The sequence below is a fragment of the Vanellus vanellus genome (genome assembly GCF_965231255.1).
Source record: "Vanellus vanellus genome assembly, contig: HAP1_SCAFFOLD_400, whole genome shotgun sequence".
Taxonomy (NCBI): domain Eukaryota; kingdom Metazoa; phylum Chordata; class Aves; order Charadriiformes; family Charadriidae; genus Vanellus; species Vanellus vanellus.
The window spans coordinates 86,107-156,744 of record NW_028127097.1 but is presented as its reverse complement, the minus strand read 5'-3'; the positions used below and the strand labels follow the sequence as shown (position 1 = coordinate 156,744).

Below are 70,638 nucleotides of genomic sequence, written 5' to 3'. Positions count from 1 at the left end.
GCCTCACCCCCTCCCCTCCCCAAGGACGGAATTCCTCTTGGGTGGGGTCTCTGATGCGCTGGATGATCTCAGCATGCCTGCTGGCCAGCATGTCTCCTGAGGGCCAACCAGGCTGCTGCTGTGGAAGTGCCCTCAGAATCATCACCATGCCAGCCATCTCCCCTTGGCCTGCCACTCCCCTTTCCCTCTGCCCCTATCTTGGCTCTGCTGGGAAGAGCGGTTTTGTGATAAACCTCTTGTCCCCAAACTGCTGGGGCCAGCTGCTGGCCAGTCATGCTCCTACAACAGTAGTGGCCCCACAATCAAGATCAGAACTTGTCTCACCTTTTTCTGTCTCTCCCATCCACTCCCTTGACTCCTCATCTCTGCTGGACCCCACCTTCAACATCCAAACCCCGTTACTGGCTTTTCCCTCTCCTCTGCCCCACGGGTTGCCAGAGACAGGGTGGCACATCTTACGTTTAGGCTTTGCAGTGCTCATGCATAATTCTTGTGATAAAGTCAGTGCTGAGATCAGACTCTATGGTGTGGAGCAGTTAAAACAGCAGATTGTCAGTGGTGGCCACCATGTTGGTTTCAAAAGGGGGGGGCTTCTGTCCGTTTTCAAAAAGGAAAATTTGCTTTCTCTTACAATGCAGGTTGACCTGATGGGTCTTTTCACATTAATCCCTTTCATTGCCCAGGTTGGAAGGTGATATTTTCCCACCTTGGATCAAGACGATGGGCTCTCTCACAGCCACTCCAAGTGTCTTACTCTGGAGTTATTCAGCCTGAGTTTGCCATACATGAAGAGTGTTCGTGCATGCTCATGCGTCCGCTAATTTTGGCCAAGTTTCTCCTATTTTGGCCAAGTTTCTCCTATTCCCAATGGCCACTTCCGATGTGTGAGAATCTGCTGGCAAGCATTCCAGGATCCCTGGTGCCAGCCCACAAGAACCTGGGCCTTCCCAGTAGACCCTATGGATCTTGTCCAAGACATACTCTTGAATTCCCAGACTGATGGGAGTGCGCTGCATTGATTGTGACTTCTGTTCATGACTATATGTTACTCTGCCGGAAGCTGAGCTGCTGTTCCAGCTTTCTGTAGCTCAGTTTCTAAAACCTTTAGTTCTGTTTCTAAATCTTGTGCTTGTCCAACTTCTAAGTCCAGCTGTTTAATTTGTAACCAGGGTCTATGTCTGTTTACCCTGAGATCTTCCTCTCAAATTTTGATTAAGATCATTGTCTTTATTTTGGGAAATTCCTCCTCCTTCAATTTACGGGTGCCTTTTTTTCACATTCTTTACCTTCTCATCCATTTCTCTCAGGAGATCCTGTGAATCATACATGGCACACCACAGGGTTCCAATGGCACTGGCTTCCTTTTTCACTTTGCAATGACTAACGTAAACTTGACAGGTTGGAGAAGTGGGATCTGCTACTTTAAGACAGTGGGATCTCCTAGGGCATTGCCCTGGTTCAATCACCTGCTTATTGAGTTTGTAACATCCTTTTCCTCCTTAACGCATATTTTAGCTCAAGCTGCATGGTCTGTTTTATGCTGTGCACTTCCCATACAGCCTTTACACAGGCAAACACTAACAGGAATTTTGCTGCTCCAAGCGACTCAGTAGAAAAGAGTTTTAAATGTGTTTTCTGTAAGCTCCAATTCCAGATTGACTTTCCTTCAGAGGTCCATTGGTTCTGAGCATCCAGAAAGCCACACCAAAGATGCATTGTGGGTCATTTCAGTCACCACCATCACCCACAAACCTTCCACTTTGACTGCAGGGCTTGCCTCTCCATTTACAGACCACGCAATGAAGTTGGGATGAGGCTGTTTGTTAGGAGAGCTTCCCAGACAAGATGCTGTTTGAGCCCAGCCAAGGGTGTGTCAGGGACAATTTCTCGAGGCAGCCAACAAAATATTAAATGAGCACAGAGCTACTTGTGGCTGGAATTCTGTGTGCAGGAGCAAGGACTGCCTTCAGTCCAACAGTGCAGTTCCTTCACCCTTGTCGTGGTTTGGGCCGGCCTGGCCACTGCGACAAACGACAGATGCTCTCCCTCACCTCTCTTTCCAAGGAGAGGAGGGAGAGAGAGAAAGGACTTGTCAGTTTAGATAAGTTAGTCAGTTTTGGGTCACTTCTCATCTCCGCTCCTATCCAAAGGTGTGACCCCTCTACACTTTATGGCTTCCGACCCTCCAACGGGGCATATAACAAAGTGAGCTGCCCTTGGTTGTTATAGCAAAAAGTCTAAGCAAGAGCCTCTCTGCATACCATGCCTTGGCATAAATTATAGATGATCAGGTTTTGTCACTCTGAGAGCCAACAGCTTATGGACAATATGCATTAAATTTCAGAGAGTTCAGTTAGTTCGAGGAGGCTTGGCTGCAAAGTCAAATTACTGAACAGAAAATGGGTTCTGTTTCACCTCAAACCAGCACAGGTGGGCTGTTCTTTTGGGAGGGCATAAGGAGAATAAAAGAGAAGCACTCGGGATTTCAGGGAATGGAACGAGAAGCAAAGGATGCTGTTGGCCTTCTTTGCCCCTGGCTCCTGTTTTGCCTAATGAAACTGAAGGACCAGCAGAGCCTTTCCCGCAAAACTGCCACCCAGCCACACCGCCCCTGCCCTCTGTCATTGCACGGGGTTAGTGCACCTCAAGGGCAGAACTTCAGAGTTCTCTTTATCGGACATCATGATATTACTTTTGGCCCATCCCTCTGGCCTGTCTATGTCCTTTGGCATGCCAGCCCTTCCCGCCAGAGTAGTGTCTTCAAATCCTATGAAAAAGAACACTTGCATCTTCTCCAGGTCCTTAAAAACATGATAAACAGGGCAGGTGGCAGGACAGACCCTTTCAGGAGCTTTCAAGCTAGATGCCTCAAGGAAGAGTACCACACATTGACCACACACCTCTGAGCCCAAACAGCCGTCTGGTTAGTTACCCATCTCCTTATGCACCCATGCAAGCCATGACATCCTAATTCGGACACAAGCATATTGTGGGGGAAGATGCTGAAAACTATGCTGACTTCCAACTTAAAAGACCAGCACTGCTCTCCCTGCTCTGAGCAATCCTGTTCTTCCATCACAGGAAGCAGAGAACGGTGGGACACAAGCTGTCCTGGGTAAATCCAGGGTTAAAGACACCCACAAATGGGTTCTGAGCGGACACACTCTGGGGCACAGCCTTGACTTCCCCTGCTTATCCGTTGGCCAATTTTTAAAAGAGCATGCAATATTTGGATGCTGCCAGTCATCAGGGAGTTCCCTCCCTCAACCTCCACGGCCTTTCAATGGTTACGGAGTGTCATTGGACATGCTGGGACATTGGCTTACCCTGTCATCTCCCTCAGCTGCCACCCCTCCTGTCCCATAGACTGGTAAGGATTGTCTTAGTTAAGGTGACTTGGAAACAATCCACTGCTGATGGTCTTCCACCAGATTCCTGCCCCGAGTCGCAGAGCCCTGGGAGACCTTGCTGGGGCAGACTGAGGCAAAGAGGATGTAGAGAATCTCCCATATAGCTCAACCTGCTCTCTGAAACTCAGCAGTGGCCACACAGTGGCTTTGTTTCTCTTCAAACTGTTCCTGAAGGAGTAAACACTCATTCTGGTGCCCTTGAATTGCCTTTGGGGGTTAGATTGAATTATGATCTGGACTATAGCAGAGCTTGGAGGAGGCTGTCCTTGAAGACCAGCTGGACTGAGCTCTGCCACTGTGTCACAGCTCTGTCTGCCACAGGAACGGCTCCAGCTCGTCCTGTCTGTGCCCCTGGCTGAGATCATTGCTGCACGTTTGGGCTGAAGCCCCCCAGCTGTGGCACCAGGCAAGCGGTGACTTGCCATAAGGAATCCTGGTACCAAGAGTCCAAGACCTCGTGTGTGCTACTGATGGGACAAGAAGAGGGGGTACTCATGGCCAGCTCTTCTTCTGCTGGGAGAAATAACACTGCTGGAAGTAAGTGTCTTTGCGCAGCTGAGGGAGGGAACATCAGAGATTGCATCAGTTTTTTTCACAGGCGGTTCCCCTGGAGCCCCAGGGACACCTCCAAGGAGGAGCCCAGAGGGGATAGAGAGAGTGCCAGCGTGGGCTGGTCCTCTGCTGCTGAGCTGGGCCGGGCTGCTGGGACGGAGGGAGCTCCTGGCAAGCGGGCAGCGCTGCAGAGAGGCAGCTCTGCCCAGGAGCAGGGCTGGGGGCACTGCCTGCAGGCAGAGAGGGGAGACCTGTGAGGCAGAGAGACCTTAAAGGCAGTTGGGAGTGGGGGGTGCTGAGAGCTCACTGGGGCAGAAATCTTCACCGCCCTCTGCGTGGTAAGTGTCGGGGTGCCGGGCAATGCAGCTCCAGTTCCTGGAGGGATCTCCTCAAGCTGGTCCACCTGAGAGCTGCTGGGCTCTGTCAGGAGGACTCTCTCAGTTTCTGTGCTGTAGAGGAGGAGGATGTGCTCCAGAGCAGGGCTTCCCTGCTGCCCAGTGAGAGGGACAGGGCCCGAGGGCTGCCTTCTGCTGGGGATGGTTGTGGAGGTGTGCGTAGGGGTGTGCAGGCAGTGGTGGCCAGGGCTGTCCTTGCCAGTAGGGTCCCTACACCCTGGGGGCTGTGTGCCGGGCAGGGACTCTGCCAGGGTCAGCTCTCCGCCTGCCCGGGGAGCTCCCACGGATCTTCTGTGGGGAGAAGCAGTGGGTGGAAGGAGTGACTGCCAGCAAGGCAGATGCCTTCTGTTGCTGAGATGGACCTGTGTGGGTCAGGGCTGCTCCAGATCCACATCACCCCAGGATATTTGCAGAAGGCCCGTTTTGAAGAAGGACATCGAGGCACCTTTCCCCTGAAAGGGAACAAGTCTGTGCTGTGGGATTTCTCCTCTCAGCTGCTGGGTGGGCAGTGGGAGGTGGGAATGGAATTCTCCTTTGTGGAGAAGGCACAAAGACCCCCGTTTTCGATAGCACTTCCCTGAGCTGCTCCTGAGCCCCCGCACACCCAGAGATGCCCCCGGGCAGCGCTGTGCTGCCAGGAGGGGTCTGCAGGGCAGAGCTGAGCACACAGCGGGTGGGATGGGCTCTGGGGCACTGGCAGGGAGGAGACCCGGGGGCAGAGAAGCAGCTCCAGGCAGGGGCAGCTCCTGGCAGCCCAGACACAGGCAGGGACAGAGAGGGAGCTGCTGCCAGAAGTGCCCAGGCAGGGGGAATCCCGGCACCTCCTGCCACCCCCTGACCTTCAGACAACTTCTCCGCAGCAAGCCTCTGCTCTCCTCTCCCGCCCGCCCCACAGCCACAGGGTCCAGAGCCCGAGATGCCTTCTCGGCAGCTGCACCTCCAGTGCAGGAGAAGTGAGTGTGTCCTACAAGTGATGCACAACATAAAAGCAAGTGCCCTGCAGTGTCTCTGACTGGAGACACTGTCACTGAGGAGAAGGCTTCACTGCACACCTGTCTGACTCCCTCTCCTCGCTTCCTTTTTTCAGAGCACAGAGGCATTTCTCCTCGTTTCCCCACCCCTCTGTTGAACTCTGCATCTCAGGAGTTGTGGAGGGGTTGTGGGTCAGCTTCTCTTCTGCCTCTGACTCTGAGAGTCCTGCCCCAGAGGTGCCCTCATGGAAAGTAGGTGACGAAGTAGTATTTTCCCTGATAAGGGAGCGTGTCATTGAGTTTGTGGGGTTGGGAATGAGCTGGGTCATTCCTCATTCAGCTGAGGGAGGGGGATTTCTGTGAGGAATGGCATGGGGATTTCCTCAGAGAAGTCTGTCCCAGTTTGTCACTGCCTTTTCCTCCTTGGACAGGTCCCCCTGCCCAGAGGCAGCAAATGTCCAACAGCAGCTCCATCACCCACTTCCTCCTCCTGGCATTCACAGACACACGGGAGCTGCAGCTCTTGACCTTCGGGCTCTTCCTGGGCATCTACCTGGCTGCCCTCCTGGGAAACGGCCTCATCATCACTGCCATCGCCTGTGACCACCGCCTCTACACCCCCATGTACTTCTTCCTCCTCAACCTCTCCCTCATAGACCTGGGCTCCATCTCCACCACTCTCCCCAAAGCCATGGTAAACTCCCTCTGGAACACCAGGGCCATCTCCTATGCAGGATGTGCTGTCCAGCTCTTTTTCTTTCTCATTTTTATTTCAGCTGAGTATTTTCTCCTCACCATCATGGCCTATGACCGCTACGTTGCCATCTGCCAACCCCTGCACTACGGGACCCTCCTGGGCAGCAGAGCTTGTGTCCGCATGGCAGCAGCTGCCTGGGGCAGTGGGTTTCTCAATTCTCTCCTGCACACGGCCAATACATTTTCACTGCCCCTCTGCCAGGGCTATGCCATGGACCAGTTTTTCTGTGAAGTCCCCCACATCCTGAAGCTCTCCTGCTCACACTCCTACCTCAGGGAAGTTGGGCTTCTTGTGGTTAGTGCCTGTTTAGCATTTGTGTGTTTTGTTTTCATTCTGCTGTCCTATGTACAGATCCTGAGGGTGGTGCTGAGGATCCCCTCTGAGCAGGGACGGCACAAAGCCTTTTCCATGTGTGTCCCTCACCTGGCCGTGGTCTCCCTCTTTATCAGCACTGCAGTGTTTGCCCACCTGAAGCCTCCCTCCATCTCCTCCCAATCTCTGGACCTGGTGGTGGCAGTGTTGTACTCGGTGGTGCCTCCAGCAGTGAACCCCTTCATCTACAGCATGAGGAACCAGGAGCTCAAGGATGCCCTGTGGAAACAGGCCCAATGGACACTGTTTCACCGACAATAACCTACCGCCTCTTCTCCGCACATTGCCCAGAGTTGATCTTAGACCACGAGCCTGAATTTTTCTCTTGTGATAATCCTGCTTATTGATATTTTTCTGGGTTTATACTACTTTTTTTGAGGCTTGATCCTACTGGGTCTGACCCTTGCACAACACTGAGTCAGATGTAGCCGGTCAGATAACAGCTCTTAAATAAAATGGGAAGTCCAAGGTAGAATAGGGAGAAAAGGGAGAAACAGAAAAAAAAGATATGGGCTTAGATAAATATTGTTTAAAAGAACAGTAACAGAAAAGATATTATTATTAGTATTATTAATAATAATAATAATAATAATAATAATAATAATAATAATAATAATAATAATAATAAACAAAATAAAGTGATGCAACACAAATTGCTGACACTTCCCAATGATTAACTCCCCAGCCTGTCCGGAGATGTGATCACTGATCCCTGCCCCCCTGCTAACTCCCATTTATATACTGAGCATGACATCTATGGGATGGAATATTCCTTTGGCCAGCTTGTCTTGTCTGTCGCCCCCCACCTTCCACAGGAAGTTGAAAAAGTCCGTGACTTAATATAAGCATCACTCAGCAACAACTAAAACAATACGTGTTAGCAATGTTATTCTCAAAGTCAATCCAAAACACAGCAGCTACCAGGAAGGATATTAACTCTATCCCAGGCAAAACCAGGACAGCGTCCGCCCCTTATTCTATACCATCTACCTCATGCCCAGGTCTTACACTTTTCCATAAATCACCACCATTTTCCTGTCTTTCATATATGTATATATGCACACAGATATCATTCCCTTAGTCCATGGGCCATCCCACTGAAATGTCCCTTGAGTTCATTTAGTCCATGACTTTGGGCTCCATCTGTTGTAACTGTCTTTCCCAGCAGGAGACGTGGTGTGTGGTGTTGAATTGTTGCGTGCTGCATCTGGAGCTCGCAGCTGGTGTAGCCGGCATGCCCCATGCCCATCATCTGTGGGTTGAAGATGTCGATCTCAAGACAATTCCCGGGTGCCAGTTGCTGCAGCCACTTCTGGTTCCATCACTTCTGCACTTTGCTCAGTTTCATCAAAGTTCATTCTTCATTAATTTAGGTCACTTTCACTGCAATGCCAGAGATAGAGCATATAGCAACTGTAGTAGTGATGACATAGAGTGGTATTTTAGCAATAAATATCATATCATTTGATTCATTGGCCATTCTCACCAAAATCAAATCCCCTTGAGGAACAAATCGATCATCCCCATCCTCCTGCATTACCCACCAAGTGCACTCAGGGCCTTAAAATAAAGCAATCCCACAGATAGTTTTGCCTTTGCTTGTGTCAGGAATAACCCAGACTCTCTTCCCAAACATATTCAGATCCTCAAATGTTACCTAACCAGGTGGCCTTTGCTAAATGTGTATCCCGACTTTTGAAGGTCCCACCACCCATGGCTCTCAGTGTAGTTTATAGCAGTCCGTTGTATTGTTTCAGTTTCCCAGAGGCTCGTGCATGGTAGGGGATATGATACACCCGCCCAATGCCATGCTCTTTGGCCCAGGTGTCTATGAGGCTGTTTGGAAATGAGTCCCACTGTCTGACTCAATTCTCTCTGGGGTGCCACGTCGCCATCAGACTTGCTTTTCAAGGCCCAGGATAGTTGTTCAGGGCGGTGGCATGGGTCACAGGGTGTGTTTCCAGCCATCCGGTGTTTGCTTCCACCGTTGTGAGCACGTGGCGCTTGCCTTGGCGGGTTTGAGGGAGTGTGATAGAACCAATCTGCCAGGCCTCCCCGTATTGATATTTCAGCCAACGTCCTCCATATCAAAGAAGCTTTAACCGCTTGGCTTGCTTAATTGCAGCACACGTTTCACATTCGTGGATAACCTGTGCAATAGTGAACGTGGCCAAGTCCACCCCCTGGTCACAAGCCCATCTATATGTCACATCTCTTCCTTGATGGCTTGAGGCGTCATGGGCCCACCAAGCTATGAATAGTTCACCCTTACGTTGCCAGTCCATGTCCACCTGAGCCACTTCAGTCTTAGCAGCCTGATCCACCTGCTGGTTGTTTTGATGTTCCTCAGTGGCCTGACCCTTGGGTACGTGGTCATCTACATGATGTACTTTCACAACCAGATTCTCTATCCGGGCAGCAATGTCTTGCCACAGTTCAGCAGCCCAGATGGGTCTACCTCTGCACTGCCAGTTGTTCTGCTCCCACTGCTGTAACCACCCCCACAGAGCATTTGCCACCACCCATGAATAAATATGGAGGTAAAGCACCAGCTGCGAGGGGGCTCACAGCCGGTCCCGGGTCACCCCTGTGCCTGTGATTTCACTTTGGGGCACATTCCAGAGCCACCAGACAGGCAGGGGTTGGGAGACGGTGTTGGAGGGAGGGCAAAGACAAAGCGCTGTAGCACCTCCAGGAGAAGCACCTTCCACTGCCACAGGCTGTGACGTGGGCAATAGCTTGGCTCCCAGCGACACTCATCCTCACCCAGGGAGAGGAAGATGAGTGCTGTGCTTTGCATCATCTTCAGTGAGCTTTGCCTGGAGGAGAGACTCTGTGATGGGTGGCATTGAGTTCAGTGCTCACAAGAAAATCCTCTGTAGCTGCAGTCAATACTTCAGGTCAGTGCTTGGAACAAGATGGGATGGGGACACACAGCATTTCCCAGGCTGTGTCACGCTGCCTTAGTGTCTCTCCAGCGCTTCCCTTGGAATTGAACCTCTTTTCCAGCACTTCCCCACAGTCCTGGTGCCTCCCTGGACACCGGAATTCATCCCCAACCCAAGATCTCACAGCAGCGCTGGAAGCGGTGTCTGACGAACCCCCCGATGCGGTGCAGGGCTGGAGCATGGCCAGCCGGGCTTGTCTGCCGTGGGGCGGGAGGTGTTCCTTCCCCACACAGCGCCATTCTCTGGTGGTCTTGTTGAAGCAACGGGGGCACTGGCCCTGTGGTTCTCTGTGCACAGCCGGAGGCGGTGACTCCTTGTTAAAACAACCGGCTCGTAACACATGAATTAATAAACCTCACGGCCTCCCAGCGTGGCTACTGCGTGTGCCCAAATTGGTGCCCCAGGAAGGAGGCACAGGGGATAATAGGGTCCGGGTTTAATGCAGCAAAGATGCTTTTCCCCCAGCACTGCTTTGCTTTTTTCAGGACTTTGTTTTCCACCCGCTGGAGCAATGCCGGGAACGTTGTCTATAAAATCCCCGGCACTTCACCTGAAATGATGCGGCTCATTATTGAGTACGCCTACACCGGCACAGTACCGGTCAAGGCCATCAACGTTGAACGTTTGCTGACAGCGGCTGACCAGTTCAACGTCATGGGCATCGTCAGACTGTGCTGCGAGTTCTTAAAGTCCCAGCTGTGCTTGGAGAACTGCGTCGGCATCTGGAGATTCACCGAGTATTACTGCTGCCTTTATTATTGACTTTATTATTGACCTGCGAGAAGAAGCCCATGCTTTCATCTTCCATCACTTGGAGGGGGTGACCAGGGTGTCAAGAGAGTTTCTGGAGCTCTCCGTCAACGAGCTCAAGCGTGTCCTGCAGAAGGAGCAGCTCTGTAGGAAAGAAGGGGCCACGTTCAAGGCCGTTATGCAATGGATTGCTCAGGGCCCGCAGAACAGGAGGCAGCAGGTTGCAGTCTTGCTGGGCAAGGAAGAGTGGAAGGGGGGACAGAGGGCATTTATTTAAAACAAAAAAAGTCTAGGTTATTCTTAGCTTAGAAAAAATAAACTCAGCATTTTTGACAGTAAGGACTTTGCTTGAAACTTTTGAAATCCTGCCTTCACAAGGGTATAAATTTGTAGTTCATATTCACTGTACATACACGCCACTCACCCAAATCCCATTGCTTGTTAGCACGCGCATGGTTTCCGAAGGCACACACACTGACACTGACACTATGGAAATGATCAGGTATGTGTTGTCTATGAGTGCCCAGGCCACAGTTGTGTGAGGCATTGCACAAGCATCGGAAATCCTTGCCCAAAAGAGTTTGCAAACCACCTGTTCCTTTCGACTGGGCTCGTAAGGGGGACCATCTTGCATAGGGGAGGATGGCACATCGCTCTCATGTTCTTGAGGCAGTCCTATTCGAGTCATGGTTTCAGTCAGAGTCCTTCCTGAACGATCATTGCCTGGGAGGACAGCACCATAAAGGCAGTCAAGTGCCTTCTGGGCCACCCCTGGGGACAATTCTCGGCCTTCGAGGATAACATCATGAAAACTTTCCAACTGCCCATGCTGTCCCAGGAGAGAGACTGGGACACAAAGTATGGAATTACACGAGTGATTCTCTGTTCACGAGCACGAGTGGTCCCAGTCAAATTGGGACACCCCAAATGCAGTTTCACACATGGTTCTTATACCTTTAGAGCATTCAGGTACAACACAATTTGAGTGATCGCTACTTAACACGCACATGCAGGCTGCTGTTTGGCAAAGCAACTCTCATGCTGTGGCATCTCATCCACCTGCTGCTCTCCTAATGGAGACGTCCCTGGAGTCGGTCTTGCTGCAGTTCCTTATCTCTGATGCCAGATCAGGGGAGGGTTTCACAGGGGTGTCAGAGGGGCTGGGAGGCTGGCGTCATCCGCGCAGTGCTGGAGCATCCTTTCTTCTTCAGGCTGGGGGCTGTCTTCTCCTCCCGACAATGAGCTGGGTCCTGTAGTCATGCTGACTGAACCATGGCTATGCAGTACGCAATAGAAACGCTGTATATCTTAAGAAAGTTCATACAATTTCATACTCTAAAATGTAATTGTTACAATAGTTCGGGAATGATATTTTCCTAACAGTCCCTCCTTTTCCTTTCACCGTCAGGGTCACACTATACTCTTCATTATTTAAGTCGTAAGTCAAGTTCATAAGGTAATACTACACTGTAAACACACCCATCTAATTAGAAAGCAAAACAAGAGAGTGAATACAACCACCCAAATCCTTTCAGTTCACAGTCCTGTTCTTAAGTCTGGGAGCCAAGAGGTTAGCCACCCAAAGAGATTTAGGGGAGATCCCTGCCCTATTTCGTGTAATATTTTTAAATGAGTCTTTCTCTTGTTTCTCTCAGTTTTGTTTTTCTGGTCTTGACTGACATAAAAACCCCAGCAGCTCTTATTCAAGAACGCACCTACTCTGTCCTGTACTTCTAAAGGGTGCTCTAGAGCTAAGCCATTCTATATTACCATTTTTGATAAAAATTTGATTTCTTCCTCTAAGGCTGTCATACTGCCTGCCCTCATTAATGGCTTTTTGTAATTCTCTTGACACATTCGCAGTAGCCCTTTCTAGTTTTGCAGTCCCTCACTGTGGGATAAAATCTATTACAGACAGGTGGAACTCAGTGCCACATTATCAAAGGCATTTATGAAAGGCAGGTCCTGCTTGACTAACCTGATCTCCTTCTACAACATCGTCACGCGCTCAGTGGATGAGGGAAAAGCTGTGGATGTTGTCTATCTGGACTTTAGTAAAGCCTTTGACACTGTTTCCTACAGCATTCTCCTGGAGAAACTGGCTGCTCATGGCTCGGATGGGCACACGCTTTGCTGGGTAAAAAAATGTCTGGAAGGCCGTGCCCAGAGAGTGGTGGTAAACGGAGTTAATTGCAGTTGGCGGGCGGTCAGGAGTGGTGTCCCCCAGGGCTCAGTGCTGGGGCCAGTCCTGTTTAACATCTTTATCAATGATCGGGATGAGGGGATGGAGTGCTCCCTCAGTCAGTTTGCGGATGACACCAAGCTGGGGGGGAGTGTTGATCTGCCTGGGGGTAAGGAGGCTCTGCAGAGGGATTCAGACAGACTGGACCCATGGGCCAAGGCAGACTGTAGGAGTTTCAATGAGGCCAAGTGCTGCGTCTCACACTTTGGCTACAACAACCCCCGCCAATGCTACAGGCTTGGGGAGGAATGTCTGGAAAGCTGCTCAGCAGAGAGGGACCTCTGTTGTTGGTTGATAGCAGCTGAACATGAGCCAGCAGTGTGCCCAGGTGGCCAAGAAGCCCACCGGCATCGTGGCCTGTATCAGGACTAGTGTAGCCAGTAGGACCAGGGAGGTGTTTTTCCCCCTGTACTGGGCACTGGGGAGGCCGCATCTTGAGTACTGTGTTCACTTTCGGCCCCCTCACCACAAAAAGGACACCAGAGCGTGTCCAGAGAAGGGCAACGAAATGGGTGAGGGGTCTGGAGCACATGTCTTATGAGGAGCGGCTGAGGGAACTGCGGTCGTTCAGCCTGGAGAAAGAGAGGCTGATTGGAGACCTTATCGCTCTCTAAACATATCTGAAAGGAGGTGGCAGAGAGGTGGGTGTCGACGTGTTCTGTCAGGTAACGGGTGTTAGAACAAGAGGAAATGGTTCAAGTTGAACCAAGGGAAGTTTTGACTGGGTATTAGGAAGAATTTCTTTACTGAAAGGGTCATCAGGCATTGGAATGCATTACCCAGGGCAGTGGTGGAGTCCCCATCCCTGGAGGTGTTTAAGGGTCGTGTAGTTATTGTGCTGAGGGACATAGTTTAGTGATGGGCTTGTCAGTGTTAGGGTAATGATTGGACTATGTGATCTTACAGGTCTTCTCCAATCTAGGAAATTCTGTGATACTGTGATTCTGTGATGATGGCCCTGGGACAACTTCCCCGGGGTGTCCATTGACCACAGGCAGAGCCCAGACCCTGCTCTGCTGGTCCCTCATGTCCCTTGTAGGAGCCCGGCTGTGCCAGGACACTGCTGTGTGCCCCCACCCTGCACATTCCCACACTTCAGCTCTTCCCTGGGGTTCTCTTCTCTAGGGCACTTGCCAGCCCTGCCAGCCCAGACCCTCCCTGAATCTGGCCACCTCCTGCTCTCTCCCAGCACAGACCAGCAGAGCAGCCCCATTGGGACTGGTCCCACAGCAGGACACAGAGGCCAGTGAGAATTTCCACCCATCCGGCATGATGAGGAGATCTCTGCCCCAGGCAGCTTGCAGCCCCACCTGCCAAACGTCCTTCCCAGGATGGCATGAGAGAATTGGCCCAGGGCACCCTCAGGAAGGTCCTTTGGCCCCACGGACAGGGCAGCCTGCCCCGAGCTGTCCCACCAGAGCAAAGGGTTCCTATTGCCATGGCTGCCCTGCACACACGCGGTACCCTGCTCTTCTCCCGCCACAGCCCATCTCCCCTCAGAGCCTCTTCCCGAGAGAGCTCATCCATGCTGGCCTGGCCAGCCGTTCCTGGACCCCTCCCCAGGCGTCCCACAGCCCCCGAGCTGGTGGTGCGGCTCTGCAGAGCCGGGGGCTGTGGTGCCCAGGGCCATGCTGGTCAGGCTGGAAGGCAGACCCAGCTCGGGTGGCTCCTGCCCCCTTCACCTCAGCACACAGACGTGGCCCCTGTAGCTCCAGAGAAGTTCTCGGAGAAAGGATGTCAGACAAACAAGTCAGTGCAGGGTCCTTCAGTTTTTCAAAAACAAAGAGAGAACAGTTTCTTATTTACACAAAGTCTGTGGCTCCCACAACACAGACAGATCCTGACATAGCAATAGGATAAAGGATGATTCTTCACTTTTATTGACAGCATTAACAAACCCCAGAAAAGCTAAAAAACACATAAATGAAAGGAAAAATGTATTAAAGACCATCTGGGCCTGTAATGAGTTACATCATGTGTGATATGTAGAAGATGGGCAGTTCATTGCTGCTTCTGACAAGATACCAGTCATCAGTTTCCACAGGGCATCCTTGAGTTCCTGGTTCCTCATGCTGTAGATGAGAGGGTTCACTGCTGGAGTCACCACTGAGTACAGAAATGACACCAACAGGTCCAGAGATGGGGAGGAAATGGAGGGGGGCTTCAGGTAGGCAAACATGGCAGTGCTGATAAACAGGGAGATCACAACCAGGTGAGGGATGCCCGTGGAAAAGGCTTTGTGCCATCCCTGGTCCGAGGGCATCCCCAGCACAGCCCTCAAGATCTGCACATAGGAAAAGAGAATGAAAGCAAAATCCCCGAATGCTAGTAAGACACTAAGCACCAGAAGCCCAACTTCCCTGAGGTAGTCTGAATGTGAGCAGGAGAGCTTGAGGATGTGGGGGATTTCACAGAAGAACTGGTGCAGGGCATTGCCCTGGCAGAGGGGCAGTGAAAATGTATTGGCTGTGTGCAGCACAGCATAGGGAAAAACACTGCCCCAGACAGCTGCTGCCATGAGGACACAAGCTCTGCTGCCCAGGAGGGTCCCATAGTGCAGGGGTTGGCAGATGGCAATGTAGTGGTCATAGGCCATGATGGTGAGGAGAGAAAACTCTGCTGAAATGAAAAAGACAAACAGCAAGGCCCGTGTAGCACATCCTGCATAAGAGATGACCCTGGTGTCCCAGAGGGAATTGGCCATGACTTTGGGGAGAGTGGTGGAGATGGAGCCCAGGTCAAGAACAGAGAGGCTGAGGAGGAAGAAGTACATGGGGGTACCAAGAAGACCGAGTGGATAAGGCCCTCTATAGACAGATTGGAGTAGGCTCACATTCACAAGCCCTGGTCCTCAGAGGGAACTTTAGCCACCCTGATAGCTGTTGAAAGGAAAGCACACCAGCGCACAGGCAATCCAGGAGGTTCCTGGAACACATTAACGATTACATCCTTATCCAAGTGACAGCAGAGCCAATGAGGAGAGATGCCATGCTGGACTTTGTCCTGACCAAGAAAGAGGGACCCATGGGGAATGTCATGGTCAAGGGCAGCTTTGGCTGCAGTGACCTTGAGGTGGCAGAGTCTGGGATCTTTAAGGTGGCTAGGAGAGCACACAGTAAGCTCGCTATCCTGGACTTCAGGAGATAGACTTTGGCCTCTTCAGGGACCTGCTTGGTGAACTACATTGGGACAAAGCCCTGGAAGGAAGAGGGGCCCATGAAAGTTGGCTAATATCCAAGGGCTACCTCAGCCAAGCTCAGGAGCAATACATCCCGGCAAAGAGGAAGTCAGGCAAAGACAGCAGGACACCTGCGTGGATGACCAAGGAGGTCCTGGTCAATCTCAAACAGGAAAAGGAAGCCTACAGAGGGTTGAAGCAAGGACAGGTATCCTGGAAAGAATTGTCCGAGCAGCGAGAGATCAGGTTAGGAAAGCTAAAGACCAGGTATAGCTGAATCTGGCCAGGCGCATGAGAGCACAGAAGTCCTGTCCTTGGGGTCCCCTCAGGCACCTCATGCGTCTCCCCACTCTCCCCTCCCTGTGCCTGATGAGGCCCTGCTGACTCCCTCGGCACTGCAGCGTCCCTGTGCGTGGACACATTGATTCAGTGCTTTATATTGGTGGACTTCATCTTGGAGGGTGTTTCACCTTCGGAGTCTCCACCCGTTGCAGTCCAAGGGCAAGTGTTGAGTCCCTAATCCCGCCTCTCCTCCCCCGTAAAAGATTCATTTCCAGAATGTCCGGTATATGCCGTCAGTCCTCTCATACATGAAGAAGACTGAGGAGATAATGGGAGCTCATGGACTGTCTCCCCTTCTATTGGGCACCAAGAAGAGCGCTTTTAAATTTAGAATATTTCGTGCAGTGGAACCCAATAGTACCGTGAGCTTGGCTCCAGAAACATTGAAAAAACAAGAACAGACTCCTTAAAATATTGATTCCTTGAACATGTTCTTGGAAGGAACTTTGGAGGAACAGCCCATCCTTCAGGCACTGCACTTGGGAGGTGCCCTTTTACTGAAGAGCTGTTATCTGTCAGGCCACACCTGACTCAGTGTTGTGCAAGGGTCAGACACAGTAGGATCAAGCCTCAAGACAAGCAGCGTAAACTCAGAAAATTATCTATAAGCGGGATTATCACGAGAGAAAAAATCAGAATTGCAGCCTAAGATGAGCCTTTGGCAACGTGCAGAGAAGGGGCAGAAGGTTATTGTCAGTGAAACAGCGTCCATTGGGCCTGTTTCCGCAGGGCATCCTTGAGCTCCTGGTTCCTCATGCTGTAGATGAGGGGGTTCACTGCTGGAGGCACCACCGAGTACAACACTGCCACCACCAGGTCCAGAGATGGGGAGGAGATGGAGGGGGGCTTCAGATGTGCAAACACTCCAGTGCTGATAAAGAGGGAGACCACAGCCAGGTGAGGGAGACACGTGGAAAAGGCTTTGTGCCGCCCCGGCTCAGAGGGGATCCTCAGCACCGCCCTCAGGATCTGCACATAGGACAGCAGAATGAAAACAAAACACCCAAAGACTAAACAGGCACTAACCACAATCAGCCCAACTTCCCTGTGGTAGGAGTGTGAGCAGGAGAGCTTGAGGATGTGGGGGATTTCACAGAAGAACTGGTCGATGGCATTGCCATGGCAGAGGGGCAGTGAAAATGTATTGGCCGTGTGCAGGAGAGAATTGAGGAACCCACTGCCCCAGGCAGCTGCTGCCATGCGGACACAAGCTCTGCTGCCCAGGAGGGTCCCGTAGTGCAGGGGATGGCAGATGGCAACGTAGCGGTCATAGGCCATGACTGTGAGGAGAGAACACTCTGTTGACATAAAAAAGAGCATGAAAAAGAGCTGGACAGCACAGCCAAAGTAAGAGATATCCTGGGTGTTCCAGAGGGAATTGGCCATGGCTTTGGGGAGCGTGGTGGAGATGGAGCCCAGGTCTATGAGGTAGAGGTTGAAGAGGAAGAAGTACATGGGGGTGTGGAGGTGGTTGTCGCAGGCGATGGTGGTGGTGATGAGGCCGTTTCCCAGGAGGGCAGCCAGGTAGATGCCCAGGAAGAGCCCGAAGGTCAAGAGCTGCAGCTCCCGTGTGTCTGCGAACTCCATGAGGAGGAAGTAGGTGATGGAGCTGCTGTTGGACATTTGCTGCCTCTGGGCAGGGGCCCCTGTCCAAGGAGGGAAACAGAGTAAGTCAATGGAGACTTCTGTAAGAAAAATGAAAGCCATTTCCCGTAGGCTCTGTCTCTGTTGCATACACTCCCTTTTCATTTTCCAGGAGACCTTCCTCACCTCCATGGCTGGAGCTCTGGTTGGCGTTGGCTGCCTGTGCCGTGAGGAGCAGCGCGCTGCCCAGTGGCTGCCAAGGAGTCAGCCCTGCTCTGCAGCAGGGAGTTCATAGGGAGGGTGGCGGCAGGAGCCAGTCCTGGTGTTCTGCTTTGGCTGAGGAACCCACACCTAATGCAGATGGGCTTTTCAACATCTGAACACTCACTGCTATGGAACAGGAAAAGCAGAAAGCATTTGGAGAGGTTTGGGGTATTTTAAAGCTCCCCCATCTCACCTGGGCAGTGTTCTTGGATGTCAGAAACCCTCAGCATTTCTGCTGCACTCCAGGAGAACAGAGTGAGTGCTGTGAGACACGAGGATTGCCTGGGGCAGAGAGCAGAGTCAGGGGAGATGGTTTGTCCCTCCATCTTGCACCTTCATGAGATGGAGGGGGATTCCCTCTTCTATTATGCCATCAGACAGTGCTGAGAGCGGAAGGATCCATCTCAGACTATGAAATGTCTCACCCTTTCTCAAGGTCTCAGCAGCCCACCTCTAGCCAAGGACACCCACAGCTCATTTCACCCACCCAACAGCATTTCCTCAGTCACAGAGTCCCTGTATTTCTCTGTGGGGCTTTTCGATATCACAAAGGTGCTATGGGACAGGTTGGCATCCTGGAGGGCAGCTCACAGCTTCCATGGACACCCAAAGGACTTACCCGATTTTGGGGATCTCAGTGAGAGAAAATGGACTCCTTCCCCACCCCCACGGCCTACATTGCCCACAGCCCCACAGGTCAGAGGAAAGCTGGGACACTGGTTCCCATGGACACACCGGCAGGAGTGGATGAACAAGATCAGTGTGGGACTCTGCAGCTGAAATTCCCATCCCAGGGAGGCTGACAGCAATAAAAAGATAACTTTAAAGTAGACATGTGGAGAAACCCGGAGAAATGTCGTGAGGGTCTGACTGGGAGAGGCACGGGGAGAGGCAGCCGGGCACTCAGGGCAGCATTACCCTCACCCTGCTGGGCACGCCACCGCCCAGACACTGATCATGCAGGGCAGGTGCCCTCAGCCCCACCGCTGGGCAGCAGCAATGGGGCACATGGCAGGAGGGATGCCCTTCGCCTCTCCTGCTGCTCTGCCGGGCACAGAGCTGACTCCCACCCCAGAGCCCATGGCCGTGAGGGCTGAGGGCTGTGATGGGTGGCTCAGGGAAGGCATCTGCACTGCAGGGGTGGCTGGAGGTGCCCCTATCTCCCCTGCAGCAGGGCTTCCAGGAGCAGTCTCCCTCCTTCCCTGCCCATCTCCACTGCCTGGAGCTCTCCCTGCCAGCAGCTTTTTCCCTGCCCTCACATCTCTTCTCTGCCAGTGCTCAGAGACTCCATGGCAGCCCCCGTGTGCCCAGCTCTGCCCTGCAGTCTCTGCGTGTGTGCAGGGGCTAAAGGGCAGGTGCCACAGACCCTGGTGAGACTGGAAAGGGGATGCTGGTGATGTCTGTAGCCCCCAGAGCTGGAAACTGAAGACACAGACTCAGGAAAGCTCCTTATCTCTACATGAACCCTCCTTTGATCTTTCATTTGAAAGTCCTCTTGGACATGTGCCACTGCCCACCCAGCCAACCAAGAGAAGAAACAGCAAAAAAAATCTAACTTCATATTAAGGGAACTCCATCTTGAAAAGTCCCTCCAGGAATGACCAGAGGTCATCTGGAGGTGTAAAGAGCCCTGACCCACACAGCACCCTCTTCAAAGCAGAAGGACATTGCCCAGCCAGGGGTCACTCCTTCCACCCACAGCTTCTCCCCACAGAAGCTACGTGGGAGCTCCCCGGGCAGGCGGAGAGCTGACCCTGGCAGGCGGCAGAGTCCCTGCCCTGGCACACAGCCCCTGAGGTGCAGGGACCCTGCTGGCAAGGACAGCCCTGCACACCCCTGCCTGCACACCCACCTTCACAGCCCTTCAACCATTCCTGGGAGAAGGCAGCCGTCATGCCCTGTGCCTCTGATGGTGCAGCAGGGAAGCCCCAATCTAGAGAATGTCCTCTTCTTCCACAGCAGAGAAGTTGTGAGCGTCCTCCTGAAAGATCCCACGGGCTGTGGGAGGTGCCAGCTGTTGGAGATCTCTCCAGCTACTGCAGCTGCTCTGCTTTGGGAAGAGTTCTCCCCCCACTCACCCTCAGCATCCTCCCTCTCCAGACTGCCTTTAACCTCTCTCCGCCTCCCTGCTCTGCCCTCACTGCCTGCAGGCAGTGCCCTCAGCCCTGCTGCGCTGTGCAGAGGAGCTGCTCCTGGGCAGAGCTGTCTCTCTGCAGCGCTGCCCGCTTGCCAGGAGCTCCCTCCGTCCCAGCAGCCCGGCCCAGCTCAGCAGCAGAGGACCAGCTGTGGCTTTCTCTGCCTCCTCCCCGCACTGCCCCAATCCCTCGAGGTGTCCCTGCGCCTCCAGGGCTGACAGCTCCTCCAAGGCAGCGGGGTCTCTCCTGGGGAGCAGAGTTTGAAGCACAATGAAGTCATCACTAACTGTCTCTTTCTGAACCGTGGATGGACTGATTCCTGCAGTGGGAATTGTCTTCCAGGGTGTACAGACCTACAGGAGGCGTCCGTGTTCCCCTCTGGAAACCCCCATTCCTGCCCCATTGCCAGGCAGGGCACAGAGGCAGTGACGGGCCGGGGATCATTCCCACCGGTGCAGGGCAGGGATTGAGCCAAGTCAATGAGGCATCTCAGCTCTCAGCAGTGTTCCTGAGGCTGGAGGGACATTCAGCTTCTCCAGTGCACCCCACAGACCCACCAGAGGGAGGATTCCTCTTGCCTCAGCTCAGCTGCCCAAAATCGGAGTGAGCTGCTTCTCTGAGCTGCCCTGTGAGTAATGGAGACAGAGGCCAGGAGGGATCTTTTCCGATGCAAACACCAGGTGACATTTGAGGTGCCAGAGGTGGTTCAGGACACGTGCAGGGAACTGCAAGCTCTAATGGAGAAATTGTGAGAGACAGGGCAGCATCTGGGGGCACTGGTGGGGAATCCCTTTTGCCAACGGAAAACATAGAAGATCACAGAATCACAGAATGGTAGGTGTTAGAAGGAACCCTCATAGATCGTCTAGTGCAACCCCCCTGCCAAAGTAGGATCACCTACAGCAGGTTGGACAGGAATGCAGCCGGGCGGCTTTTGAATATCTCCATGGAAGGAGACTCCACAGCCTCTCTGGACAGCCTCTTCCAGTGCTTTGGTGCCCTCAAAGTAAAAACATTTTTCCTTGTGTTCAGATGGAATTTCCTGTGTTCCAGTTTGTGCCCTTTTCTCCTTGTGCTGTCACTGGGCAGCACAGAAAAGAGTCTGGCCCCATCCTCTTGACACCCGTCCTTTAGATATTGATAAGCATTGAGGAGATCCCCTCTCAGCCTTCTCTTCTCCAGGCTCAACAGACGCAGCTCTCTCATCTGATTCTCATGAGAGGTGCTCCAGTCCCCTGAACATCTTTGTCGCCCTCTACTGGACTCTTTCCAGTAGTTCCCTGTCTTTCTTGAACTGGGGCACCTAGAACTGGAAACAGTACTCCAGATGTGGCCTCAGCAGGGCAGAGCAGAGGAGAAGGATGACCTTCCTCCACCTGCTGGCCACGCTCTTTTGTAATGCACCCAAGGAGACCATAGGCCTTCTTGGCTACCAGGGCTGGCTTATGGTCAACTTATTGTCCACCAGGACTCCCAGGTCTCTCTCGGCAAAGCTGCTTTGCAGCAGGTGAACCCCCAACCTTTACCGGTGCATGGCATTTTTCCTCCCAGGGTGCAGGACTCTACATTTGCCCTTGTTGAATTTCATTATGTTCCTCTCCACCCAGCTCTCCAGCCTTTCCAGGTCTCGCTGACCAGCCTGCCGTTTCCTGGGTCCTCCTTCTTGCCCTTTTTGAAGACTAGCGTGACTTTGGCTTTCCTCCAGTCCTCAGGCACTTCTCCTGTCCCCTGTGACCTTTCAAAGATCATAGAATCATAGAATGGTTTAGGTTTGAAAGGACCTTAAAGATTATCAAGTTCCATCCCCCCTGCCATAGCAGGGACATTTCTCACTAGAACAGGTTGCCCAAGGCCACGTCCAGCCTAGCCTTCAACACCTCCAGGGATGGGGCCTCAACAACCTCTCTGGGCAACGTGTTCAAGTGCCTTACCACCCTTAAAGTGAAAATCTTCTTCCTAATGTTCAATCTGAACTTGCCCTTTTCCAGTTTAAAGCCAAGATGATCGAGAGCACCTTTGCAATAATATCTTCCAGGTCCCTCAACGCTCCCGGGTGCGTCCCTTCAGGGCCCATGGATTTGTGGGTGTCAAGTTTGCCTAAATGATCTCTAACCCTATCCACCTTGACCAAGGGAAAATCTTCCCTTTTCCAGGCTTTTTCTCTTCCATCAGGGTCTTGGATTGCTGAGGGCCGGCTTCAGCCTTCCTCGCTCCATCCCTACATACTCTCGCAATTTTTATATACTCCTCCCAAGTGGCCAGTCCCTTTTTCCACTTTCTGTAAACTTCCCTCTTGCACCTGTATTTTTTCCAGAAGGTCCTTGCAGATTTCCTGCCTCCTCTTCCCGATTGCTTATTCCTAGGAATGCACTGATCTTGAGCTTGGAGGAAGTGGACCTTTTCTATTAACCAACTCTCCTGCACCCCTCTTCCTGCCAAAGCCTTTGCCCATGGGATTCCTCCAAGTATGTCTTTGAGGTGTCCAAAGGCAGCTCTCCTTAAGTCCAGTTCTACTTTTTGCCCTGCTTCTTCCACACAGGATTCGGAACTCCACCATCGCATGGTCACTGCAGCCAAGGCTACCCCCAGCCTTCACATCCCCAACTAGTCCTCCTTTATTTGTCAGTAATATGTCCAGCAGCGCACCTCTCCTCGTTGGTTTCCCCACCAACTGTGTCAAAAAGTTCTCATCAATGCTCTGCAGAAACCTCTGGGACTGCGTGTGCCTGGCTGTGTTGTTTCTCCAGCAAATACCAGAATGGCTGAGGTCCCCCATGAGAACCAGGGCCTGTGACCATGAGGCTATTTCCAGCTCTCTGTAGAAGGCCTCATCAATTCAGGCATTTCAGAGAGGTCATCAAGCATGCAGGTTCTCCTGGAGGAGAGCGAGAGGATCCATCACAGTCGGACACACCCTGCAGGTGGTTGGCTTTCTGGATATCACCTTGGGAGTCCACCTAGGAATATTTGTCACTGTTCTGGTTGGCCGGGCTTATTCCCCAGTAAGCTGTGATGGCATGAGCACTGTCCCCTTCACCCCAGCCCCAAGTCTTTTGGATTCAAGCCCGCCTCACCAAGCTGGCCAGCCTGCTGCCAAAGATGTAGTCTATGTAGTCTAAATCGACCCTCTTTTGCCTTAAAACATCCACCCATAACGCTGTCGCAGCAGGCACTGCCCAAAGGGCAATGATGCCACACTTGGTTTGTTCCTGCAAGCTGTCAGCAGGCAGTGCTCGGAGCCAGGCGCTGCTGCCTGCCACGGGGTCTGCACACCCTCATCCCACAGGCACAGCATTCAGTGGGGTCTCTCGGAGGTGTCCCATCCCAGCTTCTGCCTCTCCTCCTGCTTGGAACCCCCCAGGCTGCCCCTCCTTCCCCCTGAGAGGCCACCGTGCCCAGTGCCTGGAACCAGCGACTCTGTGACATCAGCCCTGGGAACAAGGGCACCGCAGGCACTGTGAGGACTGTGGGCAATACGTCGGCTTCTTCACTGGTGGGGATGACCCCTCGGCTCTTGCAGCTGCCATGTGCCGCTTCTGACAATGATGAATGTGCTCCCTGTCGTTGTCCTGACGGCCCTGTGCTGGCCCATGAACAGCACATGGGACAGCAGTGGGTAAGCGGCCCGAGGTTCTGAGAGGGAGCTTGGGCAACACTTATGGGCTTCACTGGAGGGTGCCTGCTTGTCCCCTGTGGCCGTACCACAGCTTCCCAAACCCCACGTGGGAGCCTGAGACCCTTGCCAGCACCCAGGCTGCTGGCCCAGCTCACCTGTGGTGCTCAAGCAGAAACAGATGTGGGCATACGCACGCCCCACAGGGTTCCCTGGCCCTGCTGTCCATGCAGCGTCTTGAGGGGAGCGGAGATGACTGACCTTCGACCTGAACCGCAGCAAGCCATCGAGAAGGGCAGTCATGAGTTCCTGGTAACAGAGGGACCTGCGGGCTCCAGCGCCCATGGCTTGCGACTACGACACGGCGCACGTGGTGGGTGGCACAGATGCCCGGCCAGGCATTTGGCCCTGGATCATCAGCATCCAGCCTGGAGAAGAGAAGGCTCTTTGGGAGACCTTATAGCGGCCTTCCAGTATCTGAAGGGGGGCAACAGGAAAGCTGGAGAGGGACTTTTTACAAGGGTAAAAAGTATGTTAAAAAAATGTAGGGGTAGGACAAGGGGGAATGCTTTCAAGCTGGAAGAGGGGAGATTTAGAGTAGATATTAGGAAAAATAGGGTGGTGAGCCCCTGGCCAGGGTTGCCAAGGGAAGCGGTGGCTGCCCCATCCCTGGAGGTGTTCAAGGCCAGGTTGGACAGGGCTTGGAGAAACCTGGTCTAGTGGAACGTGTCCCTGCCCACGGCAGGGGGGTTGGGACTTGGTCACCTTTAGTTTCCTTTCCAATCTAAACTATCATATGAGTCCACCATTCTACTCACACGTCTCAAGCTGCACCGTCTATTTGATGCTGTGCACTTCCCATACTGCCTCTACAGGGGCAAACACTCACAGAATTTTGCTGCCTCAATCAGATTAAACATTTTCATGGTGTTTTCTGTACTCTCCAAATCCAGCTTTACTGCACTTCAGTGTTCCATTGGTTCAGAGTGTCCAGAGAGCCAGACCAAAAGCTGCATGACGTGTCATTGCAGTCACCACCATCACCCACGAACCTTCCACTTCAACTACAGCGCATGGCCCTAAGTTTACAGACCACAGAATGAAGTTGATATGAGGCAGTTCCTCCAGACAGCTTCCCAGAGAAAACACTGTTTGAGTCCAGCCAAGGGAGTGTCAGGGACAATTCCCTGAGTCAGCCAACCAAATATTAAATGAACACAAGTTATTTGTTGACGGAATTCCATGTGCAGGATCAAGGACTGCCTTCAGTCCAACAGTACAGTTCCCTTATTCTTACTGTGGTTTGGAGCACACTGGCCATTGCAGCAAACAATAGACGCTCTCCCCTACCTCTCTCTCCATGGACAGGAAGGAGAGAAAAATACTTATGAACTTAGAAGAAAGTCTGGTACTTTAACACAATATTAATAACAAAATAAAAAAGAAATAATGACATACATACTGAACTGGATCAAACTCCCAGGATGATAATCACGTCACCAGCAGGCCTGGGGAAAGTCCCAGGCTCAACTCTGGGACAGATGGGAACTGCATTCAGGAATGCACAGATAGGCATCAAAGGCAGAAAAACAGCCAGAAACCTCCCAAGACAACAGCCATTGAAAGAAAAGAGGGGACCCTTTGATCCCTCAGCTTTTATACTGAGCATGAAACAGATGGGATGAATTACCCTGATGGTCAGTTTGGGGTCACCTGTCCTGGCCCCTCCTCCCGACAGGTGCAACTCCTCTATGCTCTTCTGCTTCTGACCCTCCAATGGGGCAAAGAACCAAATCAGCTGGCCTTGGGGGTTATACCAATAAGTATGAGAAAGAGAATTCTGCATACCATTCCTCGGCATACATTACAACTAATCAGGTTTTATTACTCTGAACAGTGTCACCACAATATGTTGTTAATTTCAGAGAGTTCAGTTAGTTCAAAGAGGCTCAGCTGCAAAGTAAAGTTGCTGAACAGAAGAGGGGTTCTGTTTCACCTCAAACCAGCACAGGTGGGCTGTTCTTTTGGGAGGGTATAAGGAGAATAAAAGAGAAGCTCTTGTGATTTCAGGGAATGACAAGAGAAGCAAAGGATGCTGTTGGCTGTCTTTGCTGAGGGCTCCTGTTTTGCCAAATGAAACCCAAGGACCACCAGAGCTTTTCCCATGGAGCTGCTACCCAGCCGCACAGCCCCTGCCCTCTGCCATTGACAGCGATGGAGTCACTGCGAAGGTACAGTAGAAGAAATGAAACAGTTTGTGGTGCTGCAATGGATGGGCACATAGTTCTCAGTACAGACAGGATGGAAGGCTCAGGGGTGGGGTTCCCTCTTGTGGCTGCATCTCTGGAGACAGAGGAGCATTAGGAGGGCTTTGGAAGAAGCTGCACAGGTTATGGGGAACTCATTGGCAAAAGCTCAGAAAAACACAGCTTTGTGTTTGAAGAAATAGTGAAGACAGAGAGTCATGGGTAAAGCTTGGGCCAGCACGGGGTGGGAGTGAGGTGGGGAAGCAGGGGTGGTGGTTGAAATCTGCAGGGAAACGGGCACAGGCAGAGGAAAGTGTAGGACAGCCTGTGGTCACGATGCCCCCCCTCCCCCAACAGAACTGAAATCCTTGTCCTTTCCACTATGGCTGCGGTCTCTTCCACTGGAGCCCCTGAGAGCACTCCAGTTCCTCACACACACACTGCTTCGCTGCCTCCTCCCCCACCCTCCAGACAGCCCGAGAGGTTTCCTACACACACTCCCTCATCTCACTGCTCCAAGGAAGAGCCCTGAGCATCCCTTGAAGGAAGAAGTCCCCATTGCCAGGGTGTGGGGGTCAGCGCTTGAATATCCTGCTTGATGAGACACATCAAGGGCTTTCACAGACACTTTCACAATTCATTTCCAACTGGAAGCAGTGCCTCTGGCTTTCTGCTTCAGGGACAGTCAGGGATGACCCTCAGTGGGGACCGCTGATGCCCTCAGAACCTTGGAGGCTGACTTGCACTGCTCTAGAGACCACTTCAATCCACCCTCAGTACCTGCAGTTCAGGAACTGGGCACCAGAGGGCTCATTAACATGCAAAATGCCATAACGAGCAATGGCTCTGGGCATAATTTTCTTATTATACAATTCTGCTGTAGTTAATTAAAGGGATTTCAGAAGAGGAAAGGTTTCAATAGTAAACAACAAGAAGAAAGGATTTATTTTTCTTTCTGTTTCTTTATTTGTCTGCTTCATTCATGTGTCTGTCTTCATTGATATCAGCAATTTCCAAATGACACTGAAACTGGACCTCTCCAAACAGAGTCTGACTGTGTAGGGCAGTCAAGACCCTGTATGTCAGACACTCTGTGGGCAGCCTTTGTCCCCACCTCCAACCCCGCCTTTCTCTCATCAGCCACCTGGGACTTACAGCACCTTTCCTCAAATCTCAGCTTTCTCTGCTACACTCTGGAGTTGCAGGTTTCAGCCCTTTGGAAACAGTTTCCACCTGTTTCACTTAGGGAATAAACTGCACCCAGACACAGAATTTTCTTTGTAGCAAAAAAAACGAGACCAAAGGAAGGCATGGTTCAATAGAAAATAAAATACTCTGTTGTACATTAAGTCCACCTTTCCTCCTCTGAAGTCCACTCTCCACAGAGGACAGCCTTAGACCAAAGGCAAACACATTTCTGTGCCAAGCACGGATCCCGAGAACCCCCAAAGCACTCCCTGCCCCAGAGTCTCTTGGTTCATATGCGCTCACAGCGAGGCACACGCTGAAGTCACGAGCTCCCTCCATTCACAGAGGGAAGCAAAGAGACAAAGTGAAGGGCATGCTCTCTTTGGAATGGCCAAAGGTGCACTAACCCCAAGGAGTCTGGGTTACATCTTCAGGCAGACTGAAGCATCCACACCCACTCCTTGCCCATCCTCCTCCAGTGCTGGACAGCTTGGGTGCAATTGTCCAGGCTTCATTTTCTCCCGGAGGGAGAGAAATCAGTTGTCTCCACTCAGATGCTTTGCCCTACCCTGCCTGTCCACCAGCCGCAGCTCCACAACTGCTTGATCAGCCCGGGGTCACACTTCCCAGTCCCACATTGGGTCTTCAGCTATGCCTGGGAATCTGGGAGGCAGTGGGCACCTCTGTGTGGGCATCAGCCCCTGAATGATGAAGTGAGGCAGAAGTTGAAACATGCAGAAAAGACCTCGGTGTAATAAGTGTGTCAGAAGTCTTCATTTTCAGAACTTTGATACTGTTCTGTAAATTGTCATATTTTTTTGCATGTGTCCTGGACAAAGACCAGACAGCTGAGGACACTTTGTCTCCCTCTGACTGTTTACCTCTGGAGTCTTCCCTTGAGATACAGTGGCTGAGAAGAACTTGTTTCTGAAACATGAGGCAAAGAGGGTGTGAAGTATACATCTGTCTCCACCTATTCTTACTGAGATAAGCTGTGACCAGACATTGTCTTTATTTCTTCTTCAACTGTTCCTGAAATAATGTTGAGTTCTTGAATTCTCTTCCATGTTTCAAGCAAATTTTGATAGAGAAGCTTGCTGTGTTTGGAGGATGCTGTCCTTGAAGACCAGGTATACTTAGCTTTCCTGCCCACCAGTGCTGCTGACCATGGGATGCTGGCTACCTCTCCCCAAAGTAAGCCAAAATCTGCTCCACTGATGACCGGCATCTGCAGTCTTCTATTCCCCTTTCTCCCTCTCCTCAGGAGCTCATGCCCCACCATTTCAGGGTCACAACAGACCGTCTTCACATCCCTGAGCAGCTCTTGCTTGCAAGTATCAGATCTGGGTTTGCATGACCCTTGTTGGCCCATCTGGCAGCTGTGCTCAGAAGCTGTCCCAAAACTGCCTGGACTGTTTGCATCCTGCGGTGTTGCCCTTCCAGAAAATGCCAGGTCATTAAAGTCCCCATGGAGGACCAGGCTTCTTCTACACCCAGAGACTTCTTGGGGTGCTTAGAAAAGACTATGCCAACTGCCCCACCCTGACTGTGGCTTCCTTATCTCCCACCACAAAAGCACCGTTACTGACACTTCCTCTGACCTCCACTCAAAAGGGCTCACCCAATTTGTCACTTGCCCCATGAAGGAACTCCATACATCCAAGCAACTTGTTCCCTTTGAGGGAACCCACCCCCGATCCTTCCAGCCTGTCTGTACTGAAAACTATGAACCCATCCATTGCAGCACCCCAAACTCTGTGACTTCTTCTACCACACCTTGGCAGTTACTCCATCGGTGTCAAAAACCACAGGCTCCAGCTCGTCCTGGCTGAGGGCGTCAGTGCCCGTAAGGGCTGTAGCACCTCAGGTGTAGCACCAGGCCAAGCTCTGACTGAGAGAAACCTGGGACCAAGCATTCCAAACCCCCTGTTTGCAAAGGCTTTGCCTCAGAGAAGAGCCATGCCAAAGGGGATGGAAACCCAAAGCTGAAATGACTGGATGTCAAGAGAGTGAGCAAAGCCTGCCGTCCCCAAGGACAGAGAGAAACAGGGCTGGGAAGTGCAGCCCTGGCAAGATACGGGGGTGCTGTCAATGCTGTCTCTGTTGCTGCAGAAGGCATTCAGTGGACGTGGACTCTAGCTCCGTGAACAACAAGGTGCTGCTGAGCACCCCACTGTGAAAATTGTTGGTCTGTTCCTTGACTGTGTCTTCAAGGGGGTGGGTCAAATGTGGGAGAGAGAAAACCCAGCAGTTTGACAGCGTAGGCCCACGTGTGATGTGCCTCGTGTTCCTGCACTGCCCTATGTAAACTGAATGGAGAAGGGACAGACCTTGCCGCGCTGTGGTGGGGGCAATTCGTGGCTGGCACAAAGGCACCGAACCTGTCTGCAGGGCCGTCTGGAGTGTCTCTCCCACACTCGCTCAGAACGGGGATGGCTTTCCTGTGCGGTACCTGCCGGCCACATGTAGCGATGTGTGAGAGCCTTGGCATCTCGCAAAACTACAGGCTTCTGTTGGGACATCAAAGAGAGGAACCGCCTGGAATCTCATTAGGCAACATGGGGATGAAAACCATCATCGTAGTCAATGGAGATCTAGTCAACCCAGCTGACGGAAAAGAGACAAAATGAGCTCTCCCTGTGGTACAGGACACCATTTGGGTAGATGGCACATAGGCTGCAAAGGAAACAGTAAATAGGGACAGGTGCAGTTCTCTTCCACTGTCCTTGGACAACCTCTGGCACCTCAAATGTCACCAGGTGTTTCATCTGAACAGCCAGCTCCTACCCTACATCTTCATTCATTACCATGGCAGCTGAGACAAGGAGCTCACATGCAGGTGCCTATTTAATGCCCACCTGAAGTGAGGCAAGAGGAGTGCCACCGCCTGTGGGTTTGTGACAGGCATGGGAGGGAGCTGAGTCCCCTTCCAGTGCTAGCAATAGAAACGCAGGATGAGATGCCTCCATTGACTCAGCTGAACCCTATCCCCCACCAAGAGTAAAAAAGGTCCCTGCCTGCCATTGTCTGCATGTCCTGCCCAATAATAAGACAAGAAAGTAGTCTGAGTATCCTGGACAGGTCTTCCAGAGCGGGCACATGCCATGGCTGAGAGGAGCTGTCACGGTGTCTGTCTTGGCTTCTCTGGGGTGGAGAAGGAGGACGTGCTGCAGAGCAGGGCTTCCCTGCTGCACCGTCAGAGGGAAAGGTCATGATGGCTGACTTCTCCTGGGGATGGCTTCAGGGGTGGGAAGCTGCGGGTGCAGCTAGGGCTGGCCTGGGCTGTCCTTCACAACAGGGTCCACGCACTCCAGGGAGCCCCCTGTGTGCCAGGGCAGGGACTTTGCCCCCTGCCAGGATCCCCACTCAGCCTGCCCACAGAGCTCCCCACGCTGCTGTGGGGAGAAGCTGTGAGTGGAAGGAGGGATCCCTGCAAGGGTGGAATCACAGACTTGTGGAATGGTCAGAGTAGGAAGGGACTTGAAGATCCCCTAGTTCCACCCCCCCGTCCTGGGCAAGGGCACCTCCATCTAGATCAGGTTACTCAAAGCCCTGTCCAACGTGGCCTTGAACACTTCCAGGGATGGGGCATCAACAACCTTTCTGGGCAGCCTCTTCCAGTGTCTCACCACCTCAGAGTGAAGAATTTCTTCCTAATACCTAATCTAAACCTAGGCACTTTCAGTGTAAAATGATTACTCCTTGTCCTATCGCTGCACTCCTTGATAAAGAGTCCCTCTCCAGCTTTCCTCTAGGCCCTGTTTAGGTACTGACAGACTGCTATAAGGTCCCCACAGAGCCTTCTCTTCTCCAGGCTGAACAACCCAACTCCCTCAGTCTGTCTTAACAGAAGAGGTGCTCCAGCCCTCTGATCATCTTTTTGCCCCTCCTATGCACATGCTCCAACAGGTCACGGATTCACATAACAAGAGTGGTTGGAAGGGATGTCTAGAGATCATCTAGTCCAACCCCTTTCCAGAGAAGGTTTAGCTACAGCAGGTTGCACAGGATGGCGTCCAGGTGGGTTTGGAATGTCTCCAGAGTCAGAGATTCCACCACCTCTCTGGGCAGCCTGTGCCAGTGCTCTGACACCCTCAAAGTAAACAAGGTCCTCCTCATGTTTAGATGGAGCTTCCTAGCCTGCAAGACTATGATCTAATCGGCATTGCGGAGACCTGGTGGGATGGCTCCTATGACTGGAGTGTTGGAATGGATGGGCACAGGCTCTTGAGGAAGGAAGGGCAGCGGAGACGAGGAGGGGGTGTCACCCTCTATGTCAAGGACCAGCTGGAGTGCATGCAGCTCTGCCTGGGGATGGATAAGGAGCTGACCGAGAGGTTATAGGTCAGGACTTAAGGGAGAGCACAGAGAGGTGATGTTACAGGGGGGTTCTGCTACAGGCCCCTGACCAGGAAGACCGAGTGGATAAGATCCTCTATAGACAGATTGGCATAGGCTCATGTTCACAAGCCCTGGTCCTCAGAGGGAACTTCAGCCACCCTGATAGCTGTGGGAATAAAAAAGCACAGCAGCGCATAGGCAATCCAGGAGGTACCTGGAACGCATCCTTCTCCAAGTGACAGAGGAGCCAATGAGAAGAGGTGCCATGCTGGACTTTGTCCTGACCAAAAAAGACGGGCCGGTGGGGAATGTCATGGTCAAGGGCAGCCTTGGCTGCAGTGACCTTGAGATGGCAGATTCTGAGATCTTTAAGGTGGCCAGGAGGGCAAACAGTAAACTCTGGATTTCAGGAGATCAGACTTTGGCCTCTTCAGGGATCTCTTCCCTGGAAGGAAGAGTGGCCCAAGAGAGTTGGCTAATCTCCAAGGGCTACCTCTGCCAAGCTCAGGAGCGATACATCCCAGCAAAGAGGAAGTCAGGCAAAGACGCCAGGAGGCCTGCGTTGATGACCAAGCAGCTCCTGGTCAATCTCAAATAAACAAAGGAAGCCTACAGAGGGTGGAAGCAAGGACAGGTATCCTGGGAGGAATTGTCCGAGCAGCCAGGGATCAGGTTAGGAAAGCTAAAGCCCAGGTAGAGGTGAATCTGGCCAGGGGCATGAGGGGCAACAAGAAAGCCTTCTATAGGTATGTGGGTGACAAAAGGAAGACTAGGGAACACATGGTCCCACTCGGGAAGGAACTGGGAGACCTGGTCACCCGGGACATGGAGAAGGCTGAGGTACTCAACGACTTCTTTGCCTCAGCCTTCCCTGGAAAGGGCTCTAACACTGCCGTTGTCCTCTCCCAGGCACTTCCCAGCCCTCACCAGCCCCTGCCCAACTCTGCCCACCTCCCCTGCCCTCTCCCCAGGACAGCCCAGCCCAGCAGCCCAGTCTGGACTGGCCCCACAGCACTGCCCACCGCAGGCTGATGCAGAGCTCTGGGCACTCACCGCACAGCCCCAGCTCCTCCCAAGGGCACAGCAGCTCCTGGGGGGCAGACAAGGAGGTCAGCCTGCCCATCAGCCCCGGGGCTCATGCTGGCGCCGACGGAACGAGGAAAAAGAGGCAGGTCACTCTCTGCTTCTCTGGCAGGTCACTCTCTGCTTCTCATCCCTAGCCCTTACTGAATTTGCCCCCTGCTCTCCCCATTCAGCGCCATACCCCAGGACAGCACAGCAGTCCTGGCCCTGGGGTTCCCTCAGGCACCTCCTGTGTCTCCCCACTCTCCCCTCCCTGTGCCTGATGAGTCCCTGCTGACTCCCTCGGCACTGCAGCTTCCTTGTGCATGGACACATTGATTCAGTGCTTTATATTGGTGGACTTGACCTTTGAGGGTGTTTCACCTTCAGAGTCTCCATCTGTTCCAGCGCAAGGGCACGTGTCGAGTCCCTAATCCTGCCTCTCCTCCCCCTAAAAAATGCATTTCCAGATCATTCGGTATATGCCATCAGTCCTGTCATACATGAAGAAGACTGAGGATATAATGGGAGTCTCCCCTTCTATTGGGCAGAAGGAAGAGTGCTTTTAAATCCAGAATATTTGGTGCAGTGGAACCCAATAGTACCATCGGCTTAGCTCGAAAAGCACTGAAAAGACAAGGAGAAGAGACTCATTAAAAGACCAATTCCTTGAACATGTTCTTGGAAGCAACTTTGGAGGAACAGTCCATCCTTCAGGCACTGCACTTGGGAGGTGCCCTTTATTGAAGAGCTGTTATCTGTCAGGCCACACCTGACACACTGTTGTACAAGGGTCAGACACAGTAGGATCAAGCCTCAAGACAAGCAGTGTAAACTCAGAAAATTATCTACAAGCAGGATTATCACGAGAGAAAAAAGCATAATCATAGCCTAAGATAAGCCTTGGGCAATGTGCATGGAAGGGGCAGCAGGTTATTGTCAGTGAAACAGCGTCCATTGGGCCTGTTTCCACAGGGCATCCTTGAGCTCCTGGTTCCTCATGCTGTAGATGAGGGGGTTCACTGCTGGAGGCACCACTGAGTACAACACTGCCACCACCAGGTCCAGAGATGGGGAGGAGATGGAGGGGGGCTTCAGGTGGGCAAATGTTCCAGTGCTGAGAAAGAGGGAGACCACGGCCAGGTGAGGGACACACATGGAAAAGGCTTTGTGCCGTCCCTGCTCAGAGGGGATCCTCAGCACCGCCCTCAGGATCTGCACATAGGACACCACAATGAAAACAAAACACCCAAAGGCTAAACAGACACTAACCATAAGAAACCCAACTTCCCTGAGGTAGGAGTGTGAGCAGGCGAGCTTGAGGATGTGGGGGATTTCACAGAAGAACTGGTGCAGGGCATTGCCCTGGCAGAGGGGCAGTGAAAATGTATTGGCCGTGTGCAGGAGAGAATTGAGGAACCCACTGCCCCAGGCAGCTGCTGCCATGCGGACACAAGCTCTGCTGCCCAGGAGGGTCCCGTAGTGCAGGGGATGGCAGATGGCAATGTAGCGGTCATAGGCCATGACTGTGAGGAGAGAACACTCTGTTGACATAAAAAAGAAAAAGAAAAAGAGCTGGACAGCACAGCCAAAGTAAGAGATATCCTGGGTGTTCCAGAGGGAATTGGCCATGGCTTTGGGGAGAGTGGTGGAGATGCAGCCCATGTCTATGAGGGAGAGGTTGAGGAGGAAGAAGTACATGGGGGTGTGGAGGCGGTGGTCACAAGCGATGGCAGTGATGATGAGTCCGTTTCCCAGGACGGCAGCCAGGTAGATGCCCAGGAAGAGCCAGAAGGTCAAGAGCTGCAGCTCCCGTGTGTCTGCGAATTCCATGAGGAGGAAGTGGGTGATGGAGCTGCTGTTGGACATTTGCTGCCTCTGGGCAGGGGCACCTGTCCAAGGAGGGAAACAGAGTAAGTCAATGGAGTTCATAGGGAGGCTGGCGGCAGGAGCCAGTCCTGGTGTTCTCCTTTGGCTGAGGAACCCACACCTAATGCAGATGGGCTTCTCAACATCTGAACTCTCACTGCTATGGAACAGGGATGGCAGAAGGCAGTTGGAGAGGCTTTGGGTATTTTACAGCTCTCCCACCTCCCCTGGGCACTGTTCTGGGATGTCAGAAACCCTCAGCATTTCTGCTGCACTCCAGGAGAACAGAGTGAGTGCTGTGAGACATGAGGATTGCCTGGGGCAGAGAGCAGAGTCAGGGGAGATGGTTTGTCCCTCCATCTTGCACCTTCATGAGATGGAGGGGGATTACCCTCTTGTATTATGCCATCAGACAGTGCTGAGAGCAGAAGGATCCATCTCAGACCACTAAATGTCTCACCCTTTCTCAAGGTCTCAGAAGCCCACCTCTAGCCAAGGACACACATGACTCATTTCACCCACCCAACAGCATTTCCTCAGTCACAGAGTCTCTGTGTTTCTCTGTGGGGCTTTCGGATAACACAAAAGTTCTATGGGACAGGTTGGCATCCTGGATGGCAGCTCACAGCTTCCATGGACACCCAAAGGACATACCCAGTTTTTGGCATCTCAGTGAGAGAAAATGGACTCCTTCCCCACCCCCACAGCCTGCATTGCCCACAGCCCCACAAGTCAGAAGAAAACTTTGACACTGGTTCCCATGGACACATAGTCAGGAGTGGATGAACAAGATCAGTGTGGGACTCTACAGCTGAAATTCCCATCCCACGGAGGCTGACAGCAATAAAAAGATAACTTTAAAGGAGACTCGTGGACAAACCAGGAGAAATGCCGTGAGGGTCTGACTGGGAGAGTCACGGGGAGAGGCAGCCGGGCACTCAGGACAGCGGTACCCTCACCCTGCTGGGCACGCCACCACCCAGACACTGATCATGCAGGGCAGGTACCCTCAGCCCCACCGCTGGGCAGCAGCAATGGGGCACATGGCAGGAGGGATGCCCTTCGCCTCTCCTGCTACTCTGCCGGGCACAGAGCTGACTCCCACCCCAGAGCCCATGGCCGTGAGGGCTGAGGGCAGTGCTAGGTGGCTCAGGGAAGGCATCTGCACTGCAGGGGTGGCTGGAGGTGCCCCTATCTCCCCTGCAGCAGGGCTTCCAGGAGCAGCTCCCTCCTTCCCTGCCCATCCACTGCCTGGAGCTCTCCCTGCCAGCAGCTTTTTCCCTGCCCCCACGTCTCTTTTCTGCCAGTGCTCACAGACCCCATGGCAGCCCCCGTGTGCCCAGCTCTGCCCTGCAGCCTCTGCGTGTGTGCAGGGGCTAAAGGGCAGGTCCCACAGACCCTGGTGAGACTGGAAAGGGGATGCTGGTGATGTCTGTAGCCCCCAGAGCTGGAAACCGAAGACACAGACTCAGGAAAGCTCCCTATCTCTACATGAACCCTCATTTGATCTTTCATTTGAAAGTCCTCTTGGACATGTGCCACTGCCCACCCGGCCAACCAAGAGAAGAAAAAGCAAAAGAAATTTACCTTCATATTAAGGGAACTCCATCTTGAAAAGTCCCTCCAGGAATGACCAGAGGTCATCTGGAGGTGTAAAGAGCCCTGACCCACACAGCGCCCTCTTCAAGGTGAAGGACATTGCCCAGCCAGGGGTCACTCCTTCCACCCACAGCTTCTCCCCACAGAAGCTACGTGGGACTTCTCTGGGCAGGCGGAGAGCTGACCCTGGCAGATGGCAGAGTCCCTGCCCGGCACACAGCCCCCGGGGTGCAGGGACCCTGCTGGCAAGGACAGCCCAGACCACCCCTGCCTGCACACCCACCTTCACAGCCCTTCAACCGTTCCTGGGAGAAGGCAGCCGTCATGCCCTGTGCCTCTGATGGTGCAGCAGGGAAGCCCCAATCTAGAGAATGTCCTCTTCTTCCACAGCAGAGAAGTTGTGAGCGTCCTCCTGAAAGATCCCATGGGCTGTGGGAGGTGCCAGCTGTTGGAGATCTCTCCAGCTACTGCAGCTGCTCTGCTTTGGGAAGAGCTCTCCCCCCACTCGCCCTCAGCATCCTCCCTCTCCAGACTGCCTTCAACCTCTCTCCGCCTCCCTGCTCTGCCCTCACTGCCTGCAGGCAGTGCCCTCAGCCCTGCTGCGCTGTGCAGAGGAGCTGCTCCTGGGCAGAGCTGTCTCTCTGCAGCGCTGCCCGCTTGCCAGGAGCTCCCTCCGTCCCAGCAGCCCGGCCCAGCTCAGCAGCAGAGGACCAGCTGTGGCTTTCTCTGCCTCCTCCCCGCACTGCCCCAATCCCTCGAGGTGTCCCTGCGCCTCCAGGGCTGACAGCTCCTCCAAGGCAGCGGGGTCTCTCCTGGGGAGCAGAGTTTGAAACAGAATGAAGTCATCACTGACTGTCCCTCTCTGAACCCTGGACAGACTGATTCCTGCAGTGGGAAGGAATTTCTGCTCTGCCAGGGTGTGTGGACCTACAGGAGGCATCAATGTTCAGTCTTCCTCAGCAATGTTCCTGAGGCCGGAGGGACATTCAGCTTCTCCAGTGCACCCCACAGACCCACCAGAGGGGGGATTCCTCTTGCCTCAGCTCAGCTGCCCTAAATCGGAGTGAGCTCCTTCTCTGAGCTGCCCTGTGAGTAATGGAGACAGAGGCCAGGAGGGAGCTTTTCCAATGCAAACACCGGGTGACATCTGAGGTGCCAGAGGTGGTTCAGGACACCTGCAGGGAACTGCAAGCTCTAATGGAGCAATTTTGAGAGACAGGGCAGCATCTGCGGGCATTGTCCTGGATGCTGGTGGGGAATCCCTTTGGCCAACAGAAAACATAGAAGACCACGGAATGACAGGATCACAGAATGGTAGGGGTTGGAAGGAACCGTTGGAGATCATCTAGTGCAACCCCCCTGCCAAAGTAGGGTCACCTTCAGCAGGTTAGACAGGAATGAAGCCAGGTGGCTTTTGAATATCTCCACAGAAGGAGACTCCACGGCCTCTCTGGACAGCCTGTTCCAGTGCTTTGGTGCCTTCAAAGTAAATGCATTTTTCCTTGTGTTCAAATGGAATTTCCTGTGTTCCAGTTTGTGCCCATTTCCCCTGATTCTGTTGCTGGGCAGCAGAGAAAAGAGTCTGGCCCCATCTTCTTGACACCCTCCCTTTAGATATTGATAAGCATTGAGGAGATCCCCTCTCAGCCTTCTCTTCTCCAGGCTCAACAGACGCAGCTCTCTCAGCTGTTTCTCATAAGAGAGGTGCTCCAGTCCCCTGAACATCTTTGTAGCCCTCTACTGGACTCTCTCCAGTAGTTCCCTGTGTTTCTTGCACTGGGGTATCTAGAACTGGCCACACTACTCCAGATTCGGCCTCAGCAGGGCAGAGCAGAGGGGAAGGATGACCTTCCTCCAACTGCTGCCCACGCTCTTTTGTAATGCACCCCAGGAGACCATAGGCCTTCTTGGCTACCAGGGCTGGTTTATGGTCAACTTATTGTCTACCAGGACTCCCAGGTCCCTCTCAGCAAAGCTGCTTTGCAGCAAGTGAACCCCCAACATTTACTGGTGCATGGGGTTTTTCCTCCACAGGGGCAGGACCCTACACTTGCCCTCGTTGAATTTCATTATGTTCCTCTCCACCCAGCTCTCCAGCCTTTCCAGGTCTCACTGACCGGCCTGCTGTTTCCTCGGTCCACCTTCTTGCCCTTTTTGAAGACTGGCGTGACTTTGGCTTTCCTCCAGTACTCAGGCACCTCTCCTGTCCCCCTGACCTTTCAAAGATGATGGAGAGCGCCTTTGTAATAACATCTGCCAGGTCCCTCAACACTCCTGGGAGTGACCCATCAGGGCGCTGGGTGTCAAGTTTGCCTAAATGATCTCTAACCCGATCCTCCTCGACCAAGGGAAAGTCTTCATTTTCTCAGATTCTTTCTCTTCGCTCCTGGGTCTGGGATTGCTGAGGGCCGGCCTTAGCAGTAAAGACTGAAATAAAGAAGGTATCAGTAATTCTGCCTTCTCTGCATCCTCCGTCACCAGGGCACCCACCTCATTCAGTAGCAGGCCCACATTTTCCCTGGTCTGCCTTTTACTACTGATGCACTTGGAGAAGCCCTTCTTATTGTCCTTGACATCCCTGGCCAGGTTTAATTCCAAGTGGGCTTCAGCCTTCCTTGTTGCATCCCTACATACTCTTGCAATGTTTATATACTCCTCCCAAGTCGCCACTCCCTTTTTCCACATTCTGTAAACTTCTCTCTCGCACCTGAGTTTTTCCAGAAGGTCCTTGCTTGTCCATGCAGATTTCCTGCCTCCTCTGCCTGATTTATTACTCATAGACATGCACTGATGTTGAGCTTGGAGGAAGTGGACCTTTTCTATTAATCAACTCTCCTGCACCCCCCTTCCTGCCAAACCCTTTGCCCATGGGATTCCTCCAAGTATGTCTTTGAAGAGGCCAAAGTCAGCTCTCCTGAAATCCAGGCTTGTAATTCTACTTTTTGCCCTGCTTCTTCCACACAGGATCCAGAACTCCACCATCTCATGGTCACTGCAGCCAAGGCTACCCCCAGCCTTCACATCCCCAACTAGTCCTTCTTTATTTGTCAGTAAAATGCCCAGCAGTGCACCTCTCCTCGTTGGTTTCCCCACCAACTGTGTCAGAAAGTTCTCATCAATGCTCTACAGAAACTTCCGGGACTGTGTGTGCCTGGCTGTGTCTTTTCCTGCAAATATCGGGGTGGCTGAGGTCCCCCGTGAGAACCAGGGCCTGTGACCATGAGGCTATTTCCAGCTGTCTGTAGAAGGCCTCATCAACTTCCTCTTCCTGATCTGGTGGTCTGTAGTAAACACCCACAGCAGTGTCTCCCACATCGCCTGTCCCGTAATTCTTAACAATAAGCTCTCAACACGTTCTTCATCCAGCTGCAGGCAGAGCTCAAGACATTCCAGTTGCTCTGTCCCGTAGAAAGAAACTCCACCAACTCACCCTGCTGGCCTGTCTTTCCGAAACAGTACATAACCGTCCGTGACAGCATTCCAGTCCTGCGAGCTATCCCACCATGTCTCTGTAATTGCAATGAGACCATGGCCCTGTGGCCATCATCCCCTCCGGAAGGGTTTTGTGGAAAGGAAGGCTGGGACGCTGTGTCAGGGTTTTCACTGAAGGAAGTATTGACCCAGAAGCCTCATCATTTTACTGCTGTCCTTCAGTCCTTGTGCCCAACACATGTTGTTCAGACACATGTCCTTCAACACATAACCTCCCAGAAATGGAGAAAGTATGCCAAAGAAAAAGAAGTCATTATCGGGGGATTTGTTGGGAAAGAGCACAGGATGGGCTCAAAGATGTCTCCCTTATCTTGTCACTGTCTTCTCTTTCAGCAGTACGCCATGCCCAGAGTAGCTGTTCAATAGCAGCTCCATCACCCAGTTCCTCCTTCTGGCATGTGCAAACACTGGGGAGCTGCAGCTCTTGACCTTCGGGCTCTTCCTGGGCATCTACCTGGCTGCCCTCCTGGGAAATGGCCTCATCATCACCGCCATCGCCTGCGACCACCTCCTCCACACCCCCATGTACTTCTTCCTCCTCAACCTCTCTCTTCTGTACCTGGGCTCCATCACCACTCTCCCCAAAGCCATGGCCAATTCTCTCTGGGACACAAGGGCCATCTCTTACTCAGGATGTGCTCTTCAGGTGTTTGGTTGTTTTATTTTTTTTTTCTTTTTCTGTGTTGCAGCAGAGCTTTCTCTTCTCACTGTCATGGCTTACAAACACTACATTGCCATCTGCCAACCCCTGCACTACGGGACCCTCCTGGGCAGCAGAGCTTGTGTCCACATGGCAGCAGCTGTCTGGGGCAGTGTTTTACCCTATGCTGTGCTGCACACGGCCAATACATTTTCACTGCCCCTCTGCCAGGGCAATGCCCTGCACCAGTTCTTCTCTGCAATCCCCCACATCCTCAAGCTCCTGTGCTCAGAAACCTACCACAGAGAAGATGCAGTACTTGTGATTAGTATCGTTTTTGGATTTGGTGTTTGTTTTTTTTTATTCTGCTGTCCTATGTGCAGGTCTTCAGGGCTGTGCTGAGGATCCCCTCGGAGCAGGGGCAGCACAAAGTCTTTCCCATGTTCCTCCCTCACCTCCTCATGGCCTCTGTTTGTCAGCACATCACCGTTTACCCACCTGAAGCCCCTGTCTATCTCACCTCCCTATCCCTTGACCTCGTGGTGTCAGTGCTGTACTCGGTGGTGCCTCCAGCAGTGAACCCCTCATCTACAGCATGAGGAACCAGGAGCTCAAGGATGCTCTGAGAAAAATGATGGTTGGATGTTTTTCAGAAGCAACAGAGTGTCTGTTTTCTTCTGCACAGCATTCAGAGTGTAACTCATTACAGGCCCAGCCTGTCTTCTCAGGTTTTTGCTGTGTGTGTGTGTGTTTTTTTGTTTTTCTTGTTATAATGTTGTGCTCAGCAAAATTTTATTATTCTTCCCACTTCTAATTCATTGTGTACCTGTAGAATTTGACCCACAGACTGTGTAAATCAGGTGCAGTGCTCTCTGTGTATTCAAACAAAAGAAAGGACCCTGCAGTGACTTGTTTGTCTTAGATCCTTCCTCTGAGACCTCTGTAAAGACACAGGGCAGTGCCTGCGTGCAGAGGTGGAGGGGAACGAGTCCCAGCACAGCAGCACTGCCAGGGCGCACCAGCCTCGGTCTTGCCAGAGCTGCTCTCTTGCCACTCCCACGCTCTCCTTTGGAGCCCTTGTGTAGGTGTAAGGCCTCAGGGGTCACAGTCCTGCTGTGTGGTAGTCCTGTGACTGCAGGCAGGGACAGGCCATGAGCACTTCTGTGACACAGCTGACCTCTATAACGGCATCTCCATCATGACAGGGGATGTCCTCAGCACAGTGCTTGAAATCTTCGGTCTTCTTCCAAAGTTGCTCTCAAGAACATGCCCAAGGAATAGACTTTAAAGAGCCTTGTTGCTTTGTTTGTTCTCTGTGGGCTCAATGTGATGAGATTGTGGTCCCAGGATGGCCTTCTAGGGACTTAGGGCTGGTTCAGGTGTTGCTTGTTGGTGGCCAGGGCCCATGCAGACAGTGAATGGTCTCCAACAAACCTGCCTGGGGCTCTGCAGCAGTTCATAGGGCTGATGGCAGAGCAGCGTTTTTCTGGAGGGACTTGGGAGCTGCCAGAAGAGCACAAGGGATCTGCAGGGACAGCGTGTGCCAGGGAGTCAGCAGTGAATGGTGCCGACTGAGCACGAGCTTGTCTGTTGTGGTGTCACCCACAGACAACACACCAAATCTGTGTATGAGCCTGCAAATGAGAGCTCTGCAGCCGCGAGGGAGACAGCTGGCACAGGGAAAGGAGTCTGGCAAGTGATTCATTTTACCCTCAGTGAACTTTCACAGACTGGATCCAGCGCAGCACCCAAACACATCTCACTGCACTAGAGTAAGGCAGGGTACCTCTGAGCACCTTCCATGGCCACATAAGAGCCTGTGTGGGAGGTGCTCAGTGGCAGTGACCACCATCAGCTGGCTCTGCCTCCCAGCCTGACCAGCACAGCCCAGCAGAATCAGCCCATTGGTCCTGGGCACCACAGCCCACTTGCTCTGCAGAGCAGCATCACCAGCTCGGGGGCTGTGGGGACCATGGGGACAGGGCGCAGCAATGACTGGCTGAGCCAGCACAGACGTGCTGACCTTGGGGAAAGGCTCTGTGGGCAGGTGGGATGTCCTGGGAGAAGAGCAGGGAACGGTGTGTGTGCAGGGGAGACATGGAAAGAGAAACACTTCGCTGTGCCAGCTTGGGCCAGGTTGAGCAAGGTTGCCCTGCGGCTGGGACAGCAGAAGCTGCCAGAGGAGCGCCGGGGCCAGGACTCTGTGCTTTCCTGGGGAGCGCTGCTGGTAACGGGGGCTGCACGCTTCCTGGGATGGGATCTCCAGGACATGACAGCAGAAGAGACACTGCTACTTACCTCCGTTTCCTCCTTGCTGCAGGGCCCAACTAGACCGGGCTGCTCTGCTCGGCTGGGGAGAAGGTAGAGGAGTGGGGAGAGCTGGGAAGGACTGGGACGGCTGGGCTCGGAAACGCTGGGGAGGAAGAAACACCAATGTACAGCTAAAGTGTGTGAGCGTGCAGGGTAGGGGCACACAGCAGTGTCCTCACACAGCCCGGGATCCTGGGAGAGACACACAGGAGCAGCAGAGCAGGGTGATGTCTCTGCCTTTGTTCATGGTGTTATTAGTTGATCCCACAAATTGATGCGAGACAGAGTCAATTAAAATTTGGAATATTTATTTAGCAAGCGGCAACAAGCAAAACAGCGCTGGGCGGCCCGGGAGACTCACTCCGCCGACGGCACACGCCTGGTTCCCGAAAATCTTTTGGTTTTATACTCTTCTTTTTCCGGTATAGGCGTACTCCGCATTTGCACGCCTTGACTTGTTGCTAGGGGGTCGTTTTCTGCTTTCCTTTTCCTCCGGTGGTCGCAGGGATGAAAGATTCATGACTTCCTTACATTACGCACTCTTCGTCTTCATGAGCCCCCCTCCCCTCCTTCAAGTCTTTTCACATCCTACTTTGTTTGCATAACCTGACCTTTGCAGTTTTTAACCTTGCCCGCTCACAGGATGCTGTGCTGGCTATCTTGCAACATCCGGTTCAGCAATTGCTTTTTTGTAAAACAATGTGACAATGTAAATTTCTAGGTTTGGTGAACAAACAACGCTGGGCTTATCACAATGCGACACCCCAGGGAAGCTGCCCTGGGGCAATCGTCACAGGGCAGCCACTAACAAGCACTGTTTCCAGCACTGCCCTCTCGCCCAGCTCAGAGAGGTTGTTCTTCCCTCCACAGAGGGACATTGAAAGACGAGGTGTGAAGACCGTGTTTGCGTTGTACAGAGGAGACAGAAGTATACACATTGCATGTGGGTGGTAAGATGAACCCAAGTGAGCACAAACGCCATCACCTGTTCTTAGGGGTGCCATGAAGGACTGTGGGACAGACGGTGTCCTGAGGTCACTCCACCTGGAGAGTATGGTCCCCTGGGAAACCCTCTTAATGAAGCACTGGAATGTGCTTCCTTGAACTGACATCCCCCTGTTCATTCTTCACGATTTGGGGCATCTCAGATGAGTGAAGAGCAGGGGGACACAGCACAGGGCTGAGGTGCCAGCCAGCCTCTGGGACTGGCAACAGGAGGCCAGGGAGACACTACGACTGCTGCAGTGCTTTGCCTCTGCCTGTGGAAGGGAAGGAATCGTGTCTCCAAACACCCCTGTGTGTACGAGGAGTGCATGAGGCCAAATGAGGTGGGGACACCTCACAGCCCTGACATTTGTGTGACTGACTCCTGTAACAACCCCCACCATCCCAGTGAGGTTCATCTCACCTGCCTTGGACAGGCTCATTACCAATTCCTCTGTCTGCTATGTTATCCCTCCTTGGCTTTCTGGCCAAGAAAGGGGAGGGGGACAATCGAACCTCCTTGATGCAGTTTCCCCTCCTGCAAATGGGGAACTCACCAACACTTTGACAAATCTCTTCATCCTCTTTCATGAGTTCCCTGTATCTTCTTGCATTAAAAGGCTACCAAGCTCTTCCTTGTTGTGCATGATGGGAGGAGGAAGGCCAATGGACGTCAGCTGAAAAACATGAAGAAAATCTTTCTCCCCATCAAGATAGTCAAGCACTGGAGGAGATCTCTCAGAGAGCTTATGTCATCTCTTATTTCATATTTCTTATTCCATATTTCATGGAATCATAGAATGGTTTAGGTTGGAGGGGAATTTAAAAGCCATCTACTTCCAACCCTACTGCCATAGGCAGGGACACCTCCCACTAGACCAGCTTGCTCAAAGCCCCATCCAGCCTTCCAGGGACGGGGCATCCACCACTTCCCTGGGCAACATGTTCCAGTGTCTCACTACCCTTGGAGTAATGAATTTGTTCTTAATATCTAATCTCAGTCTCCCCTCTTTCAGTTTCAAACCGTTATCCCTCATCCTATCGCTACACTCCCTGAAAACAGTGCTTCCCCAGATCTCCTGTAGGCCCCCTTTAGGTACTGGAAGGCTAAAATAAAGTCTCCCCAGAGCCTTTTCTTATACAGGCTGAACAACCCCAACTCCCTCAGCCTGTCTTCAGAGGAGAGGTGCTCCAGCCCTCTAATCATCTTTGTGACCCTCCTCTGGACTCACTCCAACAGGTCCATGTCCTTTTTCTGTTGGAGGCTCCAGAGCTGGATGCAGTACTCCAGGTGGAGTCTCACAAGAGTAGAGTAGAGGGGAAGAATCACCTCCCTGGACCTGCTGGCTATGCTGCTTTTAATGAAGCTCAGGATGTGCTTGGCTTTCTGGGATGCAGGCACACAGTTCTGGCTCATGTTGAGCTTCTCATCCACCAACACCTCCAAGTCCTTCTCCTCAGGGCTTCTCTCTATCCATTCTGCACCCAGCCTGTATTTGTGCTTTGGTTGATTTCCTCTTGCAACTCTAAACTTCAAACATTTTTGGTGTTATTCTCTTTGCTTGGTTTTGTCTTGTTTTAATAAGTGATTTCTCAGCGATTTTGTGTGCTGCCTCTGTTTGCAAAGGCAAGTGATCATAAAATTGGGGTGGGATGCATTGGCAGGGACACGGGAGCGCGGTACCAGTGTAGGTGCCTGGGACCCTCTGCCCAGGCTCCAGCTGCAGCTTCCCAGGGGCTCTGGTCTCCAGCAGCTCCTCTGGGACAGCGGCCAGGCCCAGGCAGGTGCTTCAGAGACACGGGGTCCTCTGGAGGTACCACTGGGTACTGATGGTCAGACAGCGGAGCGCTGCCTGGAAGCCTGAGACATTTTGACACATGTATGAGCACGACCTCATCAGCTGAAACAAGAGAATACTTTTAATAAACATTTGGTGTTCTCCCATGAGATGTAGATGAGGAGTTTTCAGGATGTCCATTGACAGAAAGATGAGAGCTACTGACCTTTCCCTCTCTTTGCATTGTCAGGACTCTCTCTCAGCCTCTGAATTTAATCCCCCTCATCTTTCACGTATTTCCACCTCTCCTAAACGAAGTGGCCATGTCTGAAGGCACCTTTCCAGCAATGCACGTGAACAGAAGCACTTGCGATTGCTCTCTACATACCCCTTCCCCTTCCTCTTTCATCATTCAGACACCTCTCAACAATCCCACTGCTGCTTTGAGCTTCAGGCAGTTAAAATTTGACTGTCAGTAGTCTGTTGAATTCTGGTTTTAGGAAACTCTTCATTTGTGCTTATTTCCATAAGAACAGGTTCAACAAGGCTTTAGGTTCAACGAGGTTTCAGGTTCAACAAGGCCAAGTGCCAGGTCCTGCCCTTGGGTCACAACAACCCCATGGACACTACAAGCTTGGGGCAGAGGGGCTGGAAAGCTGCCCAGGGGAGAAGGACCTGGGGGTGTTGGTTGACAGCTGCCTGAATATGAGCCAGCAGTGTGCCCAGGTGGCCAAGAAGGCCAATGACATCCATATTTGTATCAGAAATAGTGTGGTGAGCAGGACTGGGGCAGTGATCATCCCTCTGTACTCAGCACTGGTGAGGCCCCACCTCGAGTACTGTGTTCCGTTTTGGGCACCTCACTACAAGAAGGACATTGAGGTGTTGGAGCGTGTCCAGAGAAAGGCAAAGAAGCTGGTGAGGGGTCTGGAGGACAAGCCTTATGAGGAGCGGCTGAGGGAACTGGGGTTGTTTAGCCTGGAGAAGAGGAGGCTGAGGGGATACCTTGTTGCTCTCTACAGTTTCCTGAAAGGAGCTTGTAGAGAGGTGGGGGCTGACCTCTTCTCCCTGGTGACAAGTGATAGGACAAGAGAAAATGGGTTCAAGTTATGCCAGGCAAGGTTTAGATTGGATATTAGGATTTTTTTTTTTTTTTTCACTGAAAGGGTTATCAAGCATTGGAATAGGCTGCCCAGGGAGGTGGTGGATTCGCCATGCCTGGAGGTGTTTAAAAGGGCGTAGATGTGGTACTTGGGGACATGGTTTAGAAGTGGTTCTGCCAGGGTAGGTTAATGGTTGGATTTCATGATCCTAAACGTGCCTTCCAACCTCAACAATTCTATGATTCTGTGATTCTATTCTATGAAATCCATGCTGATGCTTCTAGGACACATTCTTCTGCTGCTGGTGCCCGGAAATGTCACCACGGAGGGCTCTGACTGATGGCACAACACTCCTCACCAAAGTGAGCTTGGACAGCCAGTGGCTCCCTGGGTTGCACATTTGGACTCTTTCAAAGACAGGTGCTACACTTGCTTGTCCTCTCTCACCAGAGACCTCTGCAATCCCATGACCTTTCAAAAGAGATATTCCAAAGAAATATTGATCTTCCCCTGTAACCTCATTACCACTCTTCTCCCTGGTACACACTGTGTGTACTTTCTCTAATCTTTCAGATGCTTACCCTTCTCCTGAGACAATGCTCATTTCTAAAGTCATCTTTGCAGATGCAGACTCTCTGGGAAAAGGCCCTTTCCATTCTTCGCCAGTTTTCTCCTCCCCTTACTCTTTCTTCACTCAGATACCTCTCACCTGTGCTGCTGCTTTGACTTTCAAGGAGTTCAGAGCTTGCCTGTCTTTCAACAATCTAATTGTCTCCTCAGCCAACTCCTTAATTGTGTTTATATCTGTCTTGTCTATCTACCTTCCTAAACTCTTTCTCATAAGAACTCCCTTGTAGAAAGGCAGCCTCATTAGAGGTAGCTTGTCCTGAGCGTGTGATTGCGGACTGTGTGTTATTGTTTAGGAAATCTGATTATGCTTTACTTTTCTTGTCTTACAAACAGGAAAAGTTCTCCTGCGCCTGGGTGCAGCCAGGGCTCTGAGGAGCGCAGGTGGGAGATGGGGCAATGGAGCTGTGACATCCAGCTGCAGACTTCAATGGAGAAGTCTGATGCAAGGACCAGTGGTGTCAGTCCCAGGTGGCCAATGTCAGAAATGGGCAGGGTGGGGAGGTGAGGAGCAAAGCTGTCCTACAGTGTCAGACCTCCAGGGACTGCTTCTCCTCCCTGTCCAGACCCCCTGAAGGGACACCCTGTATCCAGAACAATCAGAGAATGCTTCTATCCTAATCGTAAGGGATAATCAGGAGTAATATAGTATATCCTTTAAAATAAAAAAGACATTTTTATTAGGTGCGCTTTGAAATCTCCTCCTTAATTACACTCTGAAACCTCTCTAATTGGCTGTACAAGTCTTGAAGATTTGAAGAAAATTACAAGAACTATGAACACCTTGTTAGGGCTTTCTGTCTTTTAATGAGCCCCACGGTGTATTTGGTGCTGAGTCCATGAGCGTCAGGCACTGAGAGAAGATTGAACAAAGAAGTCCAAGTCAGAAGCAAAGTACCTTGAAGCCTTGATTGGCCCCACTGAGGGTCCTTACTGCCAAAGCCTCCCCAGGGACTCGTTAGAGGAGATAACTGGAGGCTGTGGCTGCAGGTAGGCAGAGGCACTGTGCAGGTGGCTGTAACGCTGAGGAACCCCTTGGTTTGGTTGATGCAGCAGAAAGGCCAACCCCTGACCCCCAGGCCCTGGGAAGGCAGGTCCTGCCCCTCACTGGTGACTCAGGGCTCTTCCTGGGGGCAGTGGGGTGTGAGGGTGAGTGAGGCCGAGTGTAGGAAAATTCTGTGACACCTCCTGCCCTCCCAAAAAGGGGCAAGGACTAAACAAAATCCAGAGTCCCAAAAGAATCACAGAATCATTGAGAATTGCAAAAGACCTTTAAGATCATAGAGTCCAACTGTAAACCTAACACTGCCGAGTCCACCACTAAACCATGTCCCTGTGTGCCACATCTGCACATCCATTAAATACCTCCAGGGATGGTGACTCAACCACTTCCCTGGGCCGCCTGTTCCAGTGTTCGAAAGCCCTTTAGCTGAAGAAATTTTTCCTAATACGCAATGTAAATCTCCCCTGGAAAAACTTGAGGCCATTTCCCTCAAGTCCTCTCTCTCATTACTTGGGAGAAGAGACCAACCCCCACCTCGCTACAACGTCCTTTCAGGGAACCGTAGCGAGCGAGAAAGTCTCCCCTCAGCCTCCTCTTCTCCAGTCTGAACAACCCCAGTTCCCTCAGCCGCTCCCCACAAGACTTGTCCTCCAGACCCCTCACCAGCTTCGTTGCCTTTCTCTGGACACGCTCCAACACCTCAATGTCCTTCTTGTCATGAGGGGCCCAAAACTGAACACAGTACTCGAGGTGGGGCCTCACCAGTGCAGAGTACAGGGGGACGATCACTTTCCTAGTCCTGCTCACCACACTCTTACTGGTACAAGCCCGGATGCTGTGGGCCTTCATGGCCACCTGGGCACACTGCCAGCTCATATTCAGCCACCAACACCCCCAGGTCCTTTTCTGCTGGGCATCTTTCCAGCCACTCTGCCCCAAGCATGTAGCGCTGCTTGAGGTTGTTGTGACCCAAGGGCAGGACCCGGCTCTTGGCCTTGTTAAACCCCACACCATTTGCCTCAGCCCATGGATCCAGCTTGTGCAGATCCCTCTGCAGAGCCTTCTGACACTCAGGCAGATCAACACTCCCACCTTAATTGGTGTCATCTGCAAACTTACTGAGGGGGCACTCCACCCCCTTGTCTAGATCGTTGATAAAGTTGATAAAATGTTATGAAAAAAGCATTTTCTCATCTCCTTTGGGTAATTAAAAGCCCTTGAAACATGGTGGAACCCGACTAGATACATCCCTCTGGGCAGAACACTATGCGTTCACCAAGTTCCTTCAAGCCCAACTACTCATCTCAGTTATTACCCATCTACTTATCCACCCAATCAGACCATAATGTCCTAACTGGACACAAGAATACTGTGGGGAATGAGGCTGATAGCATAGTGTTCGGCGCAGAGTCTAGTTGGAGGCCTGTAGTAGCAGTGCTCCCCAGGGGTCAGTACTGGCCAGTCTTGTTCAACATGTTAATCAACGTCCTGGATGAGGGCACAGAGTGTACCCTCAGCAAGTTTGCTGACATCTGTTGGAAGGGTAACACAGCAGGGCATAGGCAGTCCAGGAGGTTCTTGGATTGTATTGCCAATGTCTTTCTCCCAGTGGTAGGGGAGCCAACGAGGAGAGGAGCTCTGCTGGACCTTGTCCTTACCAACAAGGAGGGGCTGGTAGGCAGTGTCAAGCTCAAGGGCAGCCTGGGCTGCCATGACCATGAAATGGTCGAGTTTGAGATCCTCAAGGCAGCGAGGAAGGTGCGCAGCAAGCTGACCACCCTGGGCTTTAGCAGAGCTGACTGTGGCTCCTTGATGCAACTGCTCAGTATAGTGCCATGGGATGAAGCGCTGGAGGGAAGAAGGGCCCAAGTAAGCCAGTTAATATTCAAGGCTCACCTCCTCCAAGCTCAGGAGTCATGCATCCCTACAAAGAAGAAGGCAGGCAGAAAAGCCAGGAGTCCTACATGGATGAACAAGTTGCTCCTGGACATGCTCACAAGTGAAAAGGAGGCCTATAGGGGGTGGAAACAGGGGCGGGAAGCCTGGGAGGAATACAGAGAAATTGTTCAAGCAGCCCCGGATCAGGTTAGGCAAGCTAAAGCCCAGATTGAACTAAATCTGTCCAGGGGCATCAAGACAAACAAAAAATCCTTCTTTAAGTATGTCGGTGAGAAAATAAAGACTAGGGAAGATGTGGGCCCTCTCCGGAAGGAAATGCAAGAACTGGTCACCCGGGACAGAGACAAAGCTGAGGTCCTCAATGACTTTCTTGCCTCAGTCTTCACTGGCAAAGACTGCAGCCGCACTGCCCATGATGCAGAGGGCAAAGGCAAGGAGTGGGAAAATGAAGAACCACCCACTGTAGGTGAAGATCATGTATAAACCACCTGAGGAACCTGAAGGTGCACAAGTCCATGGGACCTGATGAGACACATCCGCGGGTCCCGAGGGAACTGGCAGATGAAGTTGCTAAGCCACTGTCCCTCATATTTGAGAAGTCGTGGCAGTCTGGTGAGCTTCCTGCTGACTGGCCAAGGGGAAACATAAGCCCTGTTTTCAAAAAGGGAAATAAGGAAGACCTGGGGGACGACAGGCCAGTCAGTCTCACCCCTGTGCCTGGCCCGATCATGGAGCGGATCCTCCTGGAAACTCTGCTGAGGCACATAGAAAATAAGGAGGTGATAGGTAGCATCCAGCATGGCTTCACCAAGGGCAAGTCATGTCTGACAAAATTTGATGTCCTTCTATGAACGGGTTACATAGTCTATGTTACATGTCTATGTCCTTTGCCATGCCAGCCTTTCCTACCAGGGTAGTGTTTTCAAATCCTATGAAAAAGAACACTTGCATCTTCTCCAGGTCCTTAAAAACATGATAAACAGGGCAGGTGGCAGGACAAACCCTTGCAGGAGGTTTCAAGCTAGATGCCTCAAGGCAGAGTACCACGCATTGACCACAGACCTCTGAGCCCAATCAGCTGTCTGGTTAGTTACCCATCTCCTTATCCACCCATGCAAGCCATGACATCCTAATTCGGGCACAAGCATACTGTGGGGGAAGATGTTGAAAACTTTGCTGACTTCCAACTTAAAAGACCAGCACTGCTCTCCCTGCACTGAGCAATCCTGTTCTTCCATCACAGAAAGCAGAGAATGGTGGGACACAAGCTGCCCTGTGTAAATCCAGGGTTCAGACAACCACAAATGGGTTCTGAGGGGACGCACTCCGGGGCACAGCCTTGAGTTCCCCTGTTTATCCGTTGGCCATTTTTTTAAAAGAGCATGCAATATTTGGATGCTGCCAGTCATCAGGGAGTTCCCTTCCTCAACCTCCATGGCCTTTCAATGATTATGGAGTGTCATTGGACATGCTGGGACATTGGCTTACCCTGTCATCTCCCTCAGCTGCCACCCCTCCTGTCCCATAGACTGGTAAGGATTGTCTTAGTTAAGGTGACTTGGGAACAATCCACTGCTGGTGGCGTTCCTCCAGATTCCTGCCCCGAGTCTCAGAGCTCTGGGAGACCTTTCTGGGGCAGAATGATGCAAAGAGGATGTAGAGAATCTCCAATATAGCTCCACCCACTCTCTGAAACTCAGCAGTGGCCACACAGTGGCTTTGTTTCTCCTCAAACTGTTCCTGAAGGAGTAAACACTCATTCTGGTGCCCTTGAATTGCCTTTCAGGGTTAGATTGAATTGCGATCTGGATTATAGCAGAGCTTGGAGGAGGCTGTCCTTGAAGACCAGCTGGACTGAGCTCTGCCACCATGTCACAGCTCTGTCTGCCACAGGAACGGCTCCAGCTCGTCCTGTCTGTGCCCCTGGCTGAGATCATTGCTGCACCTTTGGGCTGAAGCCCCCCAGCTGTGGCACCAGGCAAGCGGTGACTTGCCATAAGGACTCCTGGTACCAAGAGTCCAAGACCCCGTGTGTGCTACTGATGGGACAAGAAGAGGGGGTACTCATGGCCAGCTCTTCTTCTGCTGGGAGAAATACCACTGCTGGAAGTAAGTGTCTCTGCACAGCTGAGGGAGGGAACATGAGGGATTGCATCAGCCTGTTTCCCATCAGGTTCCCCTGGAGCCCCAGGGACATATCTGCGGGAGCCCAGAGGGGACAGAGAGAGTGCCACCATGGGCTGGTCCTCTGCTGCTGAGCTGGGCCGGGCTGCTGGGCCGGAGGGAGCTCCTGGCAAGCGGGCAGCGCTGCAGAGAGACAGCTCTGCCCAGGAGCAGCTCCTCTGCACAGCGCAGCAGGGCTGAGGGCACTGCCTGCAGGCAGCGAGGGCAGAGCAGGGAGGCAGAGAGAGGTTGAAGACAGTCTGGAGAGGGAGGATGCTGAGAGCTTACTGCGGGAGAAACCTTCATAGCCCTTTACATGGTAAGTCTCTGGGTTAGGGCAATTGCAGCTGCAGTTCATGGAAAGATGTCCAAAAGCTGCTCCTCCCATGGCCTATGGGATCTTTCAGGAGGACTCTGACACTTCCTCTAGTGTAGAGGTGAAGAATGTGCTCCAGAGCAGGAATGCCCTGCAGTGTCTTCAGAGGGAGAGGTCCTTCTCCTTAGGACCACTGCCATGTGTGATGGTGGGTGTGCAGGCAGGGGTGGGCAGGGCTGTCCTTGCCAGCAGGGTCCCTGCACCCCAGGGGCTGTGTGCCGGGGCAGGGACTCTGCCGCCTGCCAGGGTCAGCTCTGCGCCTGCCCAGGGAGCTCCCACGGAGGTGCTGTGGGGAGAAGGTGTGTGTGGAAGGAGCAGCTCCTTGCATGGCAGGGTCCTGGTGTTGCCGAGAGAGAACTGCGTGGGTCAGGGCTGCTCACAGCTGAAGGGCAGTGGCAGAGGAAACTTTTCAAGAAGAACCTCAAGACAGGGGCTACCTGAAAGCGAAGGAGTTTGTGATTTCAGTCTTCTGCTTTTTTTTTTTTTTTTTTGTGTGGGGAGTGAGACGTGGAGATTTGTCTCCCCGTTCTTCAGAAGGCACAGAGCCTCCAATTCTTTTTCACTTAGAGGTGAATAAATCAGGGAGTAAGAAAAATCCATATGCTACAGTTTAGAGAGAGCACCCAGCATCACCTTTCCAGCCTTATAAGCGTTGGTCAGATGTTCCTGTCAGAGCCTGCACCCACAGAAATGCTCCTGGGCAGTGTTCTGCTGCCAGGAGGTGTCTGCGGGACAGAGCTGAGCACACAGCGTCTGTGATGGGTTCTGTGTGCACTGCCGGCGAGGAGACGCGCTGCCAGAGAAAGAGCTCCCAGCAGGGACAGCTCCAGGCAGCAGAGCCCTGGGCAGGGAAAGAGAGGGAGCAGCTCCCATGTGCCTTGGGAGGGTGATTCGGGCACCTCCTGCCATCTCCTGTAATGAGGGCGCCTTCTACTGGTCTCCTCTCTCGCCCAGCAGAGCTTCTGACATCAAGGCTGTGGGGTTTCTGGCTGAGGTGCCTCCTCAGCAGCCACACACCAAGGAGGAGAAACTCCTTAGTTCTATGGGTCTCTGTCTTCTCTCAGCAGGAGCATTTCTCCACCTTCCCCTCCTGTCCATGCTGCTCTTGTTCTTACATCCATACTCTCTAGTAAGAGGGGGTTCAGGTGTGGCTCACACGCCAACATTGCCATGCAGCTGTGTCCGTGGGACCAAAGTCCTTCAAACCAGCCAAACCTGTGGGGCTGTGGAAAATGCAGTGTGGAGCTGGGGGGTGAGCTGGCTCTGCTGAGATCACTGCACTTCGAGCACTTGTGGGAGTTTCCCTGGCATTCTCCTGCTGGAAAATGCTGACCAGCTTGTCTTCATGACACAGGGATTACCGATGAGGCAAACGGCGACTTTCAGAAGCTGCCCCACCTTTTCCAGATGCCCACTGCTGTCGAGCAGGGGTGACTGCTCCGGAGACCATGGGCAGAAGCCTCCTCCTCATGTCGTGTTTGGCCAGCACAAAGCAGAGCTCAGAACTTGGGGTAGTCAAAAGGAAGTCCTAAAAGGAAGGAGGAAGGCAATGTGTGTTTGGGAAGGACAGGGGAGAATGGGACACACGGAATGAGAAGAGATTTGCTCAGAGCAGTCCTAACTTCTGAGTGTGCTTTCCTGCTTTGGCAGAACCTCATGAGCAAAGGGTTCAGATGTCCAACAGCAGCTCCATCACCCACTTCCTCCTCCTGCCGTTCGCAGACACACGGGAGCTCCAGGTCTTGACCTTCTGGCTCTTCCTGGGCATCTACCTGGCTGCCCTCCTGGGAAACGGCCTCATCATCACCACCATCGCCTGCGACCACCGCCTCCACACCCCCATGTACTTCTTCCTCCTCAACCTCTCTGTTCTTGACCTGGGCTCCATTTCCACAACTCTCCCCAAAGCCATGGCCAATTCCCTCTGGAACACCAGGGCCATCTCCTATGCAGGATGTGCTGCTCAGGTCTTTTTGTTCGGCTTCTTCATGTCAGCAGAGTTTTCTCTTCTCACCATCATGGCCTATGACCGCTACGTTGCCATCTGCCATCCCCTGCACTACAGGACCCTCCTGGGCAGCAGAGCTTGTGTCCGCATGGCAGCAGCTGTCTGGGGCAGTGTTTTTCCCTATGCTGTGCTGCACACGGCCAATACATTTTCACTGCCCCTCTGCCAGGGCAATGCCCTGCACCAGTTCTTCTGTGAAATCCCCCACATCCTCAAGCTCTCCTGCTCTCATTCAGACTACCTCAGGGAAGCTGGGCTTCTGGTAGTTAGCATCTTACTAGGATTCATTTGTTTTGCTTTTATTCTTTTTTCGTATGTGAAGATCTTGAGGGCTGTGCTGAGGATGCCCTCTGAGCAGGGACGGCACAAAGCCTTTTCCACGTGCCTCCCTCACCTGGCTGTGGTCTCCCTCTTTGTCAGCACTGCCATATTTGCCTATCTGAAGCCCCCATCTGTCTCCTCCCCATCCCTGAACCTGTTGGTGTCATTTCTGTACTCAGTGGTGCCTCCAGTAGTGAACCCTCTCATCTACAGCATGAGGAACCAGGAGCTCAAGGATGCCCTAAGGAAATGGATCACTGGTTTCTTTTCAGAAGCAGAAATGAACTGCCCATCTTGTTCTGCATATCACTCATAATGTAACTCATTACAGGCCCAGACTCTCTTTGGTAGAGTTTTTCCTTTTGTGTCTTTGGTGTTTGGATTTCATGGTTGTATGAATGCTGTCAACAAAAGAACAGAGCCATCCTTTATCCTTTTTGGATGTCAGCATCTGCCTGTCTTGTGTGAGGCAGAGACTTTCTGTAAATAAGGAGCTGCTCTCTCTGTGTGTTTAAACAAAATAAAGGGCCCTGCACTGACTTGTTTGTCTGAGACCCATTCTCCAAGATGTTCTCTATAGCTGCAGGGGCCTCATCTGTGTGCTGAGGTGGAGGGGGCAGGAGCCATCTGAGCTGGGTCTGCCTCCCAGCCTGACCAGCATGGCCCTGGGCACCACAGCCCCCGGCTCTGCAGAGCCGCACCACCAGCTCGGGGGCTGTGGGACGCCTGGGGAGGGGGTGCAGGAACGGCTGGCCAGGCCAGCACGGATGAGCTCTCTCGGGAAAAGGCTCTGAGGGGAGATGGGCTGTGGCGGGAGAAGAGCAGGGCACCGAGTGTGTGCAGGGCAGCCATGGCAAGAGGAACCCTTACCTGCGGTGGGGCAGCTCGGGGCAGGCTGCCTGTCCCTGGGGCCAAAGGACCTTCCTGAGGGTGCCCTGGGCCAATTCTCTCATGCCATCCTGGGAGGACATTTGGCAGCTGGGGCTGCAAGCTGCCTGGGGTGGAGGTCTCCTCAGCATGCCGGCTGGGTGGACAGCCTCACTGGCCTGCACATCCTGCTGTGGGACCAGTCCCAATGGGGCTGCTCTGCTGGTCTGTGCTGGGGAGAGGGCAGGAGATAGCCAGGTTCAGGGAGTGTCTGGGCTGGTGGGGATGGGAAGTGCCCCAGAGAGGAAAACCCCAGGGAAGAGCTGAACTGGGGGAGTGTGCAGGGTGGGGACACACAGCAGTGTCCTGGCACAGCCGGGCTCCTGCGAGAGACATGATGGACCAGACGAGCAGGGTCTGGGCTGTGCCTGTGCCCACTGGACACCCCGGCGAGGTTGCCCCAGGGCCATCATCACAGAATCACAGTATCACAGAAACTCCTATATTGGAGAAGACCTGTAAGATCACACAGTCCAATCATTAAAACCTGTCAAACCTGATCTCCTTCTATGACAAGGTGACCCACTTAGTGGTGGAGGGAAAAGCTGTGGATGTTATCTACCTGGATTTCTGCAAGGCTTTTGACACCATTTCCCATAGCATTCTCCTGGAGAAACTGGCTGCTCATGGCCTGGATAAGTGTACTCTTCGCTGGGTAAAAAACTGGCTGGATGGCCGTGTCCAGAGAGTGGTGGTAAATGGAATTAAATCCAGTTGGTGTCCAGTGACAAGTGGTGTCCCACAGGGATCGGTGCTGGGGCCTGTTCTCTTTAATATCTTTATCAATGATCTGGATGAGGGGATCGAATGCACCTTCAGTAAGTTCGCAGACGACACTAAGCTAGATGGGCGTGTTGATCTGCTTGAGGGTAGATTGGCTCTGCAGAGGGATCTGGACAGGCTGGACAGATGGGCAGAGGCCAATGGTATGAGGTTCAACAAGGCCAAGTGTCGGGTCCTGCACTTGGGTCACAACAGCCCCATGCAGCGCTACAGACTGGGGGCGGAGTGGCTCGAAAGCTGCCTGGCAGAAAAGGACCTGAGGGTGTTGGTGGACAGCCGGCTGAGCATGAGCCAGCAGTGTGCCCAGGCAGCCAAGAAGCCCAACACCATCCTGGCCTGCATCAGGAATAGTGTGGTGAGCCAGACTAGGGAAGTCATCATCCCCCTGTACTCGGCACTGGTGAGGCCTCACCTTGAGTACTGTGTTCAGTTTTGGGCCCCTCACTACAAGAAGGACATTGAGGTGTTGGAGCGTGTCCAGAGAAGGGCTACAAAGCTGGTGAAGGGTCTGGAGGACAAACCTTATGAGGAACGCCTGAGGGATCTGGGGTTGTTTAGCCTGGAGAAGAGGAGGCTGAGGGGAGACCTTATCACCCTCTACAACTACCTGAAAGGAGGTTTCAGAGAGATGGGAGCTGACCTCTTCTCCCTGGTGACAAGTGATAGGACAAGAGGAAATGGGTTCAAGTTATGTCAGAGCAGGTTTAGATTGGATATTAGGAAGCATTTTTTCCCTGAAAGGGTTATTAAAGATTGGAATAAGCTGCCCAGAGAGATGGTGGATTCACCATCCCTGGAGGTGTTTAAGAAAAGGGTAGATGAGGTGCTTAGGGACATGGTTTAGAAGTGGTGGTGTTTTTATCAGGGTAGGTTAACGTTTGGACTTGATGATCTTAAAGGTCCCTTCCAACCTCACTGATTCTATGATTCTATGATTCTATGATTACCCTAACACACACAAGCCCATCACTAAACCATGTCCCTCAGCACTATATCTACACAACCCTTAAACACCTCCAGGGATGGGGACTCCACCACCGCCCTGAGTAACGCATTCCAATGCCTGATGACCCTTTCAATAAAGAAATTATTCCTAATATCCAGTTGAAACTTTCCTTGGTGCAAATTGAACCATTTCCTCTTGTTCTAACACCCGTTACCTGACAGAACAGGTGGACCCCCACCTCTCTGCAACCTCCTTTCAGATCGTTTTAGAGAGCGATAAGGTCTCCCCTCAACCTCCTTTTCTCCAGGCTAAACAACCCCAGTTCCCTCAGCCACTCCTCATAAGACATGTGCTCCAGACCCCTCACCGGTTTCGATGCCCTTCTCCGGACACGCTCCAGTGCCTCAATGTCCTTCTTGTGGTGAGGGCCCAAAAACTGAACACAGCACTCAAGATGCGCCCTCCCCAGTGCCCAGTACAGGGGGAAAATCAGGACTACACTAGTCCTGATACAGGCCAGGATGATGGTGGCCGCCTTGGCCACCTGGGCACACTGCTGGCTCACGTTCAGCTACTGTCAACCAACAGAGGTCCCTCTCTGCTGAGCAGCTTTCCAGACACTCCTTCCCAAGCCTGTAGCATTGGCGGGGGTTGTTGTGGCCAAAGTGTGAGACGCAGCACTTGGCCTCATTGAAACTCCTACAGTCTGCCTTGGCCCATGGGTCCAGTCTGTCCGAATCCCTCTGCAGAGCCTCCCTACCCTCAGGCAGATCAACACTCCCCCCCAGCTTAGTGTCATCCGCAAACTGACTGAGGGAGCACTCCATCCCCTCATCCCGATCATTGATAAAGAGGTTAAACAGGACTGGCCCCAGCACTGAGCCCTGGGGGACACCACTCCTGACCGCCCGCCAACTGCAATTAACTCCGATCACCACCACTCTCTGGGCACGGCCTTCCAGACAGTTTTTTACCCAGCAAAGCGTGTGCCCATCCGAGCCATGAGCAGCCAGTTTCTCCAGGAGAATGCTGTGGGAAACAGTGTCAAAGGCTTTACTAAAGTCCAGATAGACAACATCCACAGTTTTTCCCTCATCCACTGAGCGCGTGACCACGTTGTAGAAGGAGATCAGGTTAGTCAAGCAGGACCTGCCTTTCACAAATATCTTTGATAATGTGGGACTGAGTTCCACCTGTCTGTATCAGATTTTATCCCACAGTGAGTCTGCAAAACTAGAAAGGGCTACTGCGAATGTGTCAAGAGAATTAGAAAAAGCCATTAATGAGGGCAGGCAGTATGACAGCCTTAGAGGAAGAAATCAAATTTTTATCAAAAATGGTAATATAGAATGGCTTAGCTCTAGAGCACCTTTTAGAAGTACAGGACAGAGTAGGTGTGTTCTTGAATAAGAGCTGCTGGGGTTTTTATGTCAGTCAAGACCAGAAAAACAAAACTGAGAGAAACAAGAGAAAGACTCATTTAAAAATATTACACAAAATAGGGCAGGGATCTCCCCTAAATCTCTTTGGGTGGCTAACCTCTTGGCTCCCAGACTTAGGAACAGGACTGTGAACTGAAAGGATTTGGGTGGTTGTATTCACTCTCTTGTTTTGCTTTCTAATTAGATGGGTGTTTTTACAGTGTAGTATTACCTTATGAACTTGACTTACAACTTAAATAATGAAGAGTATAGTGTGACCCTGACGGTGAAAGGAAAAGGAGGGACTGTCAGGAAAATCTCATTCCAGAACTATTGTAACAATTACTCTTTAGAGTACGAAATTGTATGAACTTTCTTAAGATATACAGCATTTCTATTGCGTACTGCATAGCCATGGTTCAGTCAGCATGACTACAGGACCCAGCTCATTGTCGGGAGGAGAAGACAGCCCCCAGCCTGAAGAAGAAAGGATACTCCAGCACTGCGCGGATGACGCCAGCCTCCCAGCCCCTCTGACACCCCTGTGAAACCCTCCCCTGATCTGGCATCAGAGATAAGGAACTGCAGCAAGACCGACTCCAGGGACGTCTCCATTAGGAGAGCAGCAGGTGGATGATGATGCCACAGCATGAGAGTTGCTTTGCCAAACAGCAGCCTGCGTGTGCGTGTTACGTAGCGATCACTCAAATTGTGTTGTACCTGAATGCTCTAAAGGTATAAGAACCATGTGTGAAACTGCATTTGGGGTGTCCCAATTTGACTGGGACCACTCGTGCTCGTGAACAGAGAATCACTCGTGTAATTCCATACTTTGTGTCCCAATCTCACTCCTGGGACAGCATGGGCAGTTGGAAAGTTTTCATGATGTTATCCTCGAAGGCCGAGAATTGTCCCCAGAGGTGGCCCAGAAGGCACTTGACTGCCTTTATGGTGCTGTCCTCCCAGGCAATGATCGTTCAGGAAGGACTCTGACTGAAACCATGACTCGAATAGGACTGCCTCAAGAACATGAGAGCGATGTGCCATCCTCCCCTATGCAAGATGGTCCCCCTTTCGAGCCCAGTCGAAAGGAACGGGTGGTTTGCAAACTCTTTTGGGCAAGGATTTCCGATGCTTGTGCAATGCCTCACACAACTGTGGCCTGGGAACTCATAGACAACACATACCTGATCATTTCCATAGTGTCAGTGTCAGTGTGTGTGCCTTCGGAAACCATGCACGTGCCAACAAGCAATGGGATTTGGGTGAGTGGCGTGTATGTACAGTGAATATGAACTACAAATTTATACCCTAGTGAAGGCAGGATTTCAAAAGTTTCAAGCAAAGTCCTTACTGTCAAAAATGCTGAGTTTATTTTTTCTAAGGTAAGAATAACCTAGACTTTCTTTCTTTTAAATAAATGCCCTCTGTCCCCCCTTCCACTCTTCCTTGCCCAGCAAGACTGCAACCTGCTGCCTCCTGTTCTGCGGGTCGTGAGCCATCCATTGCAGAACGGCTTTGAACACGGCGTCTTCTTTCCCACGGAGCTGCTCCTTCTGCAGGACGCGCTGGAGCTCATTGACGGAGAGCTCCAGAAACTCTCTCGACACCCTGGTCACCCTTTCCAAGTGATGGGGGATGAACGCGTGGGCTGCTTCCCGCAGGTCAATAATAAAGTCAATAATAAAGGCAGTAGTAATACTTGGTGAATCTCCAGATGCCGACGCAGTTCTCCAAGCACAGCTGGGACTTTAAGAACTCACAGCACAGTCTGACGATGCCCATGACATTGAACTGGTCGGCCGCTATCAGCAAACATTCAACGTTTATGGCCTTGACCGGTACTGTGCCGGTGTAGGCGTACTTGATAATGAGCCGCATCATTTCAGGTGAAGTGCCGGGGATTTTATAGACATCGTTCCCGGCATTGCTCCAGTGGGTGGAAAACAAAGCCCTGAAAAAAGCAAAGCAGTGCTGGGGGAAAAAGCAGCTTTGCTGCATTAAACCCAGACCCTATTATCCCCTGTGCCTCCTTTCTGGGGCACCAATTTGGGCACACGCAGTAGCCACGCTGGGAGGCCGTGGGGTTTATTAATTCATGTGTTACGAGCCGGTTGTTTTAACAAGGAGTCACCGCCTCCGGCTGTGCACAGAGAGCCACAGGGCCAGTGCCCTCCTTGCTTCAACAAGACCACCAGAGAATGGCGCTGTGTGGGGAAGGAACACCTCCCGCCCCACGGCAGACAAGCCCGGCTGGCCACGCTCCAGCCCTGCACCACATCGGGGGGTTCGTCAGACACCGCTTCCAGCGCTGCTGTGAGATCTTGGGTTGGGGATGAATTCCGGTGTCCAGGGAGGCACCAGGACTGTGGGGAAGTGCTGGAAAAGAGGTTCAGTGCCGAGGGAAGCACTGGAGAGACACTAAGGCAGCGTGACACAGCCTGGGAAATGCTGTGTGTCCCCATCCCCTCTTGTTCCAAGCACTGACCTGAAGTATTGACTGTAGCTACAGAGGATGTTCTTCTCATCACTGAACTCAATGCCACCCACGCTGAGAACCACATCGCAGAGTCTCTCCTCCAGGCAAAGCTCACTGAAGACGGTGCAAAGCACAGCGCTCATCTTCCTCTCCCTGGGTGAGGATGAGTGTTGCTGGGAGCCAAGCTATCGCCCACATCACAGCCTGTGGCAGTGGAAGGTGCTTCTCCTGGAGGTGCTACAGCGCTTTGTCCGTGCCCTCCCTCCAACACCGTCTCCCAACCCCTGCCTGTCTGGTGGCTCTGGAATGTGCCCCAAAGTGAAATCACAGGCGCAGGGGTGACCCGGGACCGGCTGTGAGCCCCCGTGCAGCTGGTGCTTTACCTCCATATTGATTCATGGGTGGTGGCAAATGCTCTGTGGGGGTGGTTACAGCAGTGGGAACAGAGCAACGGCAGTGCAGAGGTAGACCCATCTGGGCTGCTGAACTGTGGCAAGACATTGCTGCCCAGATAGAGAATCTGGTTGTGAAAGTACATCATGTAGATGACCACGTACCCAAGGGTCAGGCCACTGAGGAACATCAAAACAACCAGCAGGTGGATCAGGCTGCTAAGATTGAAGCGGCTCAGGTGGACATGGACTGGCAACATAAGGGTGAACTATTCATAGCTTGGTGGGCCCATGACGCCTCAAGCCATCAAGGAAGAGATGCGACATATAGATGGGCTCGTGACCAGGGGGTGGACCTGATTACGTTCACTATTGCACAGGTTATCCACGAATGTGAAACGTGTGCTGCATTTAAGAAAGCTAAGCGGTTAAAGCTTCTTTGATATGGAGGACGTTGGCTGAAATATCAATACGGGGAGGCCTGGCAGATTGGTTCTATCACACTCCCTCAAACCCGCCAAGGCAAGCGCCACGTGCTCACAACGGTGGAAGCAAACACCGGATGGCTGGAAACACACCCTCTGCCCCATGCCACCGCCCTGAACAACTATCGTGGGCCTTGAAAAGCAAGTCTGATGGCGACATGGCACCCCAGAGAGAATTGAGTCAGACAGTGGGACTCATTTCCAAACAGCCTCATAGACACCTGGGCCAAAGAGCATGGCATTGGGCGGGTGTATCACATCCCCTACCATGCACGAGCCTCTGGGAAAATGAAACAATACAACGGACTGCTATAAACTACACTGAGAGCCATGGGTGGTGGGACCTTCAAAAGTTGGGATACACATTTAGCAAAGGCCACCTGGTTAGGGAACATTTGAGGATCTGAATATGTTCGGGAAGAGAGTCTGGGTTATTCCTGACACAAGCAAAGGCAAAACTCTCTGTGGGATTGCTTTTTTTTAAGGCCCTGAGTGCACTTGGTGGGTGATGCGGGAGGATGGGGATGATCGATGTGTTCCTCAAGGGGATTTGATTTTGGTGAGAATGGCCAATGAATCAAATGATATGATATTTATTGTTAAATTACCACTATATGCTCTACCTACGGTATTACAGTGAGAGTGACCTAAATTAATGAAGAATGAACTTTGATGAAACTGAGCAAAATGCAGAAGTGATGGAACCAGAAGTGGCTGCAGCAACTGGCACCCGGGAATTGTCTTGAGATCAACATCTTCAACCCACAGATGATGGGCATGGGCCATGCCGCCTACACCAGCTGTGAGCTCCAGATGCAGCACGCAACAATTCAACACCACACACCACGTCTCCTGCCGGGAAAGACAGTTACAACAAATGGAGCCCAAAGTCATGGACTAAATGAACTCAAGGGACATTTCAGTGGGATGGGCCATGGACTAAGGGAATGATATCTGTGTGCATATATACATATATGAAAGACAGGAAAATGGTGGTGATTTATGGAAAAGTGTAAGACCTGGGCATGAGGTAGATGGTATAGAATAAGGGGCGGACGCTGTCCTGGTTTTGCCTGGGATAGAGTTAATATTCTTCCTGGTAGCTGCTCTGTTTTGGATTGACTATGAGAATAATATTGCTAACTCATATTGTTTTAGTTGTTGCTGAGTGATGCTTATATTAAGTCACGGACTTTTTCAACTTCCCGTAGAAGGTGGGGGGGCACAGACAAGAAAAGCTGGCCAAAGGAATGTTCCATCTCATAGATGTCATGCTCAGTATATAAATGGGAGTTGGCTTGGGGGAAGGAATCGGTGATCACTTCTCCAGACAGGCGGGGCAAATGATCATTGGGTGTTGACAGTAATATATTTTGCATCACTTTATTCTATATATACTTATACTTATTATTATTATTGTTGTTGTTACTGCTAATGCTTTTATTTTCTGTTACTGTTCTATTAAACGATATTTATCTCAGCCCATGGTTGGTTTGTTTTTTTTCCCCTGCTTTTCCCTTTTCTCGCTCTTCTACCTGAGACATCCCGTTTCATTTAAGAGCTGTTACCTGACCGGCCACATCTGACTCAGTGTTGTGCAAGGGTCAGACCCAGTAGGATCAAGCCTTAGAACAAGTAGTATAAACCCAGAAAAATATCAATAAGCAGGGTTATGACAAGAGGAAAATTAGGCTCATGATCTAAGATAAGCCCTGAGCAATGTGCAGAGAAGGGGTGGCAGGTTATTGTCGGTGAAACAGCGTCCATTGGGTCAGTTTCCATAGGGCATCCCTGAGCTCCTGGTTCCTCATGCTGTAGATGAGGGGGTTCACTGCTGGAGGCACCACTGAGTACAACACTGCCACCACCAGTTCCAGAGATGGGGAGGAGATGGAGGGGGGCTTCAGGTGGGCAAACACTCCAGTGATGATAAATAGGGAGACCACGGCCAGGTGAGGGAGGCACGTGGAAAAGGCTTTGTGCCGTCCCTGCTCCGAGGGGATCCTCAGCACCACCCTCAGGATCTGCACATAGGACACCACAATGAAAACAAAACACCCAAAGACTAAACAGGCACTAAACACAATCAGCCCAACTTCCCTGAGGTAGGAGTGTGAGCAGGAGAGCTTGAGGATGTGCGGGATTTCACAGAAGAACTGGTGCAGGGCATTGCCCTGGCAGAGGGGCAGTGAAAATGTATTGGCCGTGTGCAGGAGAGAATTGAGGAACCCACTGCCCCAGGCAGCTGCTGCCATGCGGACACAAGCTCTGCTGCCCAGGAGGGTCCCGTAGTGCAGGGGTTGGCAGATGGCAACATAGCGGTCATAGGCCATGACGGTGAGGAGAAAATACTCAGCTGAAATAAAAAAGAGAAAGAAAAAGAGCTGGACAGCACACCCTCCATAGGAGATGGCCCTGGTGTTCCAGAGGGAATTGGCCATGGGTTTGGGGAGAGTGGTGGAGATGGATCCCAGGTCAAGAACAGAGAGGTTGAAGAGGAAGAAGTACATGGGGGTGTGGAGGCGGTGGTCGCAGGCGATGGCGGTGATGATGAGGCCGTTTCCCAGGAGGGCAGCCAGGTAGATGGCCAGGAAGAGCCAGAAAGTCAAGAGCTGCAGCTCCCGTGTGTCTGCAAACTCCATGAGGAGGAACTGTGTGATGGAACTGCCATTGGACATTTGCTGCTTCTGGGCAGGGGGACCTGTCCAAGGAGGAAAAGGAAGTGACAAACTGGGAGAGACTACTCTGAGGAAATCCCCATGCCATTCCTCACAGAAATCCCCCTCCCACAGCTGAATGAGGAATGACCCAGCTCCTTCCCAACCCCACAATCTCAATGACACGCTCCCTGATCGATTAAAATACTGCTTCAACACCTCCTTTCCACGAGGACACATCTGGGGCAGGACTCACAGAGTCAGAGACAGTAGAGAAGCTGACCCGCTCCCCCACCCCAACTCCTGAGATGCAGAGTTCAACAGAGGAGTGGGGAAACGAGGAGAAATGCCTCTGTGCTCTGAAAAAAGGAAGCGAGGAGAGGGAGTCAGACAGGTGTGCAGAGAAGCCTTCTTCTCAGTGACAGTGTCTCCAGACAGAGACACTGCAGGGCACTTGCTTTTATGTTGTGCATTACTTGTAGGACAATCACACGTCTCCTTGACTGGAGGTGCAGCTGCCGAGAAGGCATCTCGGGCTCTGGACCCACTGGCTGTGGGGTGGGTGTGAGAGGAGAGCAGAGGCTTGCTGCGGAGAAGTTGTCTGAAGTTCAGGGGGTGGCCGGAGGGGCCAGGATCCCCCCTGCCTGGGCACTTCTGGCAGCAGCTCCCTCTCTGTCCCTGCCCGTGTCTGGGCTGCCAGGAGCTGCCCCTGCCTGGAGCTGCTTCTCTGCCCCCGGGTCTCCTCCCTGCCAGTGCCCCAGAGCCCATCCCACCCGCTGTGTTCTCAGCTCTGCCCTGCAGACCCCTCCTGGCAGCACAGCGCTGCCCGGGGCATCTCTGGGTGTGCGGGGGCTCAGGAGGGGTTCAGGGAAGAGCTAACGAGAATGGGGGTCTCTGTGCCTTCTCCACAAAGGAGAAATCCATTCCCACCTCCCACTGCCCACCCAGCAGCTGAGAGGAGAAATCCCACAGCACAGACTTGTTCTCTTTCAGGGGAAAAGTCCTCGATGTCCTTCTTCAAAAGGGCCCTCTGCAAATGTCCTTGGGGTGATGTGGATCTGGAGCAGCCCTGACCCACACAGGTCCATCTCAGCAACAGAAGGCATCTGCCTTGCTGGCAGTCACTCCTTCCACCCACTGCTTCTCCCCACAGAAGCTCTGTGGGAGCTCCCCGGGCAGGCGGAGAGCTGACCCTGGCAGAGTCCCTACCCCGGCACACAGCCCCCAGGGTGCAGGGACCCTGCTGGCAAGGACAGCCCTGCCCACCCCTGCCTGCACACCCCTACGCACACCTCCACAACCATCCCCAGCAGAAGGCAGCCCTCGGGCCCCCTCCCTCTCACCGGTCAGCAGGGAAGCCCTGCTCTGGAGCACATCCTCCTCCTCTACAGCACAGAAAATGAGAGAGTCCTCCTGACAGAGCCCAGCAGCTCTCAGATGGACCAGCTTGAGGAGATCCCTCCAGGAACTGGAGCTGCACTTCCCGGCACCCTGAGACTTACCACGCAGAGGCTGGTGAAGATTTCTGCCCCAGTGAGCTCTCAGCACCCCCCACTCCCAACTGCCTTTAAGCTCTCTCTGCCTCGCAGGTCTCCCCTCCCTGCCTGCAGGCAGTGCCCCCAGCCCTGCTCCTGGGCAGAGCTGTCTCTCTGCAGCGCTGCCCGCTTGCCAGGAGCTCCCTACGTCCCAGCAGCCTGGCCCAGCTCAGCAGCAGAGGACCAGCCCACGCTGGCACTGCCTCTGTCCCCTCTGGGCTCCCTGGAGGTGTCCCTGCGGCTCCAGGGGAGCCGCCTGTGAAAAAGGCTGATGCAATTTCTCATGTTCCCTCCCTCAGCTGCGCAGAGACACTTACTTTCAGCAGTGTTATTTCTCCCAGCAGAAGAAGTGCTGGGCATGAGCACCCCGTCCTCTTGTCCCAGCAGTAGCACACACGGGTTCTTGGACTCTTGATACCAGGAGTCCTTATGGCAAGTCACCGCTTGCCTGGTGCCACAGCTGGGGGGCTTCAGCCCAAACGAGCAGTAATGATCTCAGACAGGGGCACAGACAGGACGAGCTGGAGCTGTTCCTGTGGCAGACAGAGCTGTGACATGGTGGCAGAGCTCATTCCAGCTGGTCTTCAAGGACAGCCTCCTCCAAGCTCTGCTATAGTCCAGAGCACAATTCAATCTAACCCCGAAAGGCAATTCAAGGGCACCAGAATGAGTGTTTACTCCTTCAGGAACAGTTTGAAGAGAAACAAAGCCACTGTGTGGCCACTGCTGAGTTTCAGAGAGCAGGTTGAGCTATATGGGAGATTCTCTACATCCTCTTTGCCTCAGTCTGCCCCAGCAAGGTCTCCCAGGGCTCTGCGACTCGGGGCAGGAATCTGGTGGAAGACCATCAGCAGTGGATTGTTCCCAAGTCACCTGAACTAAGACAATCCTTACCAGTCTATGAGACAGGAGGGGTGGCAGCTGAGGGAGATGACAGGGTAAGCCAATGTCCCAGCATGTCCAATGACACTCCGTAATCATTGAAAGGCCATGGAGGTTGAGGGAGGGAACTCCCTGATGACTGGCAGCATCCAAATATTGCATGCTCTTTTAAAAATTGGCCAACGGATAAGCAGGGGAAGTCAAGGCTGTGCCCCAGAGTGTGTCCGCTCAGAACCCATTTGTGGGTGTCTGAAACCCTGGATTTACCCAGGACAGCTTGTGTCCCACCGTTCTCTGCTTCCTGTGGTGGAAGAACAGGATTGCTCAGAGCAGGGAGAGCAGTGCTGGTCTTTTAAGTTGGAAGTCAGCAAAGTTTTCAACATCTTCCCCCACAATATGCTTGTGCCTGAATTAGGATGTCATGGCTTGCATGGGTGCATAAGGAGATGGGTAACTAACCAGACGGCTGATGGGGCTCAGAGGTGTGTGGTCAATGCGTGGTACTCTGCCTTGAGGCATCTAGCTTGAAAGCTCCTGAAAGGGTCTGTCCTGCCACCTGCCCTGTTTATCATGTTTTTAAGGACCTGGAGAAGACGCAAGTGTTCTTTTTCATAGGATTTGCAGACACTACTGTGGCGGGAAGGGCTGGCATGCCAAAGGACATAGACAGGCCAGAGGGATGGGCCAAAAGTAATATCATGATGTCCGATAAAGAGAACTCTGAAGTCCTGCCCTTGAGGTGCACTAACCCCGTGCAATGACAGAGGGCAGGGGCGGTGTGGCTGGGTGGCAGCTTTGCAGGAAAGGCTCTGCTGGTCCTTCAGTTTCATTAGGCAAAACAGGAGCCAGGGGCAAAGAAGGCCAACAGCATCCTTTGCTTCTCGTTCCATTCCCTGAAATCTCGAGTGCTTCTCTTTTATTCTCCTAATACCCTCCCAAAAGAACAGCCCACCTGTGCTGGTTTGAAATGAAACAGAACTCATTTTCTGTTCAGTAATTTGACTTTGCAGCCAAGCCTCCTCGAACTAACTGAACTCTCTGAAATTTAATGCATATTGTCCATAAGCTGTTGGCTCTCAGAGTGACAAAACCTGATTATCTATAATTTATGCCAAGGCATGGTATGCAGAGAGGCTCTTGCTTAGACTTTTTGCTATAACAACCAAGGGCAGCTCACTTTGTTATATGCCCCGTTGGAGGGTCGGAAGCCATAAAGTGTAGAGGGGTCACACCTTTGGATAGGAGCGGAGATGAGAAGTGACCCAAAACTGACTAACTTATCTAAACTGACAAGTCCTTTCTCTCTCTCCCTCCTCTCCTTGGAAAGAGAGGTGAGGGAGAGCATCTGTCGTTTGTCGCAGTGGCCAGGCCGGCCCAAACCGCAAGAAGGGTGAAGGAACTGCACTGTTGGACTGAAGGCAGTCCTTGCTCCTGCACACAGAATTCCAGCCACAAGTAGCTCTGTGCTCATTTAATATTTGGTTGGCTGCCTCGAGGAATTGCCCCTGACACACCCTTGGCTGGGCTCAAACAGCATTTTGTCTGGGAAGCTCTCCTAACAAACAGCCTCATCCCAACTTCACTGCGTGGTCTGTAAACGGAGAGGCAAGCCCTGCAGTCAAAGTGGAAGGTTTGTGGGTGATGGTGGTGACTGAAATGACCCACAATGCATCTTTGGTGTGGCTTTCTGGATGCTCAGAACCAATGGACCTCTGAAGGAAAGTCAATCTGGAATTGGAGCTTACAGAAAACACATTTAAAACTCTTTTCTACTGAGTCGCTTGGAGCAGCAAAATTCCTGTTAGTGTCTGCCTGTGTAGAGGCTGTATGGGAAGTGCACAGCATAAAACAGACCATGCAGCTTGAGCTAAAATATGCGTTAAGGAGGAAAAGGATGTTAGAAACTCAATAAGCAAGTGATTGAACTGGGGAAATGCCCTAGGAGATCCCACTGTCTTAAAGTAGCAGATCCTACTTCTCCAGCCTGTGAAGTTTACGTTAGTCATTGCAAAGTAAAAAAGAAGCCTGTGCCATTGGAACCCTGTGGTGTGCCATGTATGATTCACAGGATCTCCTGAGAGAAATGGATGACGAGGTAAAGAATGTGAAAAAAAGACACCCATAAATTGAAGGAGGAGGAATTTCCCAAAATAAAGACAATCATCTTAATCAAAGTTTGATAGGAAGATCTCAGGGTAAACAGACATAGACCCTGGTTACAAATTAAACAGCTGGACTTAGAAGTTGGACAAGCACAAGATTTAGAAACAGAACTAAAGGTTTTAGAAACGGAGCTACAGAAAGCTGGAACAGCAGCTCAGCTTTCAGCAGAGTAACATATAGTCATGAACAGAAGTCACAATCAATGCAGCGCACTCCCCTCAGTCTGGGAATTCAAGAGTATGTCTTGGACAAGATCCATAGGGTCTACTGGGAAGGCCCAGATTCTTGTGGGCTGGCACCAGGGATCCTGGAATGCTTGCCAGCAGATTCTCACACATCAGAAGTGGCCATTGGGAATAGGAGAAACTTGGCCCTCTTATTAGTGGACGCATGAGCATGCACAAACACTCTTCATGTATGGCAAACTCAGGCTGAATAACTCCAGAGTAAGACACTTGGAGTGGCTGTGAGAGAGCCCATCGTCTTGATCCAAGGTGGGAAAATGTCACCTTCCAACCTGGGCAATCAAAGGGATTAATGTGAAAAGACCCATCAGGTCAACCTGCATCGTAAGAGAAAGCAAATTTTCCTTTTTGAAAACAGACAGAAGCCCATACCCCTTTCGAAACCAATATGATGGCCACCACTGCCAATCTGCTGTTTTAACTGCTCCACACCATAGAGTCTGATCTCAGCACTGACTTTATCACAAGAATTATGCATGAGCACTGCAAAGCTTAAACATAAGGTGTGCCACCCTGTCTCTGTCAACCCGTGGGGCAGAGGAGAGGGAAAAGCTAGTAACGGGGTTTGGATGTTGAAGGTGGGGTCCAGCAGAGATGAGGAGTCAAGGGAGTGGATGGGGAGAGATAGGCAAAGGTGAGACAAGTTCTGATTTGATTGTGAGGCCACTACTGTTATAGGAGCATGACTGGCCTGCAGCTGGCCCCAGCAGTTTGGGGACAAGAGGTTTATCACAAAACCGCTCTTCCCAGCAGAGCCAAGATAGGGGCAGAGGGAAAGGGGAGTGGCAGGCCAAGGGGAGATGGCTGGCATGGTGATGATTCTGAGGGCACTTCCACAGCAGCAGCCTGGTTGGCCCTCAGGAGACATGCTGGCCAGCAGGCATGCTGAGGTCATCCAGCGCATCAGAGACCCCACCCAAGAGGAATTCCGTCCTTTAGGGTGGGGAGGGGGTGAGGCAGGTGGAAGAGGCCCACCTGGGTTCTGATCCTGGGGGCACCTCTGTTACAGCAACCTGACCAACCATGGCAGACAGAAGGGCAGGCGGGGCTTATGGCCACCTGGCTCAGGGCGAGCCCTGACACTGGCAGAAAATCTTCTCCTTATCTCCAGGTTGAACATCCCCTCTTTCACCCAACACTCATCTTTCATCCTCTTAATATGCACCATGGTGGAGAGCCTATCTCCGCATTTTTATGACCT

General features: G+C 52.3%; 3 protein-coding genes across 3 annotated transcripts; 1 reads left to right on the top strand and 2 right to left on the bottom strand.

The window, feature by feature from the left end:
• Positions 1-33,289: 33,289 nt before the first annotated feature.
• Positions 33,290-34,219, bottom strand: LOC309685523 (olfactory receptor 14A16-like; the record flags this gene model as incomplete). The annotated part of the gene is made up of 1 exon (XM_082501281.1): positions 33,290-34,219. One exon carries the CDS (start codon positions 34,217-34,219, stop codon positions 33,290-33,292), a length of 930 nt encoding a protein of 309 aa, XP_082357407.1.
• An 888-nt stretch (positions 34,220-35,107) lies between these two features.
• On the top strand, positions 35,108-54,838 carry LOC309685522 (olfactory receptor 14C36-like; the record flags this gene model as incomplete). Its single annotated transcript, XM_082501280.1, has 3 exons — positions 35,108-35,112; positions 39,677-39,835; positions 54,031-54,838. The coding sequence occupies 3 exons, from the start codon at positions 35,108-35,110 to the stop codon at positions 54,836-54,838; spliced, it is 972 nt and encodes a 323-aa protein (XP_082357406.1).
• An 8,859-nt stretch (positions 54,839-63,697) lies between these two features.
• On the bottom strand, positions 63,698-64,633 carry LOC309685520 (olfactory receptor 14I1-like; the record flags this gene model as incomplete). The annotated part of the gene is made up of 1 exon (XM_082501279.1): positions 63,698-64,633. The coding sequence occupies one exon, from the start codon at positions 64,631-64,633 to the stop codon at positions 63,698-63,700; it is 936 nt and encodes a 311-aa protein (XP_082357405.1).
• Between the last annotated feature and the right edge of the window lie 6,005 nt (positions 64,634-70,638).